Raw genomic sequence first — 57,027 nt, forward strand, 5'->3', positions numbered from 1 at the left:
GACATGATATTCTTTCCATGTTACTTACAATAGATTTGATCTTGTGCGAAGAGTACATCGTGCATTCTTTTTCAGAAAATATTTTCTCTACTGTGGAAAATTTTCTACAATTCTTTAGTGCAATTGGATTCACCCTATAACTAAGTGCGTGGCATAGCCTCATTTTCATTCGGCACTGCCTTTCATGCTTAAGTCATGATGGATAATTTTGTTTTACAACTTCTGCTTTTTCTGAATAAGAAATAAGCATATCTAACTAGCAACTTTTGCTGAATTTGCAGATATTAAAGAACCATTCAAGCTTCAAAATGGCTGGCTTCTGTGGGCTGGAGTTGGTCTCTTTGGCGCTATAATTTCTATTGCTTTAGTTGGGGTTGCTATGACTTATCTGAATGGTGAACCTCCAGAAAGAGAGGTCAGGCCTTTTACATACTGTACTATATAGATTTTTCTCAGGCCATACAATTTTATTCCCATTTAATTAATTATTACCTCTCAATCTTTAGTTTTTAACTCACATTGTTTTAATCCCATTCATCATTAACCTCTAATTCAATTTGTTCAGCAAGAAAAAAAACACATCTTGGACCGCTTAATATTCATTAAACAATAACCTATAACAATATGCCAAATGGAGCAATTCATGCAATTTGTATTAGACCATTGTCTTTGATTACCCAACCCTTTTGGCTTGCCTTGCATGACCCTAGGTCTTATCTAATCACAATCTTCTCATGTATGGACTGGATTAAGCTGATTGTGATTAAACAATGACAACTCAAGGCTATCATATGGTCACTTGTGCAAGATTCAGATGGTAGGGAAGCCAGAAAGATAGGTTTTCCATGAGTAGCATAGGAATTAGCAAATATGCCTATTCTCTTTGGTTTGAGATGAGACAGCATAATTAGGAACAGTTTGCGGCATAATTAAGATGGAATGCACCCTTTGATAAAGTGAAGCTTCATACACAAGGTTTATTCAATGCTTTGACTGACAAGCTTATGTGGTAAGGCCTCACTTTACATTGATAGGGGCTTACGCTTTTCCAAATTGAATCTCAACATGTTTTGTGTACTTACCTCCTGTTATACTGATTACCTTTTTTCAGTGTGCTGTTTCTTGAGTCCTGATTGCTGATCTATTTCTCTGGACTTTTTTTTTCAGACTGACTCGTTAGTTCTTTTATTGCCATTAATCGGCTCATCAAGTGCCAGGTATCATCCATCCAGTTTTCAGTGGGTTTATGCCTTTATACCTGGCAGTCATAACCTGACTTTGTCTTCAACTTTTTAATATATTATTAGCACTGCTTTTCTGGTGGGCATTACTGGAGTTCTAGCACCAATTCTGGAGGAGACTGTGTTTCGAGGATTTTTAATGGTGTCCTTGACTAAGTGGTAAACAAACATATACTATTTAGCTCTTTTTAGTAGCTTCCTTTCACATGCTTGCATATAGCAAATTGGTATGTACAGTTTGCAGTTTTGCTTGTTTTTAACAGTTTGCTTTGTATACAGGTTTCCTACTCCAGTTTGCATACTTGTCAGTGCTGCTCTATTTGCCTTTGCTCATCTGACACCTGGACAATTCCCACAGTTGTTTATACTTGGTAATTTTATATGTCAATTTAGAAATAAGATATAAAAACCCTGTGAATTCCGTGTTTTGGCGAAGTGCATGAATGCATTTGGTTATCAACAAAGTTGATCACACTAAAGTGTAGCTGCCTCGTGGTGTCTTGCATTTGTGACCTCTTGTTAGAAAGATGATAGATGCAAACCCTCAGTGTGATACTATGATCAATTTATGACCAGTGATTTTCTTTTGGAAACTATCGAAGTATTTATTACATTGTGAGATTATTATTCCATTTCCATAACATTTCTGATTGGTATGCAGGTGTTGCGTTGGGTTTTTCATATGCTCAAACCCATAATCTTCTAACTCCTATCACAATACATGCATTTTGGAACTCGGGAGTAATATTACTGTTAACCTTTCTTCAGGTATGTCTTATACTCCAATTTGTCAGCATATTCATTCTTGATCAAGATAGGGTTGAGTTGTATAACTTGCAGAGAATTGCATATGAATAGGGTAGTTATCTGATGATTGTCTATTTATGTTACTTGGTTATTTCAGAATTTAGATGGCATGTACTGGCATATTAATTTCATGCAGTAGTAACTATGAGATGTAACTGACATGTATAACTTTCAATTGCTTCAGCTGCAAGGGTATGATATCAAGGAGCTTTTGGGAGCATCTTGAAGGCTTTGACTGATCAGCCTACGGCTTTGTGCATATGCTTTAGTAACTTGATCAAAGATACTTGAAAAGAACAATGGGTTCTCCTTTATTTTACTGTTCTCTGTAATTTCATGTTTCCCGTAACTCCCAGAAGTAAATTACGAGCGAAATATATTGTGTTTGTACTCATCTGCAATGATCTAACTTTAATCTACAAAAGGAAGCACAAACAGCTTTCTATCTGACTTTGCCTTTCTTGTATCTGTCCAATTAAGTTGAATTTGGTCCTCAATTCTGTAGAAATATAAAAAAAACATCCACAGCTCTATCTGTAAGTTCTTCAGATAGTAGTTTGGAAACTTCTAGAGCTAGTGAAAATGGAGTTTACAAGACTTGTGTCATTTGTTTCTACCTATGAAATCTAATGGAAACACGCTTCAGATAATATGGTCTGAAACTTCTCTCTTCATTGCCGTATTGCTATATTTCTTTGTCTCTAGAAGGTATTGTAGTTCTCAAATTTCTATTGTACCTCACAGACTAAATGGCGGCTACACAAATGCAAATTGCTATAGATCTATTGTTACTAACAGAACAATAATTGCCATAACAAATGCATTTGTACTTTCCTGAATCGTTGCGAGTAGCTTTCAGGTCGGCTCAATGATTTTTTTTCCCTATCAGTGGCTGTTCATACATCATCTGTGTCAACAGATGATACTGATTCGCTGATTGTCCTTTCCTTTCGATATGATTGATCTGCTGTCTGCCTTACTGACTTCTCTGGTAAATTCAATGAGAAACAATCAAACAAATGATGTTGATGACTCCATTATATTACTGAGATGCTAAACGTTTGCTTTCTGGGTCCATTCACATCGTTGTAACAGTCATTAGATGCAGTCATGCCTGTAAGATTTGGGGGAGTGTAAAGTCTGTTAGTGTGTATGGATAAAGAAGTGATGCCAAAGTATGAAACATATTAGCTAATTGAATGTCTGTATTATACACATGTGAATGTAAATCATGGTCCATAGTTATTATCCACTTCAGTAATGCAAACAAAACATTTATTACACCCTTGACACTTTTCCCTGTCTTATACTACATCCGTTTTTTAATAGATGACGCCGTTGACTTTTTCTCACATGTTTGACCATTCGTCTTATTCAAAAAATTTACGTAATTATAATTTATTTTGTTATAAGTTGTTTTATCACTCATAGTACTTTAAGTGTGATTTATATCTTATGCATTTGCATAAAATTTTTGAATAAGACGAATGGTCAAACATGTAAAAAAAGTCAACGGCGTCATCTATTAAAAAACGGAAGGAGTACTTTTTTACACCGTCAACAATTTTCCCCATCTTTTTTTTTTTGAAAGGAACACAGCAGGGGAGGCCCCCGCTGATTTTCCCCATCTTATATCAGTGCATTGCCACTGGATCTAGAATTTAAGAATCTTGAGGTTGTAAATATTGGTGCCTAGTACAATTGTTGATGAGTGCTTAACTTGCACTATATACTAACATAAATTACTAGTATTTCATTTGGATACTGAGATGACAGTGGAAAAATAATATGCGTGAGTATTATCGAATGTTCGCTCATGGTGTTCTAGACTCCTAGATCATTTATCTAGGTGCAAATTGAAAGGGACTAAAGTCTCTTGTCAAACAAGTCAAGTGCGTTCAGAAAGAGAAGGAATAAAGAACTACTCAATACAAGGAGGTAAATGCATACCTGTGGGTCGCATTGTCATGTTCAAGCAGTTGTAATTTCATTTTAAAGCATATATTAAACTCCCTTTCTCATGTATCGGCATAAAGCATGACGATTTAGGGAAGTTTCATGAAGCTCGGATACAGTTCATCCTCTCTTCCTCTTTTAACTTCTTGTATTAGAGGCCCATCTACTCTTCCGAGGGAACCAAATGCATAAGCCTGAAGAAGTCTCTTGTCTTTTACAAAGGGAGAGCAGCAAAAGGGTTCAAGACTGATTGGATGATGCATGAGTTCAGACTTCCTTCACTCACGGAGCCTTCACTTTCTAAAATACCAATAGATAAAAAACCAGCCAAAGTGAGTATTTTACTGGAATTACTATATAGTTATAGCAAAAAAATAAAATAAAATAACTATATAATATCATTCTAATATTTTTCTGCACCAAACAGGATATCTGGGCTATTTGTAAGATATTTAAAAAGCCTAACTCTATGGCACAAAGAGCGTTATCTCACCCCTGGGGTCCTCAATCAACTGCAACAACAAGCTCGCAATTTGCTTCAGAGAGTTCCTCTTGCTCAGAAGAAGTTGCAATACCGATAACTCAGTTGAACAGTCAGCAGTGCCTGCAGGGGAGGCAGCAGAAGCCCAACAATAGACAAGATGGCTCTTCTAGTAAAGTCATAAACTTCAAGTGCAGTCCATCTTTAACTCATCAATCAGACAAAGACAACCATAATTGTCCAGTCACCTTACCATTCAAAACACAAACCCTGCAGCATATGTCAGGTGCCACATCGCTGCTTCTCAGCATAACCCCTGGAATAATCAATAGCATATATGAAGCCTCGCCAAACATACGGTTTGGACAGACTGAACCATGCAATGGATATGAAGTTGATTGGGTTATAGGCACAAATGGAGGCATTGAAAATAGTGATGAGGATCCATATACAAGAACTGGTACTGAATACAGTACAGGCAGTGAATGTGGAATCCGGCAGAAAATAAAGTTTCCATTTGATTTATTGGGTGATCCTTCAGATAACTGGACAAGCAATATCAATATGCCATGTGAATTCCCCTTAACTCCCAACTCCTACAGTCATGTGCAATAGCATTTTATAGGAAAATGTTACATAGTCATATAGACACTAAGACCAAGAGAAGCCTTCAGTTGTTAGCAAAAGAACTACCATGCTATATATATCAAGTCAGATTTATACCTGAAAGTTACTCATATTAAAGGAAGATTAACTGAGGAAAGAATAGCTTAGTTATATAAATTGAGTTCCACTGTACTATAAAGATCTTATGCTTACTCTGAGAATTAGGGGTGTGCTCTATATGCCGAGTATGATTATATGAAAATTCTCATAAAGTGAATAGTTGATAAAGTACAGCAAGAGGAATCACAAACCCAGTTCTCCCAACAGTGGGAACTTTTGATAACTGTAACGTCCTTTCCATGAGCAGGACCACATAAAACCAACGGGTGTTCATTTCCAATTTCCCCAATATTATCACTCCAACTCAATCAAAATTTAGCACATGTGCTAATAAAGAATAGCTTAGGGACATTCAAAAAAGAATTTTTGTAGAAGTTTTAATCATGAACATACTCTGCAATGTCTTGGTCATAAAATAGAAATATTTGGCAAAGGTGCTTCTCTCTTTATAGCCGATCTCTGCTCATGAAATATATGTTTATAACTGATCTCCTCAAGCATTTCGGTTTTTACACCATACTCCATCCAGGTTCTTTATTTACACCCTTCATTGTTTTTCTGATTCTAGCTACTTCCTCCCAATCTCCAGAATTCGCAAGAATGTTCGACAGAGTTGCAAAGGAACCTGAATCATAATTTCCTTCACGGATCTTATTTTCTACAAACCGTCCAAGTACAGTGTCATCATGAACTCTGCAAGCAGCAAGTAGGGTGCTCCATACCATCAAGTCTGGTTTCATAGGCATGCTATCAACAAAATATTTTGCCTCTGCAAGCCTCCCAGATCGACCAAGTAAATCAACCATGCAACAGTAGTGCTGTAACTCTGGCTCAACCCCATATGCAGTTCTCATTGAATTAAAATAGTTAAAACCTTGCTCAACTAAACCATTACGGCTGCATGCAGACAAAACACTCACTAATACAACAGTATCTGGTCTTACCCCAAGCTGAACCATCAAATCAAACATTGCCAATGCATTCTGACTACTTCCATGCTGAGCATACCCATCAATTATAGTGGTCCATGCAACTAAGTCTGGGACACTTATTTCATCAAAAACTTTACGAGAATCATCCATATTGCCACTTCTGGAGTACACCTTCACAAGTGAACTGCTTACTGACTGATCAGACAATATGCCTGCTTTAATTGCATATCCATGTAATGGTTTACAATAGAATGGTCTTGCTATATCAGCACATAGGCTAAGAATAGACGAGCATATATAACTATCTATTCGAATGCTTGCTGCCACCATAAGCTGAAATAATGAGATTGCTTCCTCACCGCAACCATTTGTAGCATATCCAGATATCATTGAGGACCACATGACCTGATCTTTGCGTGGAGTTGCATCAAAAATTCTTCTAGCTGTTTGTACCCCTTGACATTTTGAATACATGGAAATAAAACAATCGTTTATGAATGTGGTTTCTCCATAGACACGAAGTGTGTGACCATGAACTTCCTTCCCTTTGAGTAAACACTCTGGTCTATTACAAGCTGAAAGAATGGCAGTTAACGACACATGATCTGGCTTAAATCCATCAAGAATCATATTCCTGAATGTTAGGAATGCCTCAACTGAATGACCATGTGTAGCAAAACCAGCAACCATTGCTGTCCATGAGACTCCATCTCGTTCCTGCATCTCTTCAAAAACCTTGTAGCTATCCTGAACATTATCACATCTAGAGTACATGGTGGAGAGTGCACTGCCAACAAGAATACCATGAATGAACCCCTCTTTTATGGCTGATGAATGAAGTTGTCCACCAAATTCAATTGAATTTACAGAGCTGAAAACAGAAGCATAGCATTTGTCATTCGGTCTTAGACCTTGATGAAACATCCTCCTTAACAACTGAACTGATCTCAGAAGGCTATGGTTACTGACCCCAGATATGAAGGCTGACCAAATACTTCTATTGCTTACTGTGCCAGCTTCTTCAAACACTTTCTCCGACAACTCAATAAACCCAAAGTTAGTGTACGTCGAAATCAATGCCTCCTTGACAACGCAATCCAAGTACATCTCTGTCTTCAAAACCATACCATGTATCTGGCTAGCCTCTCTTACCATAGACATCTGAGCGCAAGCAAGCAAGATACTTGTGGCTGTGTATTTGTTGATCGCCACGCCATTCCGCACCATTTCCCTAAGTAGCAGCATTGCACTGACTGGCTCATCATCCTGAACGAAACCGGCTATCGCGGTGGTCCACGAAACCACATTCCGGACTGGCATTCTCCAGAACTCCCTCATGGCAGCACCCATATCACCACATTTCGCATACATGTTAACAAGCGACGTTCCAACGAACACATCGTACTCAGGATCACGCCGAAGCACCAGACCATGCACCGCCCGCCCAACGCTCAGCTCTTCACCCGCCGCGCACGCGCTGAGAGCCCCGGAGTAAGTGAACGAGTTGGGCTCGCACGAGCCCCACACCATATCACGGAACATCTCGACGGCGAGCCCGCCCTCGCCGTTCCGCACCGCCCCGGAGACGGCCGCGTTCCAGCACACGGCGCTGCTCGGGTCCCCGTCCGCGAACACCCTGAGCGCGTCCCGGAGGCGGCCGCTCTTGGCGAGCAGGTCGACCATGCCGGTGCAGACGTACGCGTTCCCGGAGAGCCCGTCCTTCCATGCGGCGCAGTAGACCTGCTCGGCAAGCGCGGGGGCGGGGGCGCGGGCGCACGCGGCGAGCGCGTTGCCGTAGGCGAACTGGCTCGGCGCGGCGCGCCCCGCGGCGCGCGCGCGGGCGAATGACGCGAGCTCGGCGGGGAGGCGCGCGAGGAGGTCGGGTGCCCGCGGCCGCATTCCGCCGAACAGGTGGGGCGCGCCCTCCCCAGCGCGCGGGGCGAACGCGGAGAGCGCGCGAAGGTGGGCGGCGGCGAGAGGGGTGGAGGACCGGAGGAGGCGAGGCGGCATGTAGATGGCGCGAGGGGGGGAGGAGAAGGGATCGGAGAGGGAGGAGGGTAACCTACTGGAGAGCGCGGCGATCCGCCATGGCTGGCGAATGAATCAACTCCCGGTTCGGAAACGAAGGTAGCACTACTCCGTAAATCATGGGGGAGGTCCGTCGGATTAAGGATTCAAGTTTAACGAATTACATAAGATTTAAATGACGCCATAAATGCAAAGTCAAGATGGCCGAGTTGGTCTAAGGCGCCAGTTTCAGGTACTGGTCCGAAAGGGCATGGGTTCGAATCCCATTCTTGACATAAATATTTTTTTTGAATATAGTGAATGAAATATTTTTTTTACAGGGTTGAATTATTATAGTTTGTTAATATAGTGAATGAAATATTTTTTTACAGGGTTGAATTATTATAGTGAATGAAATATTTTTTTTTGGAAATACAAGGTTAAATTTTGATTAATTTAGTGTAGATGTTCACTTTCAAGGCTGGTTTAGTTCCCAACTTTTTCTTCAAACTTCAACTTTTCCATCACATCAAAACTTTCCTACACATAAACTTTCAACTTTTTCTTCAAACTTTCAATTTTAGTCAAACTTAATTTTGACGTGTGTTTAGTTCACGCAAAAATTAGAAGTTTGATTGAAATTGGAACGATGTGACGAAAAAGTTAAAAGTTTGTGTGTGTAGAAAAATTTTAATGCGATGAAAAAATTAGAAGTTTAAAGAAAAAGTTTGTAACTAAACTCGGCCCAAGTCGTAAAATAATCAAATAATCGACGCTTCTGTGACAACAACAATACATCAGTTTAATCAACTATAAAATACACCATATAGTACTGTATACGTCTTAAGTCTGACCAAGGACAGAAGGCTGATAAACGTAATATGAGGGCTTACGACTGCAGATTTGCCTATCCAAATGCATGGATCATATCGTACCATACGTTCATTGTCCTCAGGGGAAACAGAAGCACAAACAATCAGACAGACAGAGTAGAAACAAAACACCAGCTCAAGTAAGTAAAATTCATTCGCAATTCAGAGAAGTGAACAAAAGAGCGGATCAAATATGTCTCAGCAACATTTGACATCAAGTGCATCACAATGGTAGACGGATTTCAAGTACTCCAAACTCAGACAGTTATACTAAAACATTCAGCTAGAAGAGGCTAGACCATTGATCATCACCATCAACAAAAATGTTTTCCTTGTTTATAGCACATCGCCTTGCTTCCACTTCCAAGAGTTGTCTACTTTGAGGCTGACTTGTCCTTGGTTTTCTGTATTTTCAAGACTTTCTTCACAATCTTCTGCTCTTCAACCAAGAAAGCACGAATGATCCTGCGAGGCAATATGAATCATGTGAGGTGACAGAAGATACATGTTATAATCAAATGTGGATATGTTGGAGCATGTTATGCTGACCTTTCCCTAACTGCAGTTCCAGAGAGCACTCCACCATAGGGACGGTTCACAGTTCTGCGGTTCCTAGACAACCTGGATCTCTTGTACTCAGCAGGCCTGAGATGGGGAATCTGAAAATGGAAGCGACAGTATTGAGTCAAAATAATGCACCTCATACAGTAAAATAATACGATAAAAATGGCACAACACAAGTGTTATCTAATGCTAATCGTGACAAACATTCAACAATCAAAAGTCCAACAGTTTCATACATAGTACACAAAGTTCAGTGATTAGATTTGTGTAGGAACTATATATGTTTTCCAGCACAGTACATGTTACAAACCATGACGAAGAGTATGAATGAGAAAGCTGTTCATAGACCCAGCAATGAGGCCTATGAGTGATTGCCACAGCCTAAAGCTGAACATACGCATTTAGATAGGATGATTTCATTGCACATTTTATTGGAATTAGTTCACAAGGGATAAAATTGATATACCACCCTTAGTTCAATGTTCAAACTCTGATTAGTAGAATAATATCTTAATGTTCTATCATAAAAACTGTTATCCCCACAGAAATTACAGAAATATAATTGATATAGTTACAAACTATACTTGTGGCAGAAAGCAAATCAGCAAAAAATAATTAGACTGCATTAGGGGTGTGTGTGTGTGTGTGTTCAATATTTAAGAGCACAGAAACAAAGCAAAAGAAACATGAGTAAACAACAATGGTGATAATGCAATTCAATCAGTTTACAAAACACAGGTCAGCTGTTCTACATTTATATGCCAAGCTGAAAATCATGCAGTGCGTAGATTTCTCCAGAAAATTTCAGAAATGGTTGACCAATCGCCAGGTAATCAAATCCACCAGAAGGAATCATTTCTAGGTGCCAAAAAGACTAAATGCACAATACACAAGAACGTCCGATCATTATCAGGTCCTAGGCTAAATAAATAGTTAAGCATCATAAATCAGCACTCCAACACGGTGATACGCTAAGATCGAGCAACAAATGCTACTAATTCATCTACATTTAACAGAAATACTCATCGGCCTATCCCAAATTTCTACCAAGCCACTGCACCAAACCACTCAAGAAATCATCCTACCAAAACAAATAAACAAACAAAAAAAGATGCATTGTAGACAAGATAAAGCAGGCACTCACTCCCTGGATCTTCTTCCCGGTCACGGGGCACTTGGGCCCGCTCGCCCTCTTCTTGGTGTACTGGTACACGAGCTTGCCACCTGCAACCACAACGCCACAAAAGCTCGCTCAACCAGGCGAAAAATCTTCCACCTCAACAGATCAAGAACCCAACCCCAAAAGAAAAAGTGCCCCAAGAAGAGAGAAGATCCAGACCTGGAGTCTTGACGACCCGCGTCTGATTAGACTTCGTGGCATAGCTGTGCCTTTTGCGGTACGTCAGGCGCTGCACCATCTCGCCGTCGCCGCCGCCGCCGCCGCCGCGTAGTCGCCGATGGATAAACCCTAGAGGAGGAGGAGGAGGAGGAGGAGGAAATGGTAGAGAGCGCGTGGCGGCGCGGATGGGGGTATAAATGGCTGCCTCCGGGGGAGGCTTGACCTAGCACGGACGGCTAAGATTCGCTTGATGCGGTAATGGGCCGGATCGGGATGGCCCAGGATCTACGTGGGCCGTCTGGCTGCTGTCGTGTCACTTCAAATCCCACTGCAAATGTCAAGTGTCGCAAATTTCATCTAGGCTGCTGAACAAGAAGTCAAATTAATTTATTTTTTTTGAAAAAAGATGGCAAATGTCACGTCCAGTTGAACACTTGCACTGAAACCTGATCTGAATAATTTTGTCCAATGCAAAGTTGGACGGGAAATTTGGCTTCTTCTTTATGTGAATATCGTGATCGCTTTTAGTTAAGTGATATTTCCGTGTAAAATCGGGCATGGTATAGACGTATAGTATAGTAGTAACCTGGATAGAAATTTCGTTGTCAACATCGTTAAGTTGGACTGATCGGTGACAAGTTGTTTGCCATCCAACCAGTTTTTGGATTTCTCGAATCGATTTTCTCCGGAAACAAGATTGACACGGTTTGTTATCATCATCTTACTCAACTCACCGCTCACAAAAAGTTGATAAAATGATACTACATCCATCCTAAAATGTAGTAATCTTGTACTAGATCATCCCAGTCCTACGAATCCGGATACGAGACATGTACACATATTGGCAATAGTAGGATGTGTCATATTTCATACTAGATTGCTATATTTTGAGACATATGGTGTAAGCGATAATACATCCAAGCTTTCGCTGTTGAGCTCTAAACTCGCATACCCCGCACAGCCTGTTTGCATCTTGTTCCATCTGCATCCACCTTTGTCTGCTGCGATGCTGAGCCTCACTCTCGCATTTCCTGCTGATAATGGCGGCGGCCAGCAAACACCCAGGTCCCCAGCAGCAGTTTCCTTCTTATCGCTTTGCGAGTTATGATTTGTCTCTCTCTCTCTCTCTCAGCTGTGGTATAGTACGCAGCAGCAGAATGCAGCGTTTGCAGTCAGTACTTTGGTTGTTAGGACCGGTTATGGCCGCCATTAGTTTGCCTCATGTGGCAATCAGAAAAAAGAGGAGCACAGGGCACACTGTTCATCTTCACCAAGAGGACACAAGTGATCAATAACTGTGGATCTCAGTGCAGTGGATGGACCATCTGGTACATACACACACAAACAATCCAGCAAGAACTGAGGATGATGCATTCAGCTCATCTTTGCTCGGGCAAAGCCCTTATTGCTTCTTTATTCGCATACCGTAGTACTACAACTTCAGCAGTTGCATCCATGTGGTGACAGACAGAGGCAAAGTTACATGAACACAGTTCATCTTCAGATGTAGTAGAAATCTGTGCATTCTGAGGTAGATGTTTCCTCTTGAGAGGAAATGCTGATTTATTACACTCTGATTTTCTAGCTAGGGTACTGTAAGTACTGTACCGTGTGGACTCTGTGGTTTATGAGCTGTTTTACCATGTTACAATTTGTAATTTACTGGACATGTGTAAAGAGACCTGGATTACTAAAAGGTTAAGAAAAATCTACAAGCCGTGGATTACATGGTGGAGATGATTTATGGAGGGGGGAAAAATGAACAAAAGAAGCATGTGTATTTATATATGTATTCTCAACAGGGGAACAACAAAAATGAAGCCTCCCTGTGGATCCTCCTATCTACAAGTGCGATCTTGTCCAGCTTCGCCTTGCACCACTGCAGCTGCTCGCTGGTGATCCTCGGCATCCGCAGGACCCGTGCCACGAGCCGCATGTCGACCTGCGAGAAGAAGAGGCTCTGGTTCAAGGTGTCCTCCTTGGGCTTCTTGAACTTCTTCACTATGCAGTTGCCGGTCCTCAGGAGATCCTTCAGCCTCTTCTCTTTCTGCATCCATTTCAGAGTTAATCACTTATCAGTGTCATGTACTGCAGCAAGTATTTTCACTACTAGTACTTACTGTAGCAAATCCACAATTTTGTCGGTACTGGCGAAAATTTGGTGATTTACCTTCTGTAACGTGGAGTCGATGTGCATCATAAGATCATGGTCTAAAGGGTCCTGGAGCTCAACATGAGTGCTCGACAAGCCCTTGAGCACCGACGTCGTCTCGACTCTGTCGGACCTGATGAACTCCCAAAAGACGCGCATGCATTCCTCCATGATCTCCTCCAGCTCCTCGCTCGTTATGACATAGTTCCCCTTACGCTGATCCTCCATCCTGTCCTTCAAGCTGTCCTCTGCAATCCAACATTCACATTCAAATAAATCATCTAGCACATGATATAAAGAAATACAATGGATGAACTATCTGATTATTTGGTTCTGAAATCTGATTATAACCTTTTATTACTGGTACTTGCAAGAGATTTCGAAGAACACATCGGTTATTGATGTAGTTTGGCAACCTAGGGCCCTTGAAGGACTCATCCTCCACAAACCTCTGCACAACTACCTGAAATTGTTGGAATTCCCCTGCCACCTGGTTGTACTGATGGCTGTGGTAAGGATCGGATTCCGGCAGGTCATGGGCCTGCTCATACTGCCACCGAAGGAACTCCCATGATAGGCACATTTGGCCGACGTAAACTGTCTCCAAGTCATACCGGAGCTCCTTGAGAAACCTTTCTGACGGGTCCTCGGGTGATTTTCGACGTGACGACCGGAAATTGTGAGACAGGATGGATGTCACCGTTGGTGATAAGGATTTTAGAGAATTTGCCGATTGTTGAGGCCCTCTGAACTGAAGAAAATCTGCGGCAAATCCAATTGCGGTACCATATTAGCACAACAGAATTTCAAGCAACCAAAAAAATATATCTTTTAGGACATTGAGTTGAACAAAAAATTTGCTAGGGAAAGCATCATAAAGCTGCATCTTGTCCTTAACTAGCTTTAAAAAGCTAGTGGATGCTATGCTTGATAGTTACAAAAGTAGCAACTGTACTCTAGTGCTAAATATTAGTACTAGAATCTGAGATAAATAAGGGTAAACTGGTAATGGTAAAAATGTGCATACCTATTGCATACATCTTCTGATAGCACAATATGTCAAACTTCCTCATTCTCTCCCTATAACTCTTGAAGAACTTATTCAGCTCGTCCATTGGGTCCTCGCGAAGGAACTTGGCGTCGATCCTCCATGGCTTGAGATCCTCCATCGGTGCCTTCGGCGTCTCCGACTCCTCCAAGATCGTCGGTAGCCCGATCGACCGCACCTTCTTCAGCTCCAGCTTCAGCTGCTCGATCAGATCCTGGTGCTCCCACAGTGACTCCAGCTCGTCCTCCTCCTCTTCCGTCAAATCCTTCCACTTGTCCTCTTGATCCTCCTCCACCACGTCCAACACCTTCCCCTTCTCGGCGACGGAGAAGGTGACATGCCGAGTGGCGTTCCCTGGACGCTCATTTGGGATATCATCTTCTTCTGCACGCTCTGAAATGATCCTTGCATCGGCAACTAGTTCATATGGATCATCATTTCCACTGAATTCCTGCTCTGCAGTCTCTGGGGTGCTCTTATGATCAGAAACTTCTCCATTTGAGGAATCATTCGTAGCACTGACAATTGCTTTGTGATCATCAGAAATAATCGCAACCGATTGATCAGGACTTCTTTCTTCATCGTGAGCTGATGCTAATGACTGATCATTTGCACCGACAATATCTTTCCAAACATCAGAAATGAGTTCGTGTGAGCGATCGTCTGTACCAGCAAATTCTCTCTCCGAATGCGGTGTGCTTCTCTTCTCATCAGAAACTGCCGCTTGTGATTGATCATTTGAGACCTCATGTTCTTCGTAATTGTCAAAGATGGGTTCAGATGAATGAACGTCCGGGCTTCTTACCTTGGCATCAAGAACAGCAGCATGGCGAGACGAGGCATCATCCAATTCTGCGTCAGAGATTGCTTCTGGGCTCCTCCTCTTGACATCGGAGACAGATTCGTACGAATGATCATGTATCGTGATGGTTTCCTTCTCCGAATGATCCAAGCTGTTCTCATCTTCAGATTCGGCGTCGTGCACCGGTGATGATGATGATGATGATGCTGCCATCGCCGTCGTCTTCTTGCCGCCGGAGGCGGGCGGCCGCTCGTCGTCGCTCATGTCGAAGCTCACCTCCTCCGCCATGTTCGTCGCCTCGTTTCCCTTGTGCTCGTCTTCGTTGTACTCGACGTCCGGCGAGGGGCTCCGGGACCACATGTCCTCGGGGTACTTGGCGGGGTCGTCGGCGGCGCCGATGATGTCCGGCGAGGCCTGGCCGACGACCGAGCCCGGCGACACCGTCGTCGCCGAGTCCTGGAACGAACGTTCCAGGTTGGAGGCCGACGCGTCGAGGGCTTCCAGGGCCTTGAGCACCTTGGCCTTGTAATAGCCCCTGAGGCTGCCGGCGTCGTGCCCGGCCACCGCCGCCGCCGGGAAGTCCTTCTCCGAGAGGAACCAGTCGCTGTCGGAGTCGACGACGAGGTCCTTCACCGAGTACCCGTCGCTGGCGGTTGACTCCGAGTCGGAGTCGCCGCCGAAGCCGGAGAACTCCGACGCGAAGCTCGTCCTCCCGCTCACGGCGGCGGCGGCGCTGCCCCTCGACGCGGCGGACGGGGAGCTCGCCGCCGGCTTCCGCCCCAGCTGCGACGCCACGCTCTGGCGCGCGCTATCCGGCTCGTTCGCCGGGCGGAAGTCGTTGGTCGTGAGGAAGCCGCGCCGTGGCGCCCCGTCGACCACTCGCCGCTCCTCCGGCTGCGCCGCTGCCGCCACCGCCACCGCCTCCAGCTCCGGCGATGGCACGAAGGATTCCTGGACGCGCACCGTGATGGCCTCCGGCTCCTTGACGAACCCTCGGAAGTCACGCTCCGTCAAGAACCGGTAGTTGTGCGTGGTCGACACGATCATCGGCGCCGCCGCCGCCGCCTCCACGACCTCTCTACTCTGCTCCTCTTCTTCCTCCTCCTCCATGACCACCTCTCTCTCCTCTGCATCGCGCTCGCGTTCTTGCTTCGATTCCATCGCAATCGCCGGCTTCTTCTCCGGCTCGTGTTCTTCCAATACTTGCACAGGTATTTCACCCGAGACCACGGCCGTCTCCCGGAGAATCTCGGGCAACTGGTGCTGGAACCTGAAGCTGAACGTCGACGGCGGCGGCGCGGCCGGCGGCGTCAGCGGCAGCGGCTCCGGCGCCATCCTGGCGACGACGTGGTCGTACGTAGCCATCCCCTCCATGAAATCCTCCTCGCTCGCATGCATGAAGCTGAAGCTCCGCATCATCTCCAGAATCTTGTCGTCGTTCCTTCCCACCTCCTCCTCCTCCCTCTCCTCCCCGGCTCCGGCGAAATCGCCGCCGCGCCGCGCCTTCTTCTCCTTGTCCTCTTCGTCTCTGACAAAATTTAAAACAAAAACATCAAGAAATTCAGAATTCCCGCAAAATTATCATCGATGATTCTGGTGAAATCGCTTATCATCGATTCATACCTGGAGGGAGAGATGTAGGTGGAGGCGAGGTGGATGGCGGCGACGAGAGCGACGGTGAACAGCCAGAAGAAGAGCGGAGAGAAGCACCACCGCACGACGGCGTGAACAAACCCATTCGACACGGCGGCGGCGGCGGCGGGCGCGCCGCCACCCTCACCGGCATCCATGGATGGATGGATAAACAGCCGAGCCGACCACCACCACACCCCCTTTACCTCACCTTGCACGCCACCACATCACCACCATACCACCATGGACGGCAGAGCAGCAGAGAAGAAGAAGATCAAAGAAGTAGAACAAGAAGAAGAAAAGAGAGAGAGAGAGAAAAGAATCCGTCCGAGTGATCCTCTTTTTCGTGATTTTCCTCCCTACGCCATAGCCACCGAGTGGATGGATGGATGGATGGAGAAGAAAACAACGTGCCACCACCCGTCGATCGATCGGTCGATCCACCGATCCGAGGTGTGGATGAAGGTAGGACGGGAGAAAAACGGAAGAGACGACGACGACGAGAGCGACTGCTACTAGAGTCTCTGTACTCCCCTCTGGGCAGGGCTTCAAAGAAAGACCGCGTCCGTCGTGTATCGTAGCGCGCAGCCGCAGCCTCAGGTCTGGTTGGTCGCACCTAAACCTCTCCTCTGACGAACGCGGCAAAACTAAACAAAAACAAAAACAAAACACACGCCCTTCGCCGTTGCAGCAAAGACGTGCGCCACGGGGCGAAAAACGCAGTGAAAACACCGCGAAAAAACCAACAAAAAGAAAGGAACCCAACCAACCGACGAACGCCACGCACGAGCGGCTCTCGCGGTGCGCGCGGGGGATCGGATCGGGTGGTGGCGAGTCCGCTTTCGCGTGAGACCGCCGGTCGCGTCGCTGAGGTTGGGGGTCTCACGCGGAGGGGGAGGCTGGCTGGCTGATGACTCGGCAAAAAAAGAAAAAAAAAGGAAAAAGGAGAAAAGTCTGCATTCCAAATTATAGGGCGTCCCATTTCTAAATTATAGGGCGTCCCATTTCTAAAAAATATCAAACTTAATAACTTTTGGCTAATAACCATATAAACTATGTCTATACTAAGTTTACTTATGCATGTTATATCACTATATCATATTTTGAAGTACTTTCATGTTATACTAATTTTATATCTGTTATATGGTATTGAAGACCGTGTTAAAAAATATAAGACTTATAATTTAAGACAGAGCTTAGTTCTTACTAATACTGACATTGGCATGCTATGAGTGTCTTTAGAGTTTTTATAACTTTTATCTATCTAAATTAAACGGTTGAGATGATTGTTAGTATAAATTTAGTAAAAAAAATTTAGTAGGTGTGGTAGTGCTTAAAAAAACAGGTTTAACAACCACCGGTGACTGGGGCGGCGCCGGCGCCGTGATCGGAGCCACACCACATCAGGTTATTCCTTTCTTGCGTGAAGCCGCTTTGGTAGCTTGGCACGGGGGAGAAAGAGAAACCGACTCGGCTGGCTCGATTGATTGATGGTGCTCGTGTACCAAATGTGCACGGGGGAAAGCTAAATCACAAAGATTGTGGTACTTGTTCGGCAGCCATTGGGAAGATTTCTTCTCTAATTTTTAGTGGAGTCCAACTCGGCTGCCAAAGTGCCAGGTGCATGCCTCAACGATTAATTTAGGGCTAGCAGCTTCATATCGAAGATTTGTATGAGCTAGGCGTTTTTAACTCTAGAAATCCACGAATTTGGATATGCGATTACAGTGATAATATTTGAATGTATTGCTTTGTTTTTGTTTCATAGAACAATATAAAATTTTAAACCACTATAATTTAACTTACAAATTCTAATTTCAGCATGATCTGAGAACGAGAATTGTACCAAATAAAACCTTAACGCTATATGGTATAGAATAATCTGGATTTTTTCCCTTCTATATACCGCAGCTTGCACTCATCTTTCCAATGTTGGTGGAGTGAACTGCTCAGATGAGAGTAGGATACGATGCAAGGATACACCTTTCGGTTTTTGCAGCGTGTAATCAATCGTTGGTTGGTAGCCTTCCATAATGAAGGTTTTTAAGAGTATATATATGATCTGCCTTTTAGGCATGTGCAACGGTATTTATTAGTGGTCTTTCTATTGCCATGCAAGTAAATTTGATAATATGGAAGAAAGAGAAAGGAGGAAAGAGAAATATGGTTGTTATACATAACAACGGCTTAGAGTCGACTCTTAGCATTTATTAGAGCATATTTTGTTGCATGGTGGTGAAAGAAAGGAAACAATAGTAAGAAAAAAAATATTTTGATACATTAATGATTAAAGACCATATTGTCTCCAACTATTATAGAATGCTAGTCTCTATATAGCATAGAGCTCATACCTGACTCTAACTTTGTACATGCCCTTATTCCTTGTCGCTAAGAGAGAGATTATATGCTATACTGTGCTTTGTGCCTCGTAGTAATTAACCACGGCATCAAATGCGTGTGCATCTGAGATTCGCTCCTTTTTATGATGCATCCGTGCGGATATGGAAAAGGCTTAATGCGGAGACACTTGTGCAAGGGGTGGTGGCCTTGGCAATTTGGCATAAAGCCGGAGTTCGATCCGAGTCAATGCGCAGCCACAAGGCGCAAAGCTGATGATGATGATACTGTAATCGCGCTGCTCCACTCGATTAGTCGCCGGCAACCAGGAATACGTGCCACAAATTGCGTGATTCAGATCTCCATTAATTTTGCCCGTTTAGTTGGGAAATGGCCGTTAGGGAAAATGATACACATAAAAAATCCTTATAAAGTTTTTACAATTTTTTTTATCTTAGTTTTTACAAAAATTGATATAGCATGTCGTGTCGTGAGTGCATCGTTTTTTTTTAAAAAAAAAACAAGCATATGCTCACATGCGCACGCACAATTATTCCTATAAATATACACATGCAGATACCATTTATGAGACTGAGTGAGATTATCTTTTGGGCAGATTTTAGATGATGCTCATGCACAACCTTCTAACCACACGAGTCCAGTTCGTCACACCTGAACCGTTCAAGATCGATCACCAGTCAGCCACGCACGAAAGAGACGTGGCAACCCAAAACCGCGCTTTACACCAGAAGGGGAGCAAAAAGCAAAATCATTCACATGATTCCAACAAAATCTAGCAGAAAAACAGAAACAGGACATCTACCGGGTGGTGCAGATCACGAGCGGCTCATATCCAAACCAAAAGTGCACTAATTAAAATTGCTTAGAGCATATACAATAGCAGACTATTAGCTAGCTGCAAACATATTTTAATGAGATAAAAAGATAAGAGAGAAGAGCAGCGGGCTACAGACCCGTAGCCAGCCGCATTACGGACTCTAATACACAATGTGTGTATGACAGATGAGACAATATATTAATATTATAGTAAGCAACTATTGTATGAATTGGCTATTAGATTGGCTAAGGATGAATTGGAGCTAGTAGGTCTAGTGGCGGCCGCTCACGCTTAGCGGTGGTCGGTCGGTGCTAGCCTTCTTCTGGGCTTGTGTGTTGGTGATGTCGGTGTGTGGGTGGTGGTATTTTTTTTCTTTTTCCTGGTTACGACCCTTCGGGGTTATAATCTTGTAATTTTTTCCTGCTCTATCAATAGAACTTCGCACCGTCTTGTGCGTACGAGTAGTGAAAAAAAAATTGGAGTATACTGTTAAACTTGCTCTTAAACAGTGGGCCCGGAGCTCCAGAGATTAAGGCCCGGAGCACCACGGTGGCCCGCCCTGTCGCGTCGCCGGCGAGGCAGCTTGCGTATGAGTCCAAATGAATCGGGGGCACAGTGGCCACCGTGCGCAGCGCCGCGCTCTGCATTTTCCCAGGATTTGTATACTCTTACCATTCTGTCAAGCCCCTTGTTTGTGAAAAAAAAACAATTACATAGAAAATTTAGAGAATTTTAGTCCTAAAGAAAAATTTTCTGCAAAGACATTTGAAACAAGAATTGAATTCTATGAAACTATTTGAAATTCCTATGCAATGAACAACACTATAAAAATTTTGAAGAAAAGTTAGTGATAGCTCCAACCAGTTAAAAAAATTCCTTTAAATCTCTCTCATTTGATTCCTTTTTTTCGATCTAATCAGACGATCATTCATGTGTTTTTTATGTATTAAGTAATCCTATATTTTGCCATTTGCATCCTATCCAAATCCTGTGTTTTTCCTATTCTTACCTTCTTTTTAATCATGTGTTTTAAAGAAGCTATAAACTTCTTCAAACAAATTGCAAAGTAAGCATAATTCAACTGATTGGGTAAACCTGTCCACCCAAGTTCAATGTCATACACACACGAATGGTCGCAATTATGACTAATTATTTTTTTTCAGTAGTAGGTGATATACCCATCAACAACAAGATGCTTACAGTGACTTCGTCAAACAAGATATATAGACCCAGTCTTTTAAAGATGCTCATAAGGATATGGTGTGCATATATGTGTTCTGTGAGTGTCCACGCTTTCGTGGATGTTCACGTTTGTACCGTGTTGTAAAAAAAAATTATTCGGACAATTTAGCTAAGTGGCTATGTTTTTTTTTTCTTTTTTTACCAATATGGTAGAATAGCTGAATGATTTTATGATTACTATTCGAGAGAAAAACAAATAAATTGATTATTATAAAGTTTAAAAATTGGAATTTAAATAGTTTCTTAAGAAATTATTATATGGAATTTCTTTTTGATTTTTTTTTTAACAATTTTGGTGCTTAAGAAGCGTGCCATTAATCCATTCTTCCATTTCTTCAAATAGAACAAGGGAACACATAAAAAATGAAAAGGAATCGATTAGTGTTCAAGTTTATTTGGTCCCCTTCTTCGGCAGCAGTACGGAAAACCAAGTAATAAATAATAAATGGATTAATTCAGCTCGCCTAATCTTAGAGGAGAAGCACTCCATATGAGTACGGATAAATGCAGAATATCTGCACAATGCATATAGAAATGCGAATGCAGTACACGTTTTCGCATGGGCTCCACGAAACAGCTCATGGTGATGGCATTTTGATTATTACACACAAATCTGTTTTGTCAAGGAGAAACTTGTATGAACCGAGTTCGTACCATATCACAGTTGAGCCTTCAAGGAACTATTAGCCATGACAGTTCGATATCGAATATATCTGCACCAAATAAATCCACAGCAAATTTGTCCTTGTTGGGAAAAATGATGTCCTTGACACCAACACCGGCGAAAGGAAAATCTCACCTTTCATGTCGAGGTTGCTTGGGTTAAACCCAAACCATGACGAGACGAGAGGCATTCAGATGGCGACCAGAGGAGGAAAAAAAACCAGTGGAGATGGCCTCCAAGTCGCCCTCAAAATCTCAACTTTTTTTTTTTGTCCATGAAACCAAAGCGGGGTTCTTGGTGGTTTGGAACGTACTGGCAAAGGAAGTCGTTTATGACAGCGACACGGTCTTCAAAACATAACTTTAATTTCTTGTTTCTATAAAACTATTTATTTAAAAATGATATATGTATACTTTTATGAAAGTATTTTTCAAGATAAATCTATTCGTATAATTTTTACCTTTTCAAACTCAATAACTTGAGAGTTATTTATGATTTATATTCCTAAGGTTCGACTTAAACATTGCCCTAAACGACTTCCTTTACGAGTATAGAGGGAGTACAAACTCTAGAGGATTTTGGGTGGCGTGAGGGCAGGTTCATTAAACACTTTTACCCAGTTTGATGGGTCACCACTTGAATGGAGCCATTTGGGTGATCGAATCAGTTGCCTTTGTGTGCATTCCACTCTGTTTTAATCAACTCGCTCTGATCTTGATTATTGTTAGTATTATTTTTTGAGAAAGCTCTGTTCTTGATCAGGACTGGGCCTTGTCTGCGTTCTTTGCAGGAATAAGCACAGGAAGTTGATAGTGTTAATTAGGCTCAATTTGTTGTGTCCAGCTTTGATAATCTGCATGCCTGCCTGGCAATGGTTGATTGTCTTTGCTTCAAATATTCGCAATAACAGTAAAAAAATCGCTTTCAGTGGGAGAAAGACGGGTTCCTGTCATAGAGTTAAAAACCGACAAATTTTCCATATGGGATTGAGGGAGACCGGTGAGAGCGACAGAAATTATTCGTTGCAACAGTTAGAGGAGAAGAAGAAATAATATATACATCAATCAACAAAAATAAAATAAGAGAAGCAACGAACTTAATTAGTTTGCCTTCAATAGTCCACTCCAACAATAAACTACATGAGATGTTCTTCTTTCTGGAAAAAAAATACTACTACTTTCATCTCATATTAGTTGTCGCTTTGAGTTTTTGTTTATATTTTTATCATTCGTCTCATTAAAAAAATTTAAAATTATTATTTATTTTATTTATGACTTGCTTTATTATCAAAAGTAATTCAAGTATGATTTATTTTTTATATTTATACTAATTTTTAAATAAAACGAATAGTAAGTAAAAAGTCAAAGCGACAAGATGTTCTACAAAGAAAAAAAAATAAAAAATCAGTAACAGTTTCAGATGCGACATCTATTAAGCGACATGATGCTCAGAAGGTTTTGTTAGTTTCAGACCGCTGAAATTTCCCAGTTTCTGTCCAAGTAAAACCAGCAGAAACGTTCACGGTTCTTCGCAATTTTCAACAGTTCATACATTAGGTTCAACTCAACAATCTTTTCTCATCTTTGTATATACTCTGAATTTAAACTTGAGGGGGAGTCAACAACTTCAACGACTATTTAGCATTCAAGACTGAAGAGCCGTATCCTAATTGTTCTTCCGCAAAATCTCACAATTAAATTGAAGCCTCCACCTTTACATCAACGTACTTAATACAGTACCTCTACCTACTAACCATCCTTCTAAAAAAAGAGTGATCAGTATTCAATACCTGCAGAAGATTCCGGGAGAGCCACTAATCATTTCGTACATGATCATCATGCACATTCATACTCAGATTATGGTTATAGCAACTGATCGATTCAGAGACGTCCATTCATGCTGGTCCCAGAAAAAAAAAGAATGTTTGCAAATTGCATCCCACTTAAAATCAGGCCAAGATTCTTTCATGGTGATTTGCATATCATATCAATTTAGATTAAAGTATTTTTTTTGATGGTGCATGCACGGCTAGTACAACTACAACCTCCAGGAATTCTTTTTTGGTGCCATTTGTGCCTCATGTTGATTATGTTGTGGAATATGGTGGCGCGTACATCCTCACCTACCTAAAACCCAACTACGATCAGCTCGAGAGCAACAGAGAGAGAGAGAGAGAGAGAGAGAGAGAGGAGGAATTGGCCTAGATTTTCTGTTGGACCCAGTTGTTGTTGGCTCGATCAGGTCGACAATACAGTATCAGATTTGGGTGGTGAGATCAGGGTTTTCAAGCATCAAAAAAGTTCTGCAAAGGAACACACGGAAGCACCGCAGCTGTGGTTGTCGAGACACGGAAAGAGCGTGTTCCTGGAGAAGATGCTAGATGGCAGAGCTAACATCTGAACACAATCATCGTTTCGCTTATACAGATTATTATGGCCGTATACGTACGAAACTTCTAATGGGCGATCGATCGCCCGACCCATCGAGTAGCGATCAGATCCCCTCCCTCCCTCCACCTAGTTTCCTTTTCTGGCACCGCATTACTTTTCTATTTTAGTAAATTTATGCACCTAAAATTTATACATCTCAAGTTTACACATCTAAAGTTTAGAGACCCAAAGTTTATAAGTCAAAAGTTTATATATCCGATTCAAATTTGAATTTGAATTCAAATATTTTCTATATATAGTATTTTTATGCATCTAAAGTTTATACACCTAAAGTTTATAGACCTAAAGTTTATAAGGCAAAAGTTTACATACCAGATTCAAATTTGAATTTGAATTATATCTGATTCAAATTTGATTTTGAATTCAAATATTTTCTATATATAGTATTTCTTTACATCTAAAGTTTATAGACCCAAAGTTTATAAGCCAAAAGTTTACATAGCCGATTCAAATTTAAATTTGAATTCAAATTTTTATATATAGTATTTCTATACATAAATTTTTCTAACCTTTTGTTTTTTTAAAAAAATGTGTGATGTATTGTAGTAGGAAGAGAAGAAGGGGAGGAGGAAGGGGGAGAAGAGGGAGGAGAGGAGGCAGGGCAGATCTTATCACTGGACGATCGCCTATTAGGCTCCCCGTATACGTAACAGGTTAACGACATAAAAGTATTTTTTTAATAAAACATATTATATGTGTGTTTTTAAAATTTAAAAGTAAATGCTAAAAAAATTATGATGAAGAAACTCATAATCAACCATTTGATTAAGTTTTAAAATTTAAATTTTAGACGCGGCTAATAAGCTGAAGGGTAAATTAACAATGGAGATGAAAGAACAAAGATGAATGATGAAAAACTCGGCAAAACTGAAAAAAATAAAAAAAGTTCAACACTGTCGTACGAGCATGATTGTTTTTTATCCAACAACTCATGGTAAACAGAGTTCACGTTTTCGACAAAATTTCGATGTTTCGACGCAAGACAAAAAGTAGGTTCTGAGTACAATTTTGAATGGTTTACGAGATTTACTTTTGAAACACGCAAGAGACTTGCGCATCAATATATTAGACGAAATTCAAACAAGTTGCATAAGTCTACCTACTAGCAGCCAGAACCTCAAAACTTAGAATTTACAATGATTTTAGTCTACCCACACACCAATATTCACACATTTTCTCAAACCAATTTATCGAATAAATTATTTGTAAAATTAATTGTTCATCACAAACTAAATAATCAAAACACACATTGATTTCACACAGATTAGCAAACAAGCTCCAGCCGAGGAGATTGGGCAGAAGAGGCTAAATCATGAAGTAACGAGGGTGGCCAGCAAGATCCCGAGCTGTTGCGCCCCCGCATCTATCCAGAAGGTGGTCTTCTTACAAATCGGACTGCACGCAGTAGAGCCAGTATGGAGGTCAAGACACTGTCGAGGTTCTTAAAAATTCAAATTTAAGATAGTAAAATTCAATCAAAATTTAATCCAAAATTGAGGAAAAAAATATAATATCATTGGAGGTCGGAATCCAACACTCAATCAAAAAGGGGAACCTATAGGTGGGTAGGAATCCAGCACTCAATCGAAAAGGTGAACCCATACCTATGGAAGAGTTGCACATACGACATACCTAACATACATAGTATCTCCTTGACGATGAGCCCCGGCGCGTGTAGCTAACGGGGAAGGACCTGCCTGTGCCTGCCGTGTGTGTCGGTCTAGACTCTGGAGCACTCGTCTTCCCGGAGAGCGACATGAAAGATTACTTAATTGGAGTATTATATATGTATATCTTATAAGCACAATCTCACCGTTTTCGTAGATGCTAATCAAGGTCCGATGATGCAAGTACACTCGCCAATTAATCGATCGATGATCCAATCTATCCATAAAGTAACAATATACAAAGTTTTGTGAACACATCACACACATGCTGGCGCTCGCTAGCTTAGCTAAGCGGATGAAAAGGACGGGGAGGCCAGCCGAGGCCAAAAAGGCAAAAAAGATGAGTAAAGCTCAGGCCGGTCCGTCCGGCCGTTCTTCCCATGACGTGAACTCCACGGCCCGATCGATCGAGTCGCCGACGACGATTACGACGTCGATGGGCCGGCGAAAAAAGTAGTCAAGGTAAAGATTAAAGATTAAGTGTTTCACGTAAAACGGAGTAATAATAACATATGATTAATTGAGTTTTAATTATTACAAACTTAAAAAAACAAATTAATCTGATATTTTAGAATAACTTTTATATAGAAAGTTTTCACACGAAACACACTGTTTATCAGTTTGAAAAGCGTGTCACGAATATTCTAATTTTTATTGGAGAAAAGAAGAGGTTACGACGTAGACGACGACGATGATAATGTTTTATTTTCTTTCCGGCTAGCGCGAATCTGGAAAATGCGGCTGGCCCGAGAGCCGATCGATCGATCGAAACGGCGGACGACGACGACTCGTACGGTGTGCGTGAGGTCGTCCGTTTCCTTTTGTTATGCTCGCCTGCTTTTGGTTTGTGCGCTTGGTCGCGTCGCCCGCGAGAGCGAGAGCGAGACGAGACGAGGCAGGTGTGCTCGCGGCCGTCGGCGACTCGGCGTCGGGGGCGACGCGCAACCGGCGCGCGCGCATGCGGTGCGCGTGTTCTCTCCGGTTTCTGCGGCCCGCTCGGTGTGATTTGCGTGGGCAATAAGTTCACACTGGATGCATCAAATTGTTGAATCTGAGATTCGTCTCTTAACCGTAAAAACGAATACAACGCATCCCCAAACTTACTAGACCAGACAAACGAGATCCCCGATTTTAGTTGACGTGGCTTCTTTTACTGGTCTTCGTCCCACATATCTTCATCCTACATGGCTCGTTTGCACTCGTTTTGTAAGTTGGAGGTTCCATCGTATCCGGGTTTTCCGGACTGAGGATGAAACTTACACTGGGCGACAAAATTAAGGGACCAAAAGTGAACTTATTTCTTTGCGTGGCGTTTACGTGGCGCGAGAGTGAATCGTGCTGTCGCGGTAGGTGGGTAACCGTGGGTTTGGGCATTAGGCCTGTCTCTCGGGCGGCATGCACTTGCCGAATTTTTTTCATTTTTAATTTTTTTTCTTTTAATATTTACAGAAATAACCCATCGGCGCAAAAAATTACAAAAATAGACCCTGCCGCCCTCCACTAAGGTGGCAAGCTGACGTGGCAAACGGAGGAGGGACGGGCGGTGACGGCAGACGGGAGAGGGAGGGTTTTTTTTGCACGAAAACCCTTGCCGCCCTCTACCCCCATGCAAAAAAGCCAGCCCGGGCCTAGTACTTTTTGGCTGGTACTTTTTGCATCTAGGCCCCTTGGGCGGCAAGGGGCTCAGATGCAAAAAGTACTAGCCAAATGCTCTTTAGGGCTGCGAAAGTTGCATTTAGCCCCTTGCCGAGGGCGGCAAGGGGCTAAATGCAATTTTTGCAGACGGCGCCGTCGAGCCGCCGTCTGCCACGTCAGCTTGCCGCCCTCCACTAGAGCGGCAGAGTCTATTTTTGTAATTTTTTACGCCAATAGATTATTTCTGTAAATATTAAAAGAAAAAAAATTAAAAATGAAAGGGCCGTCGAGGAGGGGTACGCCTAATGGGCGATCGATCACCGTGGGGATGGGGGTAGCGATCAGATTCGCTCCCCACCTCCCCCCTTCATCCCTCCACCTGGTTTCCTTTTTTGGCACCGCATTACTTTCCTATTTTAGTAAATTTATACACCTAAAGTTTAGAGACCAAAAGTTTATAAGTCAAAAGTTTATATATCCGTTTCAAATTTGAATTTGAATTCAAATATTTTTTTTATATATAGTATTTCTGTACATCTAAAGTTTATACATCTAAAGTTTATAGACCTAAAGTTTATAAGTCAAAAGTTTATATACCCGTTTTAAATTTGAATTTGAATTGAAATATTTTTCATATATAGTATTTCTATACATCTAAAGTTTATAGACCTAAAGTTTATATACCCGATTCAAATTTGAATTTAAATTATATCTGGTTCAAATTTGAATTTGAATTCAAATATTTTCTATATATAGTATTTCTATACATCTAAAGTTTATACATCTAAAGTTTATAGACCCAAAGTTTATAAGTCAAAAGTTTACATACCCGATTCAAATTTGAATTTGAATTCAAACTTTTTATATATAGTATTTCTATATATAAATTTTTCTAACTTTTGTTTTTCAAAAAAATTTGTGTGGTCTACTGTAGTAGAAAGAGGAGAAGGAATGGAGAAAGGGAGAGAAGAGGGAGGCATCTAATAGTATAGGGGAGAGGGTGGACGGGTGATCGCTGGGCGGGTGGGGGAGGGATCACCCGCCCATTAGCCTTTCCGGTCGAGGAGTGTGATGTATCCGAGGCCGGGTTTGAGTTGCTGTGAGGCATCCGTTCGTCGTCTACAGAAGTTGTAGCCCATCAAGTGGCACGGAGCAGAGAGCTTCTGCTTTACGGGATAGAGGCCCAACAGTAGTTTGGTTGGCTGCGTGTTCACTTCACCATACGGACTTCATTTTCGTCGATTGGTGATCCTTTTGGACTTTGGAGCGTCCACGTTTTCGTATGGCTCCCACGAAAAACTGGTTTTGGTCGCAGACCATTCTGTTTCGTACAATAGTATTATCTTTTTTTTATTACGTACTAGTAGTGTACACGCGCACACACTACTACACAGATAATATCACACGTACACTCCCACATATACACTCTCTTTCACACGTTCTAAAAAGATAAAAACCAGCATATCTTTAATTTTGCTAAAATCTGTGAAAAGCTAAAAACTAGCATCATATCTTTACTCTTCCTAAAATTCTGTTGAAAGCCAAAAATCAGGCACATCCCTAATCTTACTACAATACTATTGAAAATCCACCTATATGTACGTAATATTCGTGAACATTAAAATTTAAACCTTGGTGAATGGATCATCCACCCACTACTCCACCACTACACCATTATTACTTCTCCTACACATATATATATATTGAGCTAGTAGCTGATCTAAATTTATTATTGCTATAGAGTTGTGTTTTTCTTAAGTACCCGGATATGACTGATAGGCCACGTATCCGTATCAGATATGGATACGTACTATAGTGATACGGATACAAGTACATATACGTGGCCTATCAGCCATTTGCGTTTAGATGAGATTGAGTACTGACATATAAAATAAGAAAATCATTAGATCATAATCAATTAAGTTTTAATTATTAAAGTAATTTTTATATACAATATAAAGTTTTCGTATAAAATATACAATTTAATGGTTTGGAAAAACGTGTTAACACCAGATAAAACATGTATCTTAATCAAGAGAAAAAAAAGGAACCATAGTGGTTTGAGAAAAAAAATTCGAAAGAGACGAAAAAACGAGGTGAAACCTGCACCAGAGGAGAGGAAATGGACGCGACAAAACGACGGCAGCGAACGTTGGAGTCCCGAGTCGACGGCAGCACACGTCGTTCGGTTCCTCTCCACTCCAACTCCACCGTTGCTCCCACCAAACCTCCCACTCCTTCCTCACCAACCATGCGCCCCACCGCCGCGGCCGCCACCGCCGCCTTCGCCTCACCGGTCGTCGCGGTTCCCAGTCGCGCGGCCCCGCTCGCCGCCCGCCGCCGCCTCCGCCGCGCGAGGCGCTTCGCTGTCCGCTCCGTCGCCTCCCCTCCAACGGTCCCCAAGCCCGCGGCTCCCCCCTCCAAGGTGAGATGAGATCGCCTGGTACTCACTTGCTCGCCGAGTTGGCCGCGGCCGGTAGTCATGTACTATTTGTTACATTGGTGCGCCTGGTGGTGGATCGAGCTCACCGGACGGATCGCCAATTTGGGTGGTCAGTGAATGCGTTGAAGCCATGCAATCCACACGGCACTAACTGCTTCTGTGCGGTTTTGTAGATCTCAAATTGGTGGGTAGTAGTAATTAGTAAAGTTCCCGTGTCGACTTGTGAGTCTAAAGTATGAACAAGCAGAATTGGTAATGCTAAATGTGTTCTGAAATGCGTAGTTATGCAGGTTCGAATAAAATCCCATTGATGTTTGCAAAACTTTGCTCTGATCGTGAACAGAATAGAACATTTGGGATCTAGTTGCTTAACTTTTGGCGCAAACTGCTGCTTATTTTGACCTGAAACAACGCAGTTTTGTTAACATGCATTTCTGTTACAGAATACATCTAGCGAATCCTTGAACTCCCAATTACGACGAGCTGTTCTTTTGTTAAATTATAAGATCTAGTTTTTACGTACGTGTTCTTGTGTTAGTCTAGTAATTGTCCGTTTAGTTTCAGAGTGCTAGGTTAACAGTTTGGAATATCTAGTTTTGTCTCGTTAGTTTCTTTTCATAATCAGTGCTATATCTTCCCATCATTAGATCAATCCTACTTGGCCTCTACTGAAGTGATTATGGAGTAGACAATTTCAGGGAAAATTGGAATTTTATTACTTAGCTGTTGACACACATGCATGCGCTTGGCTGATTGCATAGTGTGCATGATCTCCAGTTCTCCATGAGAGGGAATTGTTGGCAAATTGCTCCTATGGTTAAAACGAGGAATGCGATTCAACCATATGGAGGGACAGAGGCAAGGGGAATTTATCACCCTGTTCTCTTCATTTCCTTCCTGGGATATCTTTTGAAAATTTTTTCCTAAAAGAAGATAGGTTAATGATCCATCACCTGGTAGATTTACAAAAATGGGACCCAGCCTTACATTTTTGAGATATGCAGGTTTTATTTTCTTCCTGTCATTTGCATGCTTTTATCTTGGGCCCTACCTTATAAACATGATGCCTCCTGCTCTGTTGGGTCCATGTTACTCCTGTTTATAATTGATGCCATTTTTTTAACCCTAAAACCAATGATATGAATGCCATTGGAAGGAAGCTAGTCATGAATGGTTTTGATTGTTGAAGGGTGAGAAATTCACAATTTCAAGAAAGGTGACTCTCAACTGCCAGATCATACAAGAATGCTTGTGGGGGTTCGGTCAAATAATGGGTGGATATATTATTTTTGTGTTCTTTTGGGAGCATAGAAGAATAGATATGGCAAGAGATCAGAAGTTCTAGTGGTATGCCTTTTTCTATATTTTTGTTTGCCTGTGGTAGAGCGCCTCACCAGTGGGCATGGCAAGACTAGGAAGAAGGATGAGAGGGGGAGAGGGTTTTTTTTTTAGATAATGGAATATAACATCCCGGCCTTTACTCAAGAGAGCTACAACCAATTATTACAGAGGGGGAGAGGGGTTAAATTGCCCATAGGGGCAAATATGAATAATTCCATTGTTAGAGCAGCAAAAGAAAAAAGATTTACATTGTTTATAATGGCATTTTTTTTAATGAAACAGCACTCTTTAGAGTGGCAAATGATCAATTGTCCTTGTCTCAATTGTTAATGTTCAGAATGGATTTCAGTCACCACAGTGGCAAGTACTGAAACACTAGATTTTGAATGAAATGTTTTGGATGTAGTTGTATGGAAAATTTTGTTCTGCTTTTCTTTGTTGTTTGACTGTGACACTAAGCTATAACATTACATACATGTGTTTCTAGACTGGGAAATGGCAGTGGACATTTGAGGATAAGCCAATAAACATTTACTATGAGGAACATGAGCATGAGACTGCTGAGAACGTGAAGAACATTCTTATGATTCCTACAATTTCTGATGTTAGCACAGTGGAGGAATGGAGGGTGGTAGCCAAAGATATTGTGGCACGAAAAGGAGAATTAGGTTACCGTGCTACAATTGTTGATTGGCCTGGTCTGGGTTATTCAGACAGGCCATCACTGAACTACAATGCTGATGTGATGGAGAATTTTCTGGTTCAGTTAATTAATTCACCAAATAGTCCTGTGGCAAATACAGGTATACAACATTTTCATCTTAAAGCGCACTGATAGTCTGATACTGTAAGCATTTCCACTGTATTTTTTACCTGATTCAATACACTCTACTTCACTTGGGCATATTCTGTAATGAACAATACATTTCTTTCTTCTGGTTCTTATATTATAGATGACTACTTTATCTGCATATTGTTACTGTAATAGTCAATGATTCAACTAGAAATCAGGATTACTCATAGCCAAGGTTAGCAGTACTATTACCCAATGCAACTAAAACAGTGCAGAAAACATATTTTACAAAAATATTCCAGTTAATACTTCTGTAACAACACATTTTCTTGAATATCATTACTCAACTGATGGTGCCATTGTAATTCTTTATCATGATCAGATGGTGAAGTGGTAGTAGTTGGAGGAGGTCATGCAGCAACAATTGCAGTCCGTGCGGCTGGGAAGGGCCTTATAAGGCCATCTGGCATTGCTGCAGTTGCACCTACTTGGGCTGGACCCCTTCCCATTGTATTTGGCCGAGGTTCTGATATGGAGACAAGGTATAGACTAAGTGTATAGCTTTGATATTACAAATATTTGTCAGAGAATGCTAGGAAAGGTCCTCCTATCACCTTTGCTCTTTGATTTATGCTCAGCATTATGCGGAGTGGTTTTTTTGGTAAGATAATTTCAAAGACAACATCAGTACTACTATAAAAAAGGAAGGTCCTCATCAGTTGCTTACAGCTTATTATAAACTGTAACAGCTTATTAACAACCAAAAATTAATTTATGGGTAAAACTTTTTTATATGTGTCCTTAGCGACTTAAAAGCCAATGCTGAAAAAGAAACTATGTTGAAAAAACATCAAAATCAATTTCGAAATCAAGTTTAGAAATTTAAATTTCAGCAGCAGCTTATAAGCCATGGGGCAAATGATGAGGCCCGAACACTTGATGCTAATATGAAATATTATCTTCACCACTACATTTTCAGCAACAGTTTGCATTTTCGATGCTCCTTGTTGATACCACACACACTATTTAAGATCTCGTCCTGCAGGTTGTAATCCTGTAGTATGTATTACCTATCCCTTCATAAATACAAATATAAGATGTAAATATATTTTGTGATATGTGTGAATTGTGAATGGTAATTGTAATCTGTCAAGGGTAAATGGGTAATAGTGCAGTCTCATGTGTATAGATGAGTAATTTCTAGATTTTTTGTCTTGTATTCTATATAGTAATCCTTGGGCTCTTGCAATAGAGCCATCTTTCATGTTGTCATCCGTTGAATTGTGTATACTTACTGACCTATCTCATTAAATCAAGAGGCACATTTGGTAGATGGGTGATGGGTAAGTAAGTATTGCAGTGAGGTTATGATGCATTGCAACTGAGAAAATATGGTTGTGTTTATGCAGTCAAGCCACTAGTAATATAGTCTTGGATGCCATTTATGGTTTGAATATGTTTATGGTATTGCATAGATGAAGTGCCAGTAGCAACTAGCATGTTTATGCAGGCATTTCGTTTTCCATGTTGATAAATACATATCTGTGTGTTATACTGTCGTTGCATACAGAAAGTGCCAGTGCCATGTTTCTGCTGGCACTTTATTTTCCAAATTGGTTAAGAAAGCTACTGATTTGATTTTCCATTAGTCGTTTTCATTCCTTTTACGTTTATTAGTACAATTCATTTAACTAATGATATATTTGTGTAACTAATCAGTGAGATGTAGTAAAGTACATGTAACAAAATAACAATTAATGGTGTATATATATATTTTTACATTTTTGAAAACTGACTGATGTAGATAATTATGTGATAACATGTTCCCGTTGAGCCTTTTTACAGACATCTCAGCCTTTTGTTTCTTTAGATACAAAATTGATCATGCTGAAAATTGTTTCCCTAACCATTATCAACAGGTATGGGCTTCTACGAGGGACCCTCAGGGCCCCGGCTATTGGCTGGATGATGTACAATGTTCTGGTGAGCAACGAGAAGTCCATCCAGTCCCAGTACAAGTCTCACGTTTATGCCAACCCTGAGAACGTGACTCCAAATATCGTGGAAAGTCGCTACGAGTTAACCAAAAGGAAAGGTGCACGGTTTGTCCCGGCTGCATTCTTGACAGGCCTTCTTGACCCTGTCCAAACAAGGGAAGAATTCCTTCAGCTGTTTGCCAAGTTGGACGGTGACGCTCCAGTTCTGGTTGCATCGACCGTGAATGCCCCGAAGAGGTCGAAGGCTGAGATGGAAGCTCTCAGAGGCGCCAAAGGCGTGACAAAATTCGTGGAGGTTCCAGGTGCCCTTCTGCCGCAGGAGGAATTCCCATCACCAGTCGCGGAGGAACTCTACAGCTTTCTGAAGGAATCATTCTCGTCAGGTAGATGAATGTGCAGTTACGACAACTACGGCAGGGTCAAATTCAACAACATCCTATACTCATACTGTACTAGAGCTTGTAGTAACAGAAGCAGCAGCATCAATTCCTGTCTGGGTGCCACATTTCCAAGCTTGGCAAACCAACCACAATTCCATATATACAGAGAGTGTGTGCAAAGCATATTGCCCTGATCAATAATTGCAGCTCACCATCATGCTCCTCAGCTTATGGTGGTTCCGGTATGATCGAATCGATGCCTAACCCTTTTGATCTGGTGGCATTTATTCATCGCACATGATTGCAGCGGTTGCCCGAATCTCTGTTCTAATTCCCTGATCCCCTCTCATCCATGGAAAGGAAGTACAAGCCCACACATCCATGACAATTGGTCTCCACAGGTAAACAAAACTCTACTTTTTTGACCATAGCGATATGCCGATCGATGCATTCTTGTTTCTGTTATTATCCCCTGGGGAATCAAATCATCCATGCTTTTGAAGGCTGAAAACGCGCTATCTCCTGCTGCTACAACCTGAACAAGTTGGTAAAGTACAGTACAGGGCGCTGTACGTGCAGATCCGCTCAATAATTGGACCTTCCCCGGCACGCAAAACAGCACCCGGCTGTGTTTAGTTCACACTAAAATTGGAAGTTTGGTTGAAATTAGAACGATGTGATGGAAAAGTTGGAAGTAGGAAAGTTTTGATGTGATGAAAAAGTTGGAAGTTTGAAGAATTATTTTGGAACTAGACACGGCGGTATTATTACATGAATTAATAAAGTATTAATTAATATTTTTTAAAAAATGGATTAATATGATTTTTTAAAAAATAAATTTCGTATAGAAATTTTTTTAAAAAGTATACCGTTTAACATTTTAAAAAGCGTGCGCGTGAAAAATGAGAGATGTGAGTTGGGAAAACTGAGAGAAGAACCCAAACGCATCCTATTGCCGCGCCGTGCCGCAGCTACCATCAACGCGGCATTCGGCTCAGCCTGGTCTGGCCTGGCCATCGCCGTCGACCACCTCGTCGGCTGTCGGCCGCGTCAGGGCGGGCGCCGTCGCCGTCGTCGTCGTCTGAGCCGTGGCGCGCGGCACAGGGTCAGGGATGCCGGAGGATGGCCGTGTGGGCGCCGCGTTGAAGGGCTTGGAAAGCGAAGTTCGGTGTGGCAAGTGAGGTGTCCCAGCTCGCGGGGGTTTGGAGTTTTGGACGCTTGGACTCCACACGGGTGAAGGTAGCCGGTTTGGAGAAAAGAACGCGGTTAGAGGCGCCACCGCATTTGCATCGGGTGGGGTTATAAATGCGGAGTGATGGGGGGTTGCCTTTGATTTGCCTGAGTGGACTGGTAGGATAGGATGCACGTGTTGGCGTGTGGCGTCGATCGCGCTTCCTTTTCTCTGCTCCGCTCTGGCTGCGTTCTGCAGTAGCAGTTCCCACCATCCTCTCTCTTGTTTTTCACGCGAAAGTTTTTGAAATTGCTAAACGGTATGTTTTTACAAAAAGTTTATATACAAAAGTTATTTTAGAAAATTATATTAATCTATTTTTTAAAATAAATAGTAAATACTTAATTAATTATGCAATAATAGAATACAATAATAGAGTGCCCTCCCGAACAGAGCCAGTACTAGTACTAGTGAACTGTTCAAGGTTGCGGTTGCGTGGAGTGCCTGCATTGCAGGAGCTCCGGTTGTAGAGCTGAGCTGCAGCTGCTGCCTAAAACCTCGCACATGAAAAGGACAAACAAAAACGATCAGAACCGGATTTCATAAGAGCAGCTATAGCCTATAGGGCTTGTTTGGGAGTAAACTCTAACTAGTTTATTTTATGAGAGCGTTTCACCCAGCTCCGCTGTTATTTAGGTGGAACTAAAACTGTTTGGCTGAATTTTAATTCTATGAGAGGTGAAGCTAGAGCTGGAGCTGTGCTAAACAACCCTATGGTGTGTGGAGAAATTGAACTATCGGGAGTCGATTGTTGTGTGTCAGTGAACTAAATCGAGCTCAAAATATAAGTCGCTCTTAGATAATTAAAATAGTATTTGTTGCAGATGGGGTTGAACCCATCCAACCTCAGTCACATAATTTAAAATTTCCTCCAAACTTTTTTTATGCGGGTCCCATAAATCGGTGCGCACGCTGAAGTCATCGAATCAAAGTGTGTTCGCTATCTTGGTACTGCAGTAGTCAAACACACAATGGAGCTGCTCTAAGGGCTTTCGCAGTATGCCTAGGTGGCGTTTGCCCCGATTTCTCACGTCGGAGATTCTAGTCTGCCTCTCCGTTACCAAATGAAGATCCACGGATCCCTTGAGGCACGTTCCTCGTTAGGTTTGTCGCAACAAGACAGGGCATGGCTCGCACGTTGCATTAGAAGAGGGCGTTGCCCTATGCTGATGAGGACATCCTCCACTATTACCCGCTGGCAAAGACGCAAAAATCGGGCGGCGACCGTGTGAGCCTCTGAATAATCCCACCTTGCTTTGTTTAGCTTGGGAGGAGGAAGCCACCTTAAAAGGGAGAGCCACCCTTTCCCCTATCGGACTAGTCTTTTAGGGAGATTGGACCTTTCCCCGAGTGGGTGTGCCTATGAACTGTTGGGGTCCGGGCAACCTTAAGTTATTGGGCCTCGGCAAACCCCACCTGGGCCGGATTGTTATCCTTTGGTATCAGAGCTGGGCCCTTGTTAAGGGGGTGGGAATGATGAGGACATCCTCCATTATTAACCGCAGGCAAAGACGCAAAAGTCGGGCGACGACCATGTGAGCCTCTGAATAATCCCACCTTGCTTTGCTTAGCTTGGGAGGAGGAAGCCACCTTAAAAGGGAGAGCCACCCTTTCCCCTATCAGACTAGTCTTTTAGGGAGATTGGGCCTTTCCCCGAGTGGGTGTGCCTATGAACTGTTGGGGTCCGGGCAACCTTAAGTTATTGGGCCTCGGGCAACCCCACCTGGGCCGGATTGTTATCACATGCGATGCCCCTAGACCCGTGTGATGTGGCGCAGTCGTCCTGCTGCTCCTTGCATGGTTGTCGTTGGCGAGGGCACTACCCTGAGTTGCTTCGTCATCCCTAAAGCAGTGGTGCTAGCAAACGAGCCTGATGCTAGATCTAGCGAGCTCGACAGGACAATGATGACAGCTTGGGGAGAGATGCAGGTAAGAAAAAAGGAAGATGGCGGTGGCAGATTTGGTGCCTAGGACCTTATTGTTGTTCCCTGTTCTGCGTTGTCGAGCTTGTTATCGTCCCCCACTCCAAGCCACCCCAACCCGTCCGCAACACCAGCTCGATGATGGCCGCCTCGACCCGTCTACAGCAGTAGCTTCCTTGCTACGGTGCCTTGGCCTCCTCGATGCTTCTGCTCATCGCTGCGTTGATCTGCTCGATGCTTGCCTGGTTTGAGGCATTGCCAAGGTGAGGGTAAAGGCGGCGACGCCGGTGAGCAAGGGAGAGACAAAAATGCGAGTGGAGTGAAAAGTGACAGGTGGGTGTGGGGAAAATGTAGGGAGATGATTTTTTTTAATTTTTAGAGTGTTCCGTGTAAAATATTGGACTGCTTTGTAATTTCCTTTAGAAAATGTCAGGATAGAAGTGAAGAAGTTAGCCACTAACATGATAAATTAAATCCACTCCTAGAACCACTTTGCACCATGAGATAAATAGATTTGTGACTTATGTGGCTCTCTAAGGTCCCTCATACCCATGTCCTGCATTGTGAGTGCCCTAAGGCTATTCACAACACGGTGAGCTAGCCAGCGGCTCTAGTTGACCATGTCGGAGACAAACCACCGTGGAGGAGAAAGGGGGTGGAGTGAGTGGTCTTGTGGGTGTGCTTGTGCTTTCCGCAAGTTACGGTGGCCTCACCAGGAAAAGCACGGAGCCCCATGCTGTGCCTAATTTGGAGGGAGGTGGACAATGGAGAGGCAATAACTACGAGTGACATATCGACTTTGCCTATGAAGTTTGCGAGGAGATGCTAACGTCGACTTCTTCGTCCAGTCTCACAGTCGCTCAGCTCTTCGTTCGATTTGCCACTGCCGAGTTCATCCTCATCGCCTAATCCACTCCACTGGGAGCTCATCGGTGCACCCCACTTCATTCTGTGCTGCCGAGAGCTTGTTGGCTCGCCTCGTCTCCGTTTGCGTCACCAAGAAGGGTGAGTAGGCAGGGGAGAAGGGAGAGGTCTACCTGTCATTGGAGATGGGAGAGGGGAGAGGGAAAAGGCAGTGCCAAAGAGTGAGGGGTCAAAGGATAGGGGAGATGGGAGAGGGGAGAGGGAAAAGGCAGTGCCAAAGAGTGAGGGGTCAAAGGATAGGGGATCGACAGAGAGTGGAAGGGGAGGGAGATAGAGGAGTGATTTTATGCTAGTTTCTAGATTTTATAGCATATAGCGTGAAATTTAATGAGGATTGAAATTGAAGATGTTAGGGCATCCACAATGTGGTGTAAAAGTAGTCCATAAGCAATAGAATATTCCATTAAGCCATCTATAACCATTGTGTAACTAGTCCATATAGAAAAAATAACAAAAGATACCCATATGCATATGGACTACCCATATGGAATAAATTATATTATCTATCTCTACTCATCTCTCTTCTCCTATTGATACCTTGTATCTATATACACTGTTGAGATTGCTATAGGGAAAAACTATTTATGTGGGTCCCATCTATATGGATCACTTTGTCATATACATTGGTGATGCCCTTAGGAGCAGACATTTTAAAACCACTTTGGAACAGGGTTTGAAATCCCGGTTCGAAATTTCTGAAATTTCAATAATTTCGCCCCTACCGGCATGTTCAAATCTCGCCCGAAATGTTTGTTTTTTTGTAATTTTTTACGAATTTGGTCAAATTTTATTCAAATTCAGTCAAATTTTCAAATAATTTCAGCCAGAAATTCCCGAAATTACGGTCACCCCTGGCATAAAATCCAATTTCGAAATTGAAAACCCTGCTTTGGAACAAAGGATTTTGGGAGGAATCCAATCCTTTGAAAAATTTTCCTATATGGTCATTTGTATAAATGGAATAGCTATGCAAAAATCCTGGGCAATTCCTTTCGATTGGCTCAAAACCTCAAAACATAGAAATTTTGGAGGAATAACATAAGCTTCAACCTCTTGGAATAAAAACCCTTTGTGAATATCTCTTTTCTGGTTCTAGCATTTTTCTCACGTCATTCATATAGTTTTTATGTCTTTTTTTTTTCAATCCATGGGATTTGAGGTGTAAGGGCACTTTAATTCTACATTTTTTCTTGTAATTCCTGTTTTAAGAATCATGCGTTCCAAAGGAGCTGGCCGCAGCCCGTGGTACTCTAAGACCTCCACTGTCAATACCCAAACTAACCTAAGCCGTATGATCTCTGTTCTTTTTAGCTCATCCACGGGATTATTGAACTCACGCTTCGAAAAATACGTTTTCTCGAAATCCTTTTTTTCTGCTGCACTGTTTGGACCACTTATTTTAAACTATCTGTTAACTTTATTTTAGAAAATATAGTTTATCCCTTTAATCAGGTAGATAATCCACGACAACAATCCACTTAATAATCTAAATCAAAAGGGGCTTAAGAAATTCCATTGTTGTAATTTGCACTCCAAAATTCTGTGGGGTTGCTGGAATTGTAACGTGAGCTATGAGTGCCCGCCTTGCAACTTTTCCTTTTGTTGGTTGTATCATTCCAAACCGAATGGAAAAGGGAGGTCATGGGGGCCAAATTCCGGCTTTCGCCACACGTATAGCCGTGACAAAGGTTTAGTTTGGTAAGCAGCGTTTCTCTGAAAAGTCTAGCTCTGGATACAGAACAATATCCACTCGCAATCCGCTCCGTATCACAAATAGCAACAGTCTTAAATACCCTTTGTCCTATGCTTTCTCGTGGACGTGGATAACAACGCGCTGTTTTGGGGGCCTTTGTTGCTACGACCCCTCCTGCTCTTAAAAAAAACTTAACCTAGAAATAAATGTGACTCGTCCTGTTTAAAAAAGCTTAACCTAAAAGAGGATATAACCCTTACCAGATTGATTATACTAAAATTAACAGATTAATTGTACTAAGATATTTTTTTGGGATGGAAGGGAGTCCACGGTAACTGAATTGCTACGTCAGTGTCCTCTATTCCCTGCTAAGTCCCACCAACTGTAACAAATGCAGGGCTGCTTCGTGATCTCAATGGCCTTTTTGGTTAGCTCCCATCATCTCGGTACATATAGGTAGTTTCTTGTCCCGTTCTCAACGTCAGATTTTCATAGGTTTGGATGGATTTTTTTTACATATTTTTTTGTTCATTTCATGTGAGAATGGATGGTTTTCATTTCAATTTACATATTCACCGGATTGACACAACTGCTTTCTTCCCTTTTTTTTTGGCATATAGATGGTAGGTCGAACAACATTAAAAGGGAAGGCTATTAAGAACAGCAATGAGCAAGGCTGAGTTTAAAAGTGAGCAATCAGTAAGGCTGAATTTGAAAGTAAAATTTGTGTTAGATTTTTGGTGTCACGAAAAAAAAAGACAAGTTATGTGTGTATGATTAATTTAGTATTAATTATAATTTTTTTAAAAAATAATTAGATGTTAAAAAATATATAAAAAATATTTGTAAAAAAAAAAACACCAATTAAAAGCGTGTTTACAGAAAATGAGAGCTTATCAACATCCAAACTCAGCCTAGGGGTGATGGATGTAGCATGTAGAGATTAATTAGGACGTGGACTGCTGTAATCAGGAGTAAATTAACTAGAGCATTCACCAATTGACTCCATGACGCACACCAGTCTACCGGGAGAGCGGCCTTGCGATTGCAACGTCCCACTGTCCCACACGCGCCGACGCCGAGTTGCCGACGAATCTCGTCTCTACTTTGGATTATAATTAATATATATGAAGCTAAAGTTGAATTGTTAATTTGCCTGATTTGATTTTAGGGGTTTTCCTTTACTGCATGCATGGCTAATTGCTTTCTTTTTATGATGGCTAAGAACACAAGTAAAATAAAATTATTCTTGAAAAAAACAAACTTTTGATTATGATCTGAAAGTAGAGCCAAGCATAGCTTTAATAGGACGAACATGGTATGCCTTATTTATTTAGAGTACATACATGTGTGTATAACTGTATATACGTTGAACGAACAACCAAGGGCTTTTTTACACGTGATTAAAAAGCAAGTGCAAAATAGAGAAATGTAAGTTATAGGAAAAATACAGAAATAATAATTTGAGATCGTAGAAAAAAAAATACATGAATTGGATGAGAGATAGACTCAAATTAAAGAATTTTTTCATAAGATTTGAATTATTGCTAACTTTTCTATAAAATCTATATAGAATTATCAATTCCTTAAAATCTTATTTTTCATTAGTTGAATTTTGCGGCTGCATTGCTTAAACAAAGGTGATAAAGATGGTCTCATTTTTCGAAAGGCTGACCAAAAAGTCAATAAATATATTTATTGATGAAAATGATTGCTAAAAGGTGCAATATGCCATGGCATAATATGTTTCACAAACCGAACATTAGGATGAAAAATCTTTGGGTAACTGACGTGTAACAGTGGTGACTGTGAGATAGGTTTGGTGAAGGGTAATGGGGATGACGGAGAGCCATTTAGGCTGCGTTCGTTGCAGTTGGTTCCCAACTCTCTCCGTCTCGTTTTTCACACGCACGCTTCCCAAACTGTTAAATAGTGTGTACTTTATAAAAAGTTTTATATACGAAAGTTACTTAAAAAATCATATTGTTTCATTTTTGAAAAAAATAACTAGTAATACTTAATTAATCATGCTCTAATTGACCACTAATTATCCGTGCGTGGGAGATGGGTTCCCAACACCCACCAACGAACACAGCCTATTAATCTTTAGGTGCAAAAGTAGTACTCCCTTCGTCCTATAATATACTCCCTTCATCTACTTTTGATAGTCATATTTCCAAATCTAAAAAAATTATTTTTGATAGGCATATTTCAATCCAACAACTTATCATCTTAATAGCTTTCTTGGATTTAATGCGCGACTCTCCATTCTTCTACATAAGATTGGTTACATGGGCATCGAGAAATATAAATATTAATGAATCACTTGTTTACGAGAAATGACTAGTAGCATATTTAAATGGATGATAGGTAGAATCACTTATCGTTGGTCTGTGTGTCAAGATGAAATATGACTATCAAAAGTTGATGGAGGGAGTAATAACTTAAGATTGGATATGACATCACCCAGTACAATTTATCTGAATATGCCCTTTATCCAGATACATTGTATCAGGTGATGTCTTATATAATCCTATGATACTATATTATGAGCATTAGAAAGAAACATTAACATACGTGTTAAAAGGATATAAGTAGTTATGTAGTAAATCATAAAAAAAATTGCAATGCTTGACAAAATATATCTCGAGATAACTAAATTTTATCTCCAAGTTTTCCACCTTATTACAAATGTAGTAACTTGGGGTATCTTTTAAAGATAATAAAATTAACCTAAATTGATACATGCACACAAGAGACAACACATACAGTGGTTCGTCCTTTAGATTCATAGCCTTCTCATCGGGAAAAACCTATTAAACGGTGCCCCATCATCTCATGTCGGCTAGCAAAAACCTGTTGAGTGTTGAGTACAGAAACTCAAGTGACGCTGGCGCTTTCTGCGTACTTCTACTATTTTGGACACGTCAAGCCCAACATGACAAATCACACGTTTGCAAAAACCATTTCGTTTTGCTGGCAGTGCAGCTGGGACGATATTGATCATATCCTTTTTGTTGCAACGCACATAAATTCACTTTTGATGAACGGGTGCATACAGCACACACAGATGACGATTCATCATGGACAATTAATTACAATTATCTGTTTTTGATTTTGTTATTTCGTTTTCAGTGTTCACGCGTATAAAAATTTGAAACACGATGGAATATATGTGCTTCCATCTTTTGAATATATAAAATAGTTATGAAAAATTTCAAAAGTGTTTCATGGTAGAGTATCATAGACTCTTCAAAATGGTAACCTGTGTTAATATAAGAGGAATAAACATATATTGTTCTTTTGAGTTTCAACCTATTGTCTAATAAGTTTGGGTTTCTTACGCACTTAGAACTTTTCTATTTTTCATATTATATTTCTTTAAAATATTAGGCATTCTTTTAAAAGAAAACACACAACTAAACGCCAAGTGGTGGAAGGGGTCTATATATGCGAGATTTTATATATGTATATGAGGAGATTTTTTTTTTCAAAGTAGCCTAATATGCATCAATTTCTTCGAGAAGGTTTTTTTTTTTTAAAAAAGGAGGAAATCGTTACAGGAAGGGCTAATATTGTCATCTTTGTGTAGCCACCTTAGGTGCCCTCTCTAATTTCAACAATGATAGTCCGTTCAAGCTGCATGCTGACATTTTCCCGCCGTCTTTCCTATTTACTCCGATCCCGCTATCCTAAAAGACTCATGCATGTGTGTCTAGATTCATCTCTAGATCGAGATGGATTCGTTTTAGGAAAGGAGGTTCTTTATCACCGATCGACCATGATGTAATAGGTTTCGTTATAGTGCGTCCATAGTATGGCCTCCCTCCTAGTATCGACCTTTATTGTCAGGTACTCTAGCACAAGAGTAACATATGCTTTAGTCCAAAGTAGACAACTAGACATATAGGTATCCTGTTGAGAAGGAGTATGATGAAGCAGTAAGGTTATAAAAGGTACGGTTGATTTCGATTATTTGCATAATCTTTTTCCTTAAGAAGACAACACGCGGAAATTAATCCAAACAAATTAATGTTGCCTCTTGCCACTTTGCCAGTACTGTAGATGATGTCCACATTGGGTTGTAAATAAGTAGACTTATAAGTAAGCCCTGCTAAGTCTTACTCTAGATCTCATATATACATGCTGGATTGAGTTTGTGTGCTAAATTAGAGTGATTTAAAATTTAAAATGATTTAAAAAAGATTCATTCAAATATCATTAACATAGATAGTTACATATCTAAATCCATAGGTTTATGGAGTTAGAATATCCAGCTCTGGAAAACTTGCATACGGAGTTAGAGCAAATTTAATAGTATAACTAACTACTAGCTCCAAATAATCTATAGTCGATTTAATAGTCAATTCATACAATAGTTACCTATAAATATATACTACATTACTAATATCTGGTCCCACCTATCATACACACATTACGTATTGGAGTTCATGCTGCAGCTGGCTACAAATCTATAGCTCGCTGCTCATTTTTCTCTTCTTTAGTCTCCTCGATATGTGTTTATAGCTGGCTTATAGTCTGCTATTATACTTGCTCTTATACCACACATTAGAGAAGGTACAATAGCAGACTATTAGCTAGCTATAAACATATTTTAATGAGATAAAAGATGAGAGAGAAGAGCAGCGGGCTACAGATCTGTAGCTAGCTGTAGCATGAACTTCAAGACACAATGTGTGTATGACAAGTGGACCATATATTAACAGTATAGTAAACAACTATTGTATAAATTGGCTATTAGATCGGCTATAGATTAATTGGAGCTAGTAGTGGACTCTACTATTAAACTCTTATACTCTTTGCGTCGGTATCTGCTCATGCTCTTACCACGTGTCCAGGTGTGGCAATGGGCCATTGCTAACCCCATAAATTGTTAAAGCTGTTTACTTATCATTGATTATCCCAGTTTCTAGAACCATTGGCCAGTTGAGAGTTGCTTCACTGGGGTGAGTTTCGATTTCACCCTTTTCTCTTCTAATTTTTTGTGAAGTTATTTTATTTTTTACATATTAGTGTATATATTTTTTGGATATGAGAAATCTAGATTTCTATATAATTAAAATTTGAGCTAAATCTGCCACTTGAAGTGATATGGAGCTAGCTATATTGGTCGAGAACCACTTGATTGTAAGCTTTAAATTTATTCCACTAAAAATCAACTACTACGCGCCTTGCTGTGCAGATGAAGACCGCACCGTATTGCTGGATCAGTATTTGTTATAAATGCCCTGGCAATCTAGTATATAAATGGCACTCTCCATGGACTTGATCTCTCTTTTATATGGAGTTTCTCCAACCGCATATACATTACTAAACATGGTTAGTAGGGGCTTCCCTAATATCCTAGTATTTTTTTAGTCAAGCATGCCTAATTAATGCCAAATTATTTGGTCTATTATATTTGGCACCTCCCAGATACACCTTCCGTCTAAAAAAAAGCAAATCCTAGCTATATACTGGACAATTGCATATCCAGTTTCATAGCTAGGATTTAATTTTTTGGGACGAAACGAGTACAAAACATACATGTATTTTTTCCCTCATCCTTCCTTTCTCAGTATATCTGATTTGTAGTTCCCACTGCAGCACGCAAGATAACGTTAAGATTGGAGTATACTGTCAAGCACACAAACAAAACGTTATCATAATTTTTTTAACAGAAGTCATACATATACTTCTATAGTATTATACATACGCATAAAATCTCAACCTAAAATTCATCATATATATAGAGCAGAAATAAACAAAAGATTGACAAATTTATACTATTAAAGCTATCAGATTTTTGTTTTTTTAATTATGGCTAAAATATAATAATTTTGGAGTTGAGAGTTCATATATATACAAGTATAATACTATTAGAAATACTCGTATAATTTTTCTGGATTTTTGATGATGTTTATTAGTTGATGTACAGGGTGAGTGTACTCGCGAAACTTGTATGTATAGGATATGTTCTGAGTTAACAAATACTACCTTTGTCCCAATACATGAGGTGTTTTAGGCTTAAGAACAGGTATTAAGAAAACATGTGGAATTAAATAGGAAAAAAATGTGATTGGTTAAGAAGGGAAAGTAGGTGAAGAATTTGAATGGTGGAAGGTTGTGATTAGTTAAAAAGGAATGTAGGTACAAAATTTGTTATATTTTAGGACAAATTTTTAGTGTTAAAAATTGTTATATTTTAGGACATAGGAAGTAGCTAGTAAACGTGAAAACGATCCACTTTAACTCTTAAGAGAAACAGTTTGCTAATTGGTATAGACAGTTTTCAAACCAAAATAACTTCCTTGTCCACTTTGATCGATTGGATTGTGAGAGGATTAATTACTTGGGAGGATATATTTGACAATGACCATTTGATCCTCTTGGTTAATTAATCTTTCACTCTCGCCGATACGGACACAACCCAACCGAATTTGCATATGGTTGGTGAAATGGGGACAAAATTAGGAATATGCAGCATTTATATTTGAAAAAAATATAGTTCCTCTCTCTCAAATAAAAACTCGATGTTTTAAGATTTCTCAGCCTATTTATTTGATTCAGTTATCATTTCAATATGGACACAACCCAACCGAATTTGCATATGATTGGTGAAATGGGACAAAATTATGAATATGTAGCATTTATATTTGAAAAAAATATAGTTCCTCTCTCTAAAAAAACCTCGATGTTTTAAGATTTCTCAGCCTATTTATTTGATTCAATTATCATTTCGATAAGAGTACATGCAATTCAGAACACTACACTGGACAAGGTCACCAGTGACGGGCCCAAACCCTCACCTTTGACGGCTTTAGGCTTGGTCAGTGATCAGTGGTCACTGGTGAGTTCGGTCACCTTTGACGGGTGGAAGACCGTCACTGATGACAGTCACCTCTGACGGGCTAGAACTCTACGGCCCGTCAGAGATAAGTGTCTGCGCTAACCCATGCCATTTTGCAACCCGTCACAGATGACTCACCTGTGACGGCTCAGAGAGTAAAAAACGTCACAGGTGTGTCACTTGTGACGACATGTATGTGCAAAGCCGTCACTGGTATGGTCACCTGTGACGGCTTTTGCAATATGAACCGTCAGTGGTGAGCTTACATCCAGAAAAATAATAATTTCCCCTAGGATTTGCTAGCCATGCCTCTGGAAAAACAGAACATACACATGCAATATATATGTCTCCAGTTTCAGCCCATTGCATTAAAAGTTTCAAACTAACATCACATGCATTCCAAGTTGTCACCGAAAATCCATAGACATTCACACACATGCATTGCAAGTTCTCAAATTGAGCCAAGCCGATGCTTCAAAGCACCAGAAATAAATCCAGAAAAAAGAGAACATACTTCGATGCCAACATACTGAAAAATGAGAAATATAGCCTAAGTGCCACAAACTTGAACATAGCATTTCCATCTTTGGTTTCTGAGCCTGACGAATATGGTATGACATACAAACTTACAATTAGATCAGCATAAGTACAGCCCCCAGTGCCTGCAATGACATCATTCAGAGAAGTTTAATGCAACAATATCCTAACAGCCTAACAACCAGATATATGTTACAGATGGGATGACAGTAGCAGGAACAGCTTCGATATGTTACAAATGCATATAACTATGCAAGAATAGCCTAACAGCCAGATAATCAGCATAAGTTGCTCCAAAACAACAAATTAAAATGGGGTCACTCTGTCTGAGAAGGCAAAAATAAGTTTACCTCAGATTAGTATTCATTAGCTAGCCTTTCAACCATCCTTGATAGTCATCCATATGCATGTCAGTAGTTAAATATTATCTGAAAGAAACGGAAATAGATCAACTGGCAAAGGAAGCTCACCATTTGTAGAAAGAACTAGCATCTAATTTGTTCAGCTAGCATAGAAATTGGGGGATTTGTAGAGTATCCAAGAACACACCAAAAAAAACTTCTGGTAAGAGGTCTAACAAGGAAAATAAAAACAGATTTACTGATGCATCAACTTAAATAGAACAAGAAAACAAAGCGAAACAACATGCATGCCCACTATCCAAACAAAATACTAGTACACAAAGAGCATCTAACTAATGATCCAATAGCTCATGATTTTTGATGGGGTTAAAGCTAGATGCATCCTTGGACAAGGATTTAGCCACAGGAACCACAGGAGACGCCGGAATCGGTTGACTGCAAGCTCAGATCTGGATACAAGAGAAGGAAAGGGTGACTTCTGCTTAGCACTAAACTAAGTAAAATAGATGAGGCGGCAGTGACTACTGAGGATGGGGTGGAAGGGGACAGCCGACGCCTGCTCTCCCCACGGCAGGTTGACCTCGATGACGTGGGGTGGTGTGGACGGCGGATCGCTTACCTCACGAACGGATCTGGCGTCGCTGAAGCTAGGACCGCAGGATCTGGAGCACCCAAACTCGGGATGGTTGGATCCGCGACCTCTGAGTTCATGGTGTCCAGATCTGGAGCCCCCGAGTTCATGGTTGCTGGGACCGTCAGGGGGAGGGTGGGGGATGTAGAAGCTTGTCGTCGACCGGAGATAAGCGGCGATGGACGGAGGGGCTTGTCGATGGCGTTGGGCAGCGGCGTGGTGCCCCATTCGCCGATGGTCCTGGCACCGGCGTTGTCTTCGTCTTTGGCTCGATACGACCCGGATCTGGCGTGGTGGAGGTGGGAAGGAGGCGGTGACCCGGATTTGGAGTTTTGGAGGCATGGCGGCGACCGTGGGCGGTGGGTGAAGGAGGCGGCGACCGTGGGCGGTGGGTGAAGGAGGCAGCGACCCGGAGGCGGTGGGAGAAGGAGCCGATGACGGGGCGGCGGAGAGACGGCGGCGGCGACCATGGGGCGGAGGGCGAAGGAGGCGGCGACCTTTGGAGGTGGGCGAAGGAGGCCGGTGGTTGGTGGGAGGAGAGAAGAGAGACTGAGAGGAGAAGGAGAGAGACTGAGCAGGTGGCGGTGGGGCCCCATGGGTGGGGGGTGGGGGTTCCTTTTTTATATGTCAAAATTGATCACCTTTGATGGGTGCAAACTTAAAATCAGTGATGGGCCAGAAGTCATATCCGTCACAAGTGACGGCCCATCACCTGTGACGGGTTATAACTCCCTGGCCCGTCAGAAATGAGGTCATACCAGTGACGGGTTGGAAGTCAAACTCGTCACTATCTTACCTGTGACGGCTTAAAATTCTGGCCCGTCACAGGTGAGGTGATACCTGTGACGGGCCGAGGCCAGATGCCTCACCGATGATGGTAAACCTAACGACCCGTCAAAGGTGACGGTCATCTGTGACCAATTTATAAACCCGTCACTGGTGTACCGTCACAGATGTAGGGTTCTGGCGTAGTGGAAGGTTCGAGAGAATATTTCCTGATTGTAATTAATTAAGCCTTCCATAACTTATTGCCACGTGCCACAGGAGTTACAATACACATTGGCGCCATGGACACAAACATTACATAGGGCAAAGCAAATCACGAGTGGTCTGGAATGAGTCGATAGAAATAGACTGACCCCATTTCTTTAATTACATATTGCTAAAATGACCTTTTTTTTCTGGAAAATTGTTAGGATGTTACAACATCCAGTTTTTTTTGGATGGAGGAAGTAGTTGTTTTTGTTGCACAAATTTAATACTTACATATAAAGGTTAATATATGCCAATGACTTAGTTATCTTTGCCTCCCCCGAGCAGCAAGACCTCCTTACAAAGGAAACCATGCTGTACTTTGGTGGTGCCTAAGGGCTGGCAACTAATTTCAAGACGTATCCGCTGCTTGGATGAAGACGTGGATCACATTCAATCTCTCCATTAAGAAAATTTTGAAGGTATAATGGCAACCTACACTTCTCATATGTGTTCCTTCCACCTCTAACTAGTTCCTTTGTCACATTCCTCCTTTTGTCGACCAGATCCAATTGATCTCGATGTAGCAACTTTCTGCCTCCAATACCTTCACTTGCCAATGCAAAATCTAGTGGAGGCAAAGAACAAGTAGAGGCCCCTTCAGCAATACATTGTATTTATATATGTATTGTGTTATCTATAGAGATTAGAATGTCCTCCCTTTCAATGCCTTGTGTTTATATCACTTGCCTGGACACCTCCTTATCCAAGCAGAACTCGAAAGGCAAAAGCTAAGACACAATTCGAGCAGTCCTAGTCATTCTTATGTCAGACTATGAGCTTTATCCTCTTTCTGAGATCACATTTCATGTCCACGAGTTTATCTTAGATTTGGGAATTTGTTTCTTGTCCAATAATAGGTATGTAGGTAGTATTCTTACTGAGGTATATGCGCGCGCGTACACGGGTACAAATCCTATATTTAGTACACTGATAATTAATTTTCACTTTAATCCTCTCTTTTTTAACTTTTAGTTTTACATTCAACCCTTTTACTCACGATATTCTCCATGGACACATGTCTCCACCACTACATTTAAGCTCTCGTTTTTACCTGGAAAATAAAGGAAATATTATGAAAAAGATCCAAAGCAAAACACAACATGTTAGAAAAGGTTCCAATTTGAAGCGTTGGAAATAAAATAGAGTCCAACCTAAAATTCACGCTAACTGAAGTCCTGTGATGAATGAACCATCAACTCGGTTCTAGGATAATCCATATAAAAACTTTGAAAATGCCTCTTTTCCCCCTGAATTATATTCCATGGTGGCTTTCGATCCAGTTTAATTACGTTTAAAACAATTTTACGGTCCTTGAGTGTAGCGCCCGTTCCGTCGTGGCGCCTAGCGGGAAAATTATCTCCTAAAAACCCTAATTGCGAAAGTTGTTTCTTTGATTGTTGTCTAGTGTTACGTTTAAAACAATTTTACGGTCCTTGAGTGTAGCGCCCGTTCCGTCGTGGCGCCTAGCGGGAAAATTATCTCCTAAAAACCCTAATTGCGAAAGTTGTTTCTTTGATTGTTGTCTAGTGCCCGTGCCATCTCATGATCTCTTCCCCGGCCCTCTCTCTCCCGGGCGTCTCCCTCTCTCTCTCTCTCTCTCTCTCTCTCTCTCTCTCGTTTGCCCCCCCGGCGCGTTTTCCCCCCCTCGCTGCTCGCGCGTGTGAGAGCCGCGCCGAGCGCCTCTCTCTCCGCTCCCCTCCGCTCCGCCCGCGCGCCGCGCGCGCGTGCGCGGGAGTCGCCCGCGCCGAGCGCCCCCTCCTCTCGCGCGAGCCCCCCCCGCTCGCAAAGCCGGCCCCGCGCGCCGTTGCTCGCGCGCGCCGCGTGGTTTCCCGCCCGAGCCGCGTCGTCTGCGCCGTCCGCGTCGCCCGGTCCCGCTGCCCAGCCGCGCCGCCCGTTGCTTCCCGCGCGCGCGTGCCGAGTGGCCGACCGCCTGGTCGCCGCCGCCGTCACCCTCTGCCGCGCCAGCCCGCGCCTGTCGCCCGTGTCGTCGCGCCGCTCCAAACCATCCCACCGTCATCGCCGTCGTCATCCCCCGGCCCCCGCCACTCCGCGCGCAAGCCGCCAAGAGGCGGAGGCCGAGCTCTCCCTTCCCTCTGCCGCGTCGCCCCGCTCCCTCCTCCTTTTCCCGATTCGGCAAAGGGGCAAGCCCCTTTCTCTCCCTCCTTTTCCCCTTTCCTTCCTTTTTCCCCTCTCGCCGGCGTCACCTCCTGTCGCCGCTTTGGACGCTAGCCGGAGCGCCAGCTCGCCGGCTTGACCGCCCATGTCGGTTCCCCTCTCTCAAACCGACATTGCCGCCCATTTAAACCCGTCTTCCCCCTCCCTTCCTTTCCTCTCCCATTCGCCTCCTCACCGTTGCCGCCGCTCCCGTGCTCTGCCTCGCCTCTGCCGTCCATCGCCAAGCGCCGGGTGAGCCGGTGCGTTCGTGGACGCGGAAGGGGACTCCGGGCGCGCCCTCTTCTTCCTCTTCCTCAGCCCGAGGCCGGAGAGATCACTCCCGCGCCGTCGGCCTCTCGTCACTGCGCCCCGTCCCGCACGGTAGTGTCTCTCTCCGTTCTTCCTCCTCGCTCCATCTCCTCCCCCTAGCTTTCGGTAGTAGCTCGAGTAGACTCCCCGTAGCTAGCCGGCGCCGCCCCGACCGTTGCCGTCGTTCGCCATGTGCTCGCCGCCGTCGCCGCCCGAGCTCCGTAGCACCCGCTCGTCGCCAGCCTCGCTCGGCGTAGCTCCGTCCAATCCGACGCTAGCATCGGATTCCCGTGGTCGCGTAGATGCTCTCACCGCCGGGAATCGACCTCTCGTGACCTCGTCGCCGTTTCCCTCTTCTCCCGCCGCTGGTTGCCGCCGCCGCAATCCGCCGCCGTCGAGCTACCTCCGGCGAATCCGAGCCGTTTGCTCGTCTCCCCTTGTCACATGCAACCGCCCGGTGTGCGCGCTTTCGCCGGTATCGCCGTGGCACGCTCCGCCGCTCGCCGCTGTCGCACCGCCGTCCATTCGCGGCCGGGTCGTCGTCTACCTCCCGCCGGCCCGTGAGGCTGCCACGTAGGCGCCACCTCGGCGCCACCTCGGCCGCGACCGGATAAGCCGACCCGGCCAGCCGCTCCCTCCGTTTCTCCCCGTGCGTGTGGTCCGCGGTGAGCCGTGAGGCTGCGCGTGGGCCCGCCGCATCCGTTCCTCCGCGAACCACGCGCGTGCACCGCGTCCCAGCCCTGCCCGCGCGCGTACGCCGCATACTCCCTCCGCACGGTGAGCCGAGCCGCTGACAAGCGGGTCCCACCCAGGACCGCGCGTGGTGAGCCCGGTCCACCGGCTCCCTCTCTCTCCTCCCTCCCGCGCGCGCGACCGTCTTGGGCCGCCTTCTTGGGCCGGCCGGCCCGTTAAGATCGGCCGAGCCGCCCCAAATCTCTTGGGCCGCACCCTAGCCACCCGAGAAAAGTCTATATTCCCTCCCTCCTTTCTTTTCTTTTTCTTTTCCAAAAAGGATTTAATTAAATCCTTTTTCCGTTAGACCAAAAATCCAATAATCTTAGAAATTCAATATCTTCCCAACCGTAAGTCCGTTTGACTCCGTTCAACTTCCAAAATTCCTCAAATCTCGAGATCTATCTAATGGCATGCTTAGAGGTCATTAATAGGGCTTTATTTTCACCGTTTGTTGAGTTGTTCCGTTTCGCGTGTAGTTCCGGAGCCCGAGGACCTGCAGTGCGAGGATTTCGAGGATCAAGCTCCAGATCTCGAGCAAGGCAAGCCACCCTTGAACATCTCGAGCCTATATTTGAAATTTAATTATATTGCTTGCGAAATACTATGCATTGATAGGATCACACTAAATCTGTTGTCCCGTCTGCAAGGCAGATTGGCAGACCTACCTAAATTGTTGCATTTGATCCTTTCCTTGTTAATTGTTACAACATGTCCCCTTGTAACCACCTAGTTGCGTCCTGATATTCGTGCATCCTGTGCGAGTATCGACGGACGCCTTCAAACTTATAATCTGAGTAACAGCTTGGGTAAAACTGGAGTTTTACAAAAGACTTGGAAAACCCGACACCTGGGTCGGTGCTTGCGAACTAAACGAATTTCCAAAACCGCGGACCGGGGAACGTACCGGGTGTACGGTTTCCCGCTCTCGCACTTAAGGACCGATTTCCTTGGAATTTCATCCAAACATAAGACAAGTACGACCACATGGGTGGAATGGGACACCCCTGGCTGAGTAACTAGCTTATCAGGGGAGCCTTGATGCCGAGAGACATGTGGATTCGCCGGGGTGGTGTCGGGGAGGACCCCTGGGCTTCCTGGCACAGTATGGTCTGGGACCTAACCTGTTGTTGGTCTGGGACCCCTCTCGTCGGCATATGGTAAACCTGTATCGGCTTTCGAAATGCCTTGTCGTGAAAGCTTGGAGGTCTCCCGACGTGGCTGATCCCCACGGGCTGGGTGATCTGGGTTAGTAATGTCGTGTGGGTAAAGTGTACCCCCTCTGCAGAGGTTAACAAACTGTTCGAACAGCCGTGCCCACGGTCATGGGCGGATGTGAGGTGATTCCTAGCGTAGTTTTGTTTGACTACTGCTTGTGAAATTGCTGTTGTGAATCTGGGTTCGATATTTGAAAAAAAAATCAGCAGCTGACGGGATCAGCTAGGCCCGGGTGGCCGTTTGAAAAGCTGTTGGCCGGGTGCCAACCCTGTTTCAAGATCTAAAGACTGATACATTGCACATACTCCGACCGGACGAGGCGCACTGTCTCATCCGTGTCGTTTGAGAAGCACTCACTTAGACTTTTTAGAAAAGAGTTCAAATAAAATAAATTGCGAAAACAACAGCCTCTCCTTGAAGCCTGCATTAAACACTTATTTCCCTGGCTTTGCTGAGTACTTCCGTACTCACCCTTGCTCTATATAAATGATCCCCCCCCAGTTGCTGAAGAAGATGAAGTGGATCCTGCTGACGAGGAGTTCTTCCAGGAGCAAGTCGGCTACGATGAGTTTTAGGGTTTCGGCCTAGTTCCCAAGTCGCGCCTGTGATGATTGGTCCAAGTCCTGGCTTCCGCTTTCCTTTTGTAATGCAGTTGTGAGCTCGGGATCTGTCCGCAGCCCAACATGACTGTACTTCTACTCTATAATAAAGAGACCTCTGTTGCTGTGATACTCTGTCTCCCTGTGATACCAGCACTGTTTCCTGGGACTGGTATCGATTAGCAGGTTAATTTGGAGCGTCACGGGCTAGTTCCGGTCGGGACTAGTTCGGGGCGTGACATTGAGGAGATACCATGAGGTACCAAATTTTACACTAATTTTGAGTACCTCATGGTACCTCATAGTACCTAGATACTAAGAGGTACCAAATTTACAATAAGAGGTACCAAATTTACAATAAGAAAAGTGGTACCTCATGGTACCTCCTTAAGTACCGTAAAATTGCTCTTATGTTTAGGATCAAATAGACATATGTACATGACAAGAGTACTTTCTTCCTTATTAGTACTCCTAATTTAAATTAATTTCTACTAGATGCTATACGGATATACGGCCATCTAGCTTAGCTGCTGGAAGCCTGGAATAATTATACATCACTGTAGCTGTTTTATAACTGTGACGTACGAAAACAAGGAAAATATATACTTCAGTCACGTACATGTGACACTCATACGTATTCCTCTCTTTAACAGGCTGTTCTTGGTGGCTTGCAATAAATTTGGTGCTTAATTAATTCGATCTTTCATGTGGATCATATGCATATCCACACATATGTAATTAAGCAACCCTTTTTCTTTGTGTGATCAGATTCAAAGAAAACACACAAAAAATACCTTTTCGTGCCAAAGTCACGATTTGAAGCAGCAACATATATTATATGGTACTCCCTCCGTTTCAAAATGTTTGACGCCATTGACTTTTTAGCATATGTTTGACCGTTCGTCTTATTCAAAAAATTTAAGTAATTATTAATTGTTTTCCTATCATTTGATTCATTGTTAAATATATTTTTATGTAGGCATATAATTTTACATATTTCATAATTTTTTTTGAACAAGACGAACGGTCAAACATGTGCTAAAAAGTCAACGGTGTCAAATATTGAAACGGAGAGAGTACTTAATTAAAGTATGCAATAACTTAATGATATGTGTTGGATAAATTGATGCATTTGTGCATCACTAGCTCGAAAACGTGGAAATTATTGCATCGCCACCCACCTCGTCTACTGTACCAGCAGCAATTGCCAACATTTTTTTTTCTCTATTATGGTTTTTTCCTCTGCTGGAAAATAAATCTGTCAGGATTACGGGTTAGGCATACTCTTTACCCTTCGATATACGTTACATATTGATATGGCATACCCACGCGCATGCGGATATTTCCTGTATATTCTAAGGAAACTTTTCACGGAATCTACATATGGGAAGAATCCTACTCGGGCAAAACCGGGTCGTTGGCGTATCGTATAGGGTCTGATACCTCCGAGTTCTACGAGGAGACATCCACATCTGCGATATAAAAGGGGCCTCCCGGGGAGGGTTTAGGCATCGAATCTCAGAGCCAACATAACCTCCACAGCCTACGAAGCCGGAGCTTACGAGGAGCCAAGTCATCGAGAGCTAGTCGAATCAACTCGACTACAATCTCGCCGGATCCGACAAGTTCCCTTGTTCTCTTTGTAATCTATGTTTTCTACCATATAATCCCACATCAACTGGATTAGGGCTATTACCTATCAAGAGGCCTGAACCAGTATAATTCTTGTCTTTTGTTTGCTTGATGTCGTACTACGTAGATCCTTGTACTAACGTACCCTAATACCCTCTATATCCGGTCTACGGATATCACCCATCGACAGTGGCGCGCCAGGTAGGGGATCTTGGTACTCAAGGTTCTACTACTATGTCATCCAGCTTCGTCGACAACAACGTCAGCACCAGCCTCAACCAAGTACTCCCTGCTTCAACAATGCTGATATGGACTCAAGTCGGTGAAATCGTCTTCCCGGTTTACACCACGACGCCGATCTCAACCGGTTCTCCAATGACCGGAGACGAGAACGCAGTGGTTACGAACCAAGGCGATTCCATGTCGAAAAATCCTCCCATCGAGACGGAGAACGGAATATCGACGACATCCAAGCTCAAGAAGGATTCTGATACGGCCAAACCTTGTCCTTCCGACATGAACCACGAGCCGACAAAGATGACTTCCGAAGCCACAAGGTCTTGGTGTCCTATCCACAAAACCAAGAAACACACCCTGCAAGATTGCTGGGTTTTCCTCAACGTTCGTGCTGAAATTCGCGCCTGCAAAGAACGTGGAATTCAGCGTACTTCTCCAACTCGGGATGTCTATTGTCCTATTCACAAGACAAAGAATCACGACCTCTCGAGCTACAAAGTCTTTCTCGGCGCCATGAAAGCTCAGTCTCCTAAGTCATATATCCCCATAAGGGATAACGGCAAGGAACAAGGAGCGACTCCAACTTCAGATCGATTCGTTGGGGTAATCGATATC

General features: G+C 42.7%; 5 protein-coding genes, 1 long non-coding RNA gene and 1 other non-coding gene across 10 annotated transcripts in view; 3 read left to right on the forward strand and 4 right to left on the reverse strand.

Annotated features, from left to right (window-relative positions):
• The window catches only part of LOC4347046 (uncharacterized), a 3,714-nt gene extending 1,219 nt beyond the window's left edge, over positions 1 to 2,495 (forward strand). Inside the window, exons 5-10 of the mRNA XM_015756248.3 lie at positions 282 to 415; positions 1,168 to 1,217; positions 1,308 to 1,400; positions 1,521 to 1,612; positions 1,903 to 2,009; positions 2,233 to 2,495. Of these exons, the coding sequence (XP_015611734.1) occupies positions 282 to 415; positions 1,168 to 1,217; positions 1,308 to 1,400; positions 1,521 to 1,612; positions 1,903 to 2,009; positions 2,233 to 2,274 (518 nt within the window). The 3' untranslated portion in view covers positions 2,275 to 2,495. The remainder of the gene's footprint in view (positions 1 to 281; positions 416 to 1,167; positions 1,218 to 1,307; positions 1,401 to 1,520; positions 1,613 to 1,902; positions 2,010 to 2,232) is intronic.
• Positions 2,496 to 2,516: 21 nt separating this feature from the next.
• Positions 2,517 to 8,278, reverse strand: LOC4347047 (pentatricopeptide repeat-containing protein At1g74600, chloroplastic). 4 transcript variants are annotated; one of them, XM_015756242.3, is made up of 4 exons: positions 5,605 to 8,278; positions 4,498 to 4,801; positions 3,999 to 4,304; positions 2,517 to 3,162 (listed from the first exon to the last, which is right to left on the reverse strand). In XM_015756242.3, exon 1 carries the CDS (start codon positions 8,151 to 8,153, stop codon positions 5,721 to 5,723), a length of 2,433 nt encoding a protein of 810 aa, XP_015611728.1. In that variant the 5' UTR covers positions 8,154 to 8,278; the 3' UTR covers positions 2,517 to 3,162; positions 3,999 to 4,304; positions 4,498 to 4,801; positions 5,605 to 5,720. The 4 variants fall into 4 exon arrangements, with proteins under 4 accessions (XP_015611728.1, XP_066160421.1, XP_066160422.1 ...); XM_066304324.1 differs by lacking the exon at positions 2,517 to 3,162 and having other exon boundaries at positions 4,163 to 4,304; positions 4,498 to 4,608; positions 4,739 to 4,801; XM_066304325.1 differs by lacking the exons at positions 2,517 to 3,162; positions 3,999 to 4,304; positions 4,498 to 4,801 and adding an exon at positions 4,940 to 5,081.
• Positions 8,279 to 8,365: 87 nt separating this feature from the next.
• TRNAL-CAG (transfer RNA leucine (anticodon CAG)) lies at positions 8,366 to 8,446 on the forward strand. The gene has a single exon. It is a non-coding gene; the product is annotated as a tRNA-Leu (tRNA).
• Positions 8,447 to 9,140: 694 nt separating this feature from the next.
• On the reverse strand, positions 9,141 to 11,134 carry LOC9267671 (large ribosomal subunit protein eL34). The gene is made up of 4 exons (XM_015795854.2): positions 10,926 to 11,134; positions 10,731 to 10,810; positions 9,572 to 9,681; positions 9,141 to 9,487 (listed from the first exon to the last, which is right to left on the reverse strand). Exons 1-4 carry the CDS (start codon positions 11,002 to 11,004, stop codon positions 9,397 to 9,399), a joined length of 360 nt encoding a protein of 119 aa, XP_015651340.1. The 5' UTR covers positions 11,005 to 11,134; the 3' UTR covers positions 9,141 to 9,396.
• Positions 11,135 to 12,432: 1,298 nt separating this feature from the next.
• Positions 12,433 to 17,149, reverse strand: LOC4347050 (uncharacterized). Its single transcript, XM_015756433.3, has 5 exons — positions 16,551 to 17,149; positions 14,105 to 16,455; positions 13,429 to 13,839; positions 13,096 to 13,325; positions 12,433 to 12,972 (listed from the first exon to the last, which is right to left on the reverse strand). Exons 1-5 carry the CDS (start codon positions 16,715 to 16,717, stop codon positions 12,721 to 12,723), a joined length of 3,411 nt encoding a protein of 1,136 aa, XP_015611919.1. The 5' UTR covers positions 16,718 to 17,149; the 3' UTR covers positions 12,433 to 12,720.
• A 12,405-nt stretch (positions 17,150 to 29,554) lies between these two features.
• On the forward strand, positions 29,555 to 34,591 carry LOC4347051 (uncharacterized). Its single transcript, XM_015757182.3, has 4 exons — positions 29,555 to 29,817; positions 31,664 to 31,979; positions 32,352 to 32,511; positions 33,889 to 34,591. The coding sequence occupies exons 1-4, from the start codon at positions 29,644 to 29,646 to the stop codon at positions 34,355 to 34,357; spliced, it is 1,119 nt and encodes a 372-aa protein (XP_015612668.1). The 5' UTR covers positions 29,555 to 29,643; the 3' UTR covers positions 34,358 to 34,591.
• A 12,743-nt stretch (positions 34,592 to 47,334) lies between these two features.
• LOC112936403 (uncharacterized) lies at positions 47,335 to 49,120 on the reverse strand. The gene is made up of 3 exons (XR_003238509.2): positions 48,485 to 49,120; positions 47,854 to 47,931; positions 47,335 to 47,628 (listed from the first exon to the last, which is right to left on the reverse strand). It is a non-coding gene; the product is annotated as an uncharacterized lncRNA (long non-coding RNA).
• Positions 49,121 to 57,027: the final 7,907 nt, after the last annotated feature.

This window comes from Oryza sativa, chromosome 9, assembly GCF_034140825.1.
Source record: "Oryza sativa Japonica Group chromosome 9, ASM3414082v1".
NCBI classification, from domain to species: domain Eukaryota; kingdom Viridiplantae; phylum Streptophyta; class Magnoliopsida; order Poales; family Poaceae; genus Oryza; species Oryza sativa.

Bases quoted from the DNA above. Each gene is read 5' to 3' on its own strand.
- LOC4347047 (XM_015756242.3), bottom strand. From the start codon at position 8,153: ATGCCGCCTCGCCTCCTCCGGTCCTCCACCCCTCTCGCCGCCGCCCAC.
- LOC9267671 (XM_015795854.2), bottom strand. From the start codon at position 11,004: ATGGTGCAGCGCCTGACGTACCGCAAAAGGCACAGCTATGCCACGAAG. The intron at 10,811-10,925 runs GTCTGGATCTTC...TTGTGGTTGCAG, and splicing joins GCGGGTCGTCAAGACTCCAG to GTGGCAAGCTCGTGTACCAG. The intron at 9,488-9,571 runs GTCAGCATAACA...ATTGCCTCGCAG, and splicing joins GGAACTGCAGTTAGGGAAAG to GATCATTCGTGCTTTCTTGG.
- LOC4347050 (XM_015756433.3), bottom strand. From the start codon at position 16,717: ATGGATGCCGGTGAGGGTGGCGGCGCGCCCGCCGCCGCCGCCGCCGTG. The intron at 16,456-16,550 runs GTATGAATCGAT...AAATTTTGTCAG, and splicing joins ACCTACATCTCTCCCTCCAG to AGACGAAGAGGACAAGGAGA. The intron at 13,840-14,104 runs GTATGCACATTT...GATTTGCCGCAG, and splicing joins TCAGAAGATGTATGCAATAG to ATTTTCTTCAGTTCAGAGGG.
- LOC4347051 (XM_015757182.3), top strand. From the start codon at position 29,644: ATGCGCCCCACCGCCGCGGCCGCCACCGCCGCCTTCGCCTCACCGGTC. The intron at 29,818-31,663 runs GTGAGATGAGAT...ATGTGTTTCTAG, and splicing joins CCGCGGCTCCCCCCTCCAAG to ACTGGGAAATGGCAGTGGAC. The intron at 31,980-32,351 runs GTATACAACATT...TATCATGATCAG, and splicing joins TAGTCCTGTGGCAAATACAG to ATGGTGAAGTGGTAGTAGTT.